The sequence below is a fragment of the Muntiacus reevesi genome, chromosome 2, assembly GCF_963930625.1.
Source record: "Muntiacus reevesi chromosome 2, mMunRee1.1, whole genome shotgun sequence".
NCBI classification, from domain to species: Eukaryota; Metazoa; Chordata; class Mammalia; order Artiodactyla; family Cervidae; genus Muntiacus; species Muntiacus reevesi.
Window position 1 is genome coordinate 40,657,176 of NC_089250.1, and position 71,477 is coordinate 40,728,652.

The 71,477-nt window shown below is 48.9% G+C and overlaps 2 protein-coding genes across 2 annotated transcripts; both read right to left on the bottom strand.

Moving 5' to 3' along the window:
- Nucleotides 1–12,426: 12,426 nt before the first annotated feature.
- Nucleotides 12,427–16,222, bottom strand: THBD (thrombomodulin). The gene has a single exon (XM_065921339.1). The coding sequence runs from the start codon at nt 15,972–15,974 to the stop codon at nt 14,238–14,240; it is 1,737 nt and encodes a 578-aa protein (XP_065777411.1). The 5' UTR covers nt 15,975–16,222; the 3' UTR covers nt 12,427–14,237.
- A 20,170-nt stretch (nt 16,223–36,392) lies between these two features.
- Nucleotides 36,393–39,748, bottom strand: CD93 (CD93 molecule). The gene is made up of 2 exons (XM_065921340.1): nt 37,406–39,748; nt 36,393–37,165 (listed from the first exon to the last, which is right to left on the bottom strand). The coding sequence occupies exons 1-2, from the start codon at nt 39,331–39,333 to the stop codon at nt 37,141–37,143; spliced, it is 1,953 nt and encodes a 650-aa protein (XP_065777412.1). The 5' UTR covers nt 39,334–39,748; the 3' UTR covers nt 36,393–37,140.
- Nucleotides 39,749–71,477: the final 31,729 nt, after the last annotated feature.

The following is a 71,477-nucleotide window of genomic DNA, read 5'->3' on the forward strand; positions in this document are numbered from 1 at the left end:
AAGGGCCTCTGACTGGCTGCCCCCCTGAGCAGAAGGGCCTCTGATTGGTTGCTCTCAGCCTCTCCCTGCAACCCTCATGGGGCGCAGTGATTTCCACACAGGGTGGCCCTTGGCTGCCTGCCTTTCCATAATTCCATTCAATGAGAAGTCACCTCAGAGGATCTCCCTGGTGGTCCAGAGGCTGGGACTCTGAGCTCCAAATGCAGGGGGCCCAGGTTCTAGTTCTGGTCAAGGAACTAAGCCCCACATGCCGCAACTAAGACTCAGTGCAGCCAAATACATTAATTGATTAATTTAAAAATTTTTTTAAAAAGTGTTGCATTGGTGCATTTTAGGATTTTCCAGAAAGCCTTACAAACATTCAGATACCTGGGGCGCCTCCAGACCAAGTAACTCAGTGTCTTGGACAGGCCTGGGCTCCCCGGTGGTGCCACCGTACAGCCAGTGTCAAGTACTCACACTGCAGAGAGGGTCTGGCTCTCTGGGAAAGAGTGCCTGAAAGCCAAGGCTACGTCAGACCCCACCCTCTGTCCCAGGCTCCAGTGGGGATGGGCCCGCCTGGTCCACGGTCAGCCTTAGCAGGCTCTGAGCCTAACCTCTCACATACTTGCAGCCTCCACATCCCAGGAGTGACACCTGCCCCTCCCAGCTCACCCGCACTGATGAAGTGGTCAACTGCCTAAGTCAGCATGCCTGGGGTGAACACACACGCACCCAGGAGCTGTGAGCTACCAAGCTCCCTGTTTTGGGGTGTTAAGGATCACATCTAGTTGTTGTAACTGCTTCCCATATGTCAGCTTATTTAGCCCACAGGACAGCCCATGTGCCACTTTGCAGAGAGGTTGAGTAACCTGCCCAGAACCACACAGCTGGGGGGCAGTGGAGTGGAGACTCAGACCAAGATCTTATGCTATGCCATCTCCAAACACGATTCTGTCCCCAGCCCCCAACCCACACTGTCAACTCAACCAAATGCCTGGTAGGTCAGCCAAATGACGTTTCCTTGGCTTTGAGGAAGAACCTCCACGTTGACCCGGGACTTCCCCATCTCTTGTTCTTCATGTCCATGAAGCTTAGTCACACGATGACACTGGGCCAAGGACAGTGACACTTGGTATCAACTCAACTTTGTTGTCCTCACTTGAGTCATTTTTTCAAAGCGGAGATATCCCTGTATCCTGCTCCCAACCTGGGCCTGGGGTTAGAGGCGTGATGGGACATGACAGCGAGGTAGGAAATGGAAATTGCACAGAAGACTGTCCATCTCAGGACCAGCCCATCGTGGGGGGTCTGTGTCCCCTCAAGCCCACCGCAAGAGGAAAACCTGTGCCTGCGTGCTCACCCTCTAGATAAGTCACCGCTGTGGGGCGGCCTCTGCCTCAACTACCTCTCCGATTCCTCTCTATAAACACAGAATCTGGGGAGACTGTGATACCACTATGAGTCCCCATTCTCCACCTCCTCTGATCCGCAGGATTCTGGCTTCATCTGGGAGCCAGTTCATCAGTACTGGGCTGGGGGGGGCCAGGAGGCCACTGCCTCCAGAGGCTGGGTTCCCAAGGGCCAGCACCACCCGCTGCAGAACTTTCCAGGGCACACCCCTACTTTGGAAATTCTTCCGCACCCTATACACACTAGCAGAGAGGGCTGGTGCTGGGGGCTATTGGACGGGTGTCCAGCCTGGGATAGTCCAGCCTGGGGGTGTGAAGTCACACTCTCTGGAGTTTAGGAGAAGACTACCGCTGCCGGGTGCTCCCCTAAAAACCACCTGCTTCATGCAGTCTGTGTCCAGCCCCAGGAACATTGGAGCCCCTCTGACTTCCCCTCTCCTCAGGATTCTGACTTTTAGAAGGAAGTTTGCAAGGGGGCATGACCCTCTGAGAACTGGTCTAGGATGTGAATCGTTCCTGAAACTCTGGCTGTTTTTCATGGGGAGGGAACAGAGGGTGTTGGGAGGAGTGACCACATGTATGTGACTTGTTACAGCAACTCTGCCTGAGAGAGAACCATCTGGAGGGTGGAGGCAGCCAGCACCCCTGCTTGGCCCAGACTTTCTGCCTGTGGTGGGGATACAGGATGTTCAGAAAGAGGAGGTGGAAGGGAGATGCCTCCAAGCACTCCTTCTTGGTTGCTGTTCCGAGGCCCTTGTGCAGAGAGGTATTGGTGTGTGACAGCCCGGGACCCCGACTTTGTCAAACCCCCAGTGCCCCAATGCCTGCTTGCAATCACAGGTGTCACCCTAGTCATCCTGGGCCAGGAGCCAGCTTCCTGTTAGTAGGAAAGATTTGGAGAGACCTGGCATGTGTTTGTTATGAGGCATGAAACCGGGTCAATAAAAAAGAAGAAGCCAGGAGGATAAATGCCATCTAGTTCCGACAGTGGAGGTTTTTGCATCCATCCACCCACTGGCATGAGAGCAAGAGACCTCCTCACGGCAGCAATGCACACGGTGATGGCCGTGGGGGGAATCTGGGGAGGCAGATGGAAACCAGCCCAGATTTTGGTTGGAGGAGGCAGTTCTATCACCCCCTAATAAAAAAGAGTCGACATTCAGTAAAACATCAGCCAGATGTAGATAATAAACAGATGGAGGCTGAACACAGTAAAAGGCCATAACTTTTTGCCTGATATTAACCCATGGATAAATTATCTTTCCCCAAAGGACAGAGTCAGCTTAAGAGGAGCTTCAGTCCTGTTTTCTGCCAAAAGTGGAGGCGGGGGCTGCAGAGATGCGTGCGGGGCTCCTGCAGGGGGCTGGACGGCAAACGGGCTGATCTGTGTGCAGGGAGCGTCCCGGGGCCCGGGCTCAGCTCAGCCAAGGACCCTTCTGGGTCTGGCTGGCCAGTCCTGGCGGCAAGAGGAAGATACTAGGGCGGGAGGGGAGCTGGCCCCCGAGAAGAGGCCCCCTCCACTCCCCCGAGTGTCTGCCTCGTGGAGCTCACAGCTTCCTGGCAGGAAAGTTTCAAGAGAAAAAGTCCTGGGCCTGCCTTAGCCCAGGACCTGCTGGACTTGGGTCTCCTCAGACACCCTGCAGGCGCCAAGGTGGACACAGGGGGTGCTGGAAGGCTAAAGAAAGCCCGAAGGACAGGGCAAGGCCAGAGGGGAACCCTCCACCACCACCCCCTACTTCCCCGGTGGGCAAGGGCGCCTCCCTCAAAGCCAGGGCAGGAGGTAAAGCAGAACAAGACCCTCCCTTGAAGCTCTTGGGCCAAAGCCAGGCTTCACGGATGTGAGCAGGCACCTGGTATTCTGGAAACAGGCAGGAGAGCTGAATTCTGGTCCTGGATCCAGCGTCCTGTGACCCAGTCAGTGGCTGAACCCAGGTCCTCAAGTTCTGCCTGCAAAATCAGGAGAGACATCTCCAGCCTAACCTTAGGGATTTTTCCACATGGCTGCAGATGCCATTTTCTCCTTTACTGGATGAAAAAAAGAAACAGCCTTAAAAGTGACCATTGGACACTTACTCCCTCACATGGCCAGCCAGCCCAGTGACCCAGAAGCAGTGATCAGTGGGGGTCAGTGAGTCACGTGGGCTGGAGTCTAGGTGGACACACAGATGCTTAGAGTCTGCCCCGGGGTGGTCTCCGTCTGTCTCAGAGAGAAAACGTGTAGCCAGTTCTGCACTACAGACTGGAGACGTGGCTGTGGACTGGAAGCTCCTAACAAAGGCGTGAACCCCACCCACACACATATACAGGCACGCACTCACACACACACACACATGCACGCAGACACACCCAGACCACCTCCGACCTGGCAGTATGCCCTGGAATCACCTTGGACACCTGGAGTCAGTCAGTTGCTGGGGCTGCGTGTAACCGTAACCTCCTGGCAGCCTTTGAAAGCCAACCGTGTCTTTGTTCCATGGTGCCTGGCGATGCCTGGCAGGGTGGACACTTGGTACAAGTGGTTGAGCTGAGCGGCGTGAACCACACAGGTTGATGGCAGCTAGGCGCATGGTTCCCCGGTGCGGGCAGTGATCTGAATGGGCCTGGGCTCCAGGTCTCTGCCCCAGCCCTGAGTGGAGCTTGGGGCCTCTCTTCAGCCTCCTGCAGTGGCTCTCACGGGGCACACTCTCTGGCATGCAAGACTGGGCACCGACCCAGAGTCCTGGCAACGCTCATGCTCTGCTGAGTAATTTGGTTTGTTTTGGCTATGCTGGGTCTCCACTGAGCTCTCTAGATGTGGTACTCAGGCTTAATTGCTGTATGGCATCTTAATTCCCATCTAGGATCTTAGTTCCCAGGCCAGGAATTGAACCTGCGTCCCCTGCATTGCAAGGAATGTCCTTAACTACTGCACCACCCACCAGGGAAGTCCCTTGCCTGAGTATTTTGTGCTATTAACAGACTGAAATCTAAATACAACTTTCTTTCATCCTGCAGGAGGGGGAGACCAAGTGCTGTACAAACATCTATTCTGATTCTTTGGACGTCCTGAAGTCTATATTTTAATTTCACCTGAATTATGAATAATATCCAATACTGTAACTTATTATCACAGGGGAAAAAGAGCCTTTTCCCCCTGAATAAATGCAACCTTTTCAACTTAGTTGGTGATGATTGAAAGCAAGGTGACTGAAAGAAAAGTCACTGGGAGGCAGGGGACCTCCTCGCCCGCTGACACAGTGGACAGTGGTGTAACCTTGCTGAGCCCCAGTTTCCCACCTGAAATGTGCACAAAGTCTCAGGTCCCACCTGAGACTGAGTTTCGAGTTCTTCCCAGCTGCAACTCAACTTCAAGGAAGCAGGAGTGGGGTGCTGAGGCGGTGGGAGGGGATTATGGCATACCTCTGTGTGTACCGTTCTCTTCACCACTTGTTAAAAATGAGCATTGACACTGCCTTTGACCTTGGAGTCACGAATCATGTGGTGGAGAGGGAGTGGACAGTCTTGTTGGGCTGTCTTCTTTGTCAACTGCAGGGCCTCTTCAACTCTTGGGCTTAACAACTCGGCAGCTACGAGTCATGCCAAGCGTTTGTCGGGAATGAGCTAGAGCACTAGAGCCAGCTGTAGTAACAAGGGTCTTCGCTGCATAAAACCCTCCCTTGAGCTCTGAGGACACCTGCACGTTTTACTGGCCTAGGGCATCCGCCATGTAGACACCCTCTGACCCCAGTCCTGCTCCACTTATCAAGACCAGGAGGTCCCAGCTGGTGGCTGCATCAAGAATGAAAACATTTTCATCCCGCATAGAAACAGCCTTCAGGCACCTTCCACCAGTGAACTAGCTTTACTTTTTAAAACTGCCTTTGATTTGCTGTGCAGTGACCAGCCAGGCATTTAATTTTTTGCAGATGATCAGGAAGATGGTATTTGCATGTGACAGGTGATCACTCATCAAAATTCTTGCCCAGTTGGTCAGCACTATGTTTTCAGCAAACATGAACACAGTTTGCACATTTATCTTTAAATTCTTGCCTTCACTTTCACCATAAAATTGCCCTACCTGGCACATGGTAGGTGCCAACACTGATATCAAAGGGAAAAACAACCACACGAGGTCTGCGTTGGCTGTGCTACCTCAGAAATCAGACTTGGCAGCTTGAAGAGTGGCTGGGAAAATTCCTGCAAACCTGCCCATCGAAGCTGTTCTCCGCCAGACGGTTGAAACTGTGAATCATTCCCACCCCCGCCCTCCTTCTCCCTAAGGAGATAACTGAATAACCTCCAACTCCGTCAGCACAAATGTCAGAACCCAGAGGCCTGTCCTGTTGCACCTGGTCAGTGGGCACCATGCCCCGTGGCTCTGCTCTGGGAAGGCAAGTGTGGAGCTCAGGGGAGGCAGGCTGACCGCACGCCCTGTACCAAGTCTATCAGGGCAGGGCAGTGGGGGAGGCTCCGTGGATGGGGCCCTGCCCTCTTGGAGCCTGGAGGCTGCTTAGTGGTCACCCCTTGCATTAATATTGAATTAATCTTGAATCTGGAGAAGACTCTCAAGAGTCCCTTGGACTGCAAGGAGATCCAACCAGTCCATCCTAAAGGAAATCAGTCCTGAACATTCATTGGAGGGACTGAGGCTAAAGTTGAAATTCCAATACTCTGGCCACCTGATTTGAAGAACTGACTCATTGGGAGACACCCTGATGCTGGAAAAGACTGAAGGCAGGAGGAGAAGGGGGAGACAGAGGACGAGAGGGATGGATGGCATCACTGACTCGATGGACATGAGCTTGAGTAAGCTCCGGGAGTTGGTGATGGACAGGGAAGCCTGGCGTACTGCAGTCCATGGGGTTGCAAAGAGTCGGACACAACTGAGCGACTGAACTGAACTGAACTGGCATTTATCCGATAAGCCCAGGAACGAGAGTATACTTCTGGGCCAAAATAAGGAGCATCAGGGATCAGGCCTCTGCAAGGTGAGGCACCCAAGGACCCTACTTTGTGCAGGGCAGCCTCCCCAGGAAGGCTGTGGGGGGCCACGTCCTCCGTGGACTACACAGGAGTCACCAGGACTATAGGGCTTGGCAGAAGGGCCAAATCAGAGGGGACGATGGGTCCCGGCGTCTGGGAAAGGAGGCACTGAGAGTGTCCGGTGTGACAGGAACAGAGCCCAGTGATTGCTGATCAGCGGGACACGTTGGCAGATGAGGACCAAAGGCTCCCCACTGGAGATTTAGGCTGTGGGACAGTGGTGACAATGAGACGCATGGGTCCACCTGGCCATGAAGCCATGGACAATTCCAAGTCCCTACAAAACCAGGGCACATGTGCCTCCATTTTTCAGGGGGCGGTTGGCCGAAGGAGTCTGTCCTCATCATTTTAATGCTTTAAAATCATTTTATCACTAAAGAGGGGGGGTCCCAGGTCCTGTGACTGGACTAGCCTAGTGTCTATCAGGGTGGGCCTCTTTTGAAAATGAGGGAACCAAATTAAAAACAAAAATCCAAGATCACCAACCATGTTGCCTAGAAAGGGAGCCCTGACCACCGAAATAAGACCCGAGGCTTCCTAGCGGCCGAGGTGTGGACGGTGCGCCAGGTGAGAGGATAGATTTGGGGGCACGGAACAGGAATGGGTCACTGGTCACTGACCCAGCATGGCCACAAGGAAGCTGTGGGACCCCTGGAGACAGGGCAGAGCAAGAGCGTCCAGCCTGGGTGTGTGGGGCCAACCTGGGAGGCTCGGTGCTCAGATGGAGACCCAGTGGCACAGGAGAAGGATGGAGGTGCTGCTCCAAGGAGCTGGGGTGTATTTGGGGGGATTGCACTTGCTTGTTTTTGTAATTTTTTAAAATTTACTTTTAATTGAAGGGTAATCGCTTTTCAGCACTGTGTTGGTTTCTACCAAACATCAACATAAATCAGCCACAGGTTCACCATGTTGAACATCCCTCCCACCTCCCTCCCCATCCCACCCCTCTAGGTTGTTACCGAACTCTGGTTTGAGTTATCTGAGTCAAGCAGCAAGTTCCCATTGGTGTTTCTGTATTTTTTTTTTTTTTTTTTTTTTGCATCCAGCTTTCTTTAGCCATTCCAAGGAGGCTGTGATTTCTTTTGAAACCACTATGGGAGTATAATTTATATATGGTAAAATTGCATCACTGACTCAATGGACATGGATTTGAGCAAACTCTGGGAGACAGTGGAGGACAGAGGAGCCTGGTGCGCTAGAGTCCATGAGGTTGCAAAGAGTCAGACACGACTGAGGCATTAAACACCAGCAACAAAATTCACTCCTTTTAGGTGTATGGTTCTACGCATTTTGACACTGAGAAGGCTGGTCTCCAGGTGATGACAGAAAATTCCAGGAGGACAAGGAGACCCCGCCTGAAGTTGAGTGTGCAGCAGAGGGGCTTCCCAGGGAGGGGTGGCTCATGGCAGCCTTATCTGGGGGAAGGTTATTTCAGGTGTAGGCAGGGGAGATGTCTGCCCTAGGGTGGAGGGCATTAACATTATGGACCCCAGTTTGGAATCTTGATCTTCTTCACTGGATTCCTGAAACCCTTCCGCTTCTGCCACCCCATTTGTTTCCAGTGGGTGTGACTGAACTAACCATCCCCAGGGCTCCTTCTATCTTTCGCAATCACACTTTCAAAATATGCTGAGGAGGATTTTGATTCTGTTAAAATCTGATGTTAAAACAATATTTTATTTCTCTGGTGAGAGGAAATCTGTTGTTTGCCTACATCTGAACCTGCTGACCAAAAAAAGGAAGAAGGGCGCTCTCAAAACAAAAGGAGACAGCGCTGAACCCGGGCACACGTTCTGAATAAGACAGACAGGCAGAGGTGGGCGTAGCCTGTGTTGTTTTATGAAGAAATGCCAAGAAAGTCAGGGATGTTTTCAGATGAGCTTGCTGTCCCCCGCCGCGTCAGGACAACCATGGAGACGTGTTTTTCCATCTTTTCTGTGACCTCGGTTTTCCTTGAAGGGATGACATAATGATTAACCCTGATTCAACACACAATCAATGTGAACTTAGGGGTCTTCTGCCCCCTGCTCTGTCCACAAGGGAAGGTCACACCCAGGAGCCTCAGGAAGGGCTGTGGTTGTGTGGGTGTGGAGGGGGCACGTGGGGTACCTTGAACAGCACTTCTTTACTTCCTGTTCCCTGAAACGTTTCGTTTCACGTCTTTACACTCTGCAGTGGATTGAAAGGATTCGGGCCCCAGAACGGGGTGAATGACCAGGGTCTTGGAAGACACATGAGCTGGGTTTTGTTAAAACCTGTTGGTGAAAGAGAAGGGAGGATGTCGGTCTGGTCGATCCTTGGAAAATCTTGTCTTTGGATTCGAACGTGACAACACAGGACCCTCATTTTGGGGAGATTATATGGAGGGGCGGAGGGGCGGGAGGAGGGCATATGGAGTGTCGGAGTGGAAAACAACTTCGTGTGGCCTGTTGTGTAGATGAGCCCAACATCAGAAGAGAAAACTTTCTGGTGTCGTGAAAATATTCTGTGTACTGATGACGTCAGGGTCTCCACAAATGTGTGTTCTTCAGGACTCGTGACATACTCGCCAATTGAAAGGGAGGGAGCAAGTTTTGGTGTATGTCTGTTGTACAGTGGTTTGAAGAAGAAATCACGGGCATTAAACCCCACCCACCAGGGCCTGCAGATACTAACACTCCTGGTCCCCCAGCAGCGGGCAAATGCCCCTCGGGCCTTAGGCTCTTCTTTCCCTACAGAGAGGATGGCAACCAGGGGACCCAGGGTGGCCAGAAAGACCCTCACTGGATGATAACACTGCCTTCCCTGAGAGGAGGGAGGTGGCAGCAAGAGCTGGTCTGAGTGGCCACTTCAGCCAGAGATTCAGTCCCAGGGACCTGTGACTCCCTGGTTGGGGGCTGGGTGCCCCCTGTAGCAGACAGATGGCTGGAGGGGCTGGGTCCCTCTGTGACCGTCCTGGACACAGGGCCAGTCCCTTGCTTTGAACTGAAGATTCTTTCCTCTTCGGCAGGTTCCCCTTTAGTGTGACTAGATGTGGTGGTTGGGGTGGGAGTTGCTTCAGGCTGTGGTCATCCCCTCCTCTGTGGCTTCTCCGGGAGCACGGAGGACAGGGGAAGGAGGGCCCTGCTCCCCCATTCTCTGAGGGACCTGCGGGCAGGGCGAGTTGGGCTCTGAGATGGAGTTTACACCTGAGGACGTGCTTCATCTCTGCTATGTCATCCACCCCACCTGCTGCTCTGCTCCATGCCTGAGATCCCAGCAGGACACGTGTCAGGGGGGCAGCGGCCCTTCCAAGTGACCACATGACACCTGGAAAGAACCCTTGCCACATGCTGGAAAGCTTACAGTTGCCCTCAAGGCACTCCAGATCTCAACACTTCTTTTTCTTTCCCCACTTACACACCCACCAGTTCGATGGTGCATATGCTTTGTTACGGGGCACCAACCCGGGCCAGCTCCCCTCGTCCAGTCCCCATACAAACTCCAGGGGGCCCTGCCAACACCCTATTTACAGCTTGAGGGTTATTTTTGGCTGGGTCTTGTGGTTTGTGGGATTTCAGTTCTCCAGCCACGGGACTAAACCCAGGCCGAGGCAGTGAAAACCCCGAGTCCCAACCACTAGGCCACCAGGAACTCCCAGCCTTGGAGGCCGCGTGGTGCCTGTGGTCGTGTGACCGCCATGTCAGGCTGAGACTCACGTCCAGGGTGGCATGACACCCGCACTCCTTTTTGGCCCTGAAGGATGCTTAGAATGCTGACTGTGCATGTGTTGCCCATGGGGACATGTAACTAAGTCTAGAAGCAGCTGTAGAAGAAATCTTCTCAAATGATTCCAGTGGGTAAATGGATCACTCGATGGCTCTTAAAGAGACTGACTCCTTGAGTGGCGCGTTTGCACAGAGAATAGAATTTAACATCTCTAAGCTGACCGATGGCCCCCTTCCACTTTTCTCTCTGCATCCCACCTCTGCAGCCTTGTCATGGACCCCCTCCTTCTCGCCCACCTCACGCCAACCCTCTGCCAAGGCTCTTCCAGGCAGAGAAGAGCCCACCACCCGGACTGCTCTGTCCTGCGCTCTGCCTGGGACCAGCCCTGCTCCTCCATCAGCCCAGCGTGTGTCCCCTGGCCCAGTGGTCTCTCCAGCCCTGTCTCTCTGGGCTCCTCTTCCCTGCTCCCACCGTGGTTTCAGAGGCAAATACAGTTTTGCAGCGGTCGGGAGGGGCTCATTGGTTGTATGATGTCTCCCCCGCAAGAACTGGAGCTTCTCAAGGCGGGGGGTGCTCACTCTGTCACCCCCCCCACACTCCAAGACACAGAGCACATGCTCAATAAATATTTGCTGAACTGATCCAAAGGGTTTGATCTGAGAGCAACAAAAAAAAAAGCCACGTGAGCCGTCAGATCAAATTCTGACTCCTCCAGCCTGGCCTCCTTCCCCAGGCTCCGTAAGCCCTGGAACACTACCCGCAAACACGCATCACACACCCTGCTGAGTCCGGGAGGCCTGGATTCAACCACGTGAACAAGAGGCAGGGCTTACAGCCCATTTCACAAGGGCCACCCACTCTGGTCTGAAGGGCTGAGGACTTGTTAACTGACTTGTTCATATGGGGTCTTTTTAGAGAGAGGCTGAGGTTTGACAACCTCAATTTCAGATGAAGCCTGTAGGTGGGGAGGTGCTTCTCCCATGGGACAGAAAGTGAAGGGCCTCAGCAGGGTCGACACCCGCCCCACCAGTGTCCTCGGGTCCAAGATGCCCCGGTGACGGTTCTCGCCTCTGAGTCTTGAGCACTCGCTTTGGTTTTCTTGTGTTCTTGAAAAAATATCCCTCTTTGGAGGAAGACATCCTAAAGCAATGAGCCTTTTTTTAAAAAGAAAGACACTTATATGATATTTATTTGGCCACACTGGGTGGCATTTAAAATCTCAGCTCCCTGACCAGTGATGGGACCCACGCTCCCTGCAGAGGAAGCACGGAGTCTTCCTTGGACTGCCAAGGAACGCCAAGCAATGAGCTTTTGAAAGTGAGTTTGACAGCTCCTTGGAAGCAGACCCTTTGGAAAAAATAGAAGGCCAGGTAGTAAGGACAATAGGTAAGGTGTCACTCTCCCCTCCCCACCCCTAGAACGATTCATTGGCACCTGCTTTGCCCCCACTCATGGAATTCTTTCTTCATGTGCACCTATTATTGAATCTGGTTTTTTGCTAGGCTTCCAACTACTGAGAGCAACTGCTGCTCTGGCCATCTCGGGAAGGTACGCACCTGGGACCAACCAATCCTCACCACCATCCCCCCCTGCTCCCACACACCCCAAAGCCATCTCCTTCATCCAGAACAGTGTGTTGAAATCTTGCATTTCCATGACACCAATTACTTGGATTAAAACTGAGAAATTCAGCAGGATCCAAATATGTAAAAATATTTGGATATTTGACTAAATCCAATTTTCTTCCAACTTCTGCTTTCTGAAAACTTTCAAACACTGCATATAAAATTCAGCCAGTTTCACCATCCCAGGAAGAGATGCATGTATTAAAAAGACAGTGTTTGTAATCTCCAAGAGAAATGAGGATGATTTCACACTGCATGAGACCTTGGTTTCTGAGACACAGGGTGACTTTTGTGTTTGAATATCTCTGAGACCAGATAATGCCTAACCATTTGTTGAGTGACACAGGGCCAAGATTCTGGAGATGTCCCAAGAAGGACTGCTTCTTTAACCGAGCCCAACAAATACTCCTATAGTGTATTTTAAAACACATAGGCATAAGTCCTGTATATGAAGTTGTCATGGTTACAGAAGAAAAATAAATATTTGTGCACATAGACATAACATGAAGTCCTTCTACAGTGAAAACAATCTCCTCTGGAAAGACCTTCAAAAGTCAGTGATGAGCCAGAAGTGGATGGAGCTGGTAATGGAGTAGGGGGTAGCCTTTAAACGCACCTCTTGACATTTGCATTTTTCATAAGCTTTGTTTAGTAACATAAAATTAAGGGGCTGTGGGAGTGAGGTGAACAGACACAAAAACCAAGAGCACTGTTATTTATTTTCTACAAGTGACATCAAAAGCAGGAGTTTTGCCTGTGTTCTAGTTTATCTCCAATAAATAAATAACTATGTACAAATGTGCTGAGTTTACAAAACAATAGAGGAAAACCTTTGCATTACAAAAGATACATTTACATGATACATTTTTTCCCATACACTAAGCATTTCATTCCTAGCTTACTTGAACCAAAGACCCTGTGTAGCAATGTCTAAAGGTGTGTACCTAGGCTCTTCTACCAGAAAGCAAAGCTATAAAAGGAAAATTCCTCAGTTAATTCCTCAGTTTCTTGAATATAGGGCCTGACTTGGCCTGCTACTTATTACTCATATTTAATCTGTTCCAGGACGTTGGCAGCTGTCTGGAACAGCTCTTAGCTCTCCTCAAATATACGGAGCAGACAGCCCCCTGCTGAACTTGTTAAAATGTAGATTCTTGTGCAGTAGGTGGGATGGCGCCTGAGGGCATTTCTAACCAGCTTGCCGGGGCAGCTCCCGCCTCCCGGACTGCATTCCAAATGGCTGGGCTCAGAAAACTCTCCTCCAAAGAGGGAGAAATCCTGGAGGGCCTGATCAAGAAGAGGCCCTAACTGGCCATGCTGCAACCTCCATCCCCAAGTTCCCAAATTAAAAAAAACAGTAGAGCTGGTTTTATTTGGACCCACAAATGATAAGGACCACGAGAGTCCAAACGGCCACTGGCCACTGGCCAATTCTGCAGCAGAAACTTTCTTACACTGTCTCCTGGGATGGGCTTCCATCTCCTCTCAATTCAGAGCAACCATTTTCAATATTTTCACAAATAACTAATAATAATCATAGGAAAAGACACTGCATAAGAAGCTTAATGACGACTACTTTCCAAATCAAAACAGCAACAACAACAGTAAAACCCAGGTTCATTGTTTGAAAATAAAAATGAAAATCTTGAGTTGAATTTCTAGGTCAGTCCAGCAACATGAGTCTAATAAATGCCCTTTATATTTTAACCTTTCTTAAAATGCTATTGCTCCGGAAGCCTGAAATCTCAGGATAAATTCGCAACTCTGGTGAAAGAACAGTTTCTCAACCGTTCTTATTTCTAGTGTTTTTCTTTCTGTTTCACAAAGCAGTTCTGCCCAGGCAGACAGCTAAGAGCAGAAAAATAGGGTCCAACAGAGATAGGGTGGCTCAGGTAGGTCGGCCAAGTTTCTGGAAGGGGAAAGTTGGGAGAAATGAAAAGGATGAAATGGGGCTTAGCTTCATAAACACAAGAGGGCTGGAAAAACTTCACCAAGATAGTGTAAGGATCCCGTAACAAGTGGGAGCACACACATAAATAGATAGAGCAGGAGGGAGAGGGGAGGGGAGGAAGGCAGGAGAGATACAAAGCAGGTGTTGGAGACACACGGGGTAGGGAAAAAAGCAGAAGAACAACAACAAATAAATATTGGGGTCATTATCCTTGACTCAGTGTCACTCATTAGTCCCCTGGGAAGGACGTCTGCCCCCAGGCTGCCAATCAAGAACACGCACCCCCCACCCCGTGCCCCTTGATGAGGGCACAGGACACGTTGCAACCTGTCACAATGAAGCTGTCATCCCTGCTCGTTTGTCTGATGACATCACGGAAGTGACTGAGGCCGAACTTCCAACATCCCCCTTCCTCTCCTCCATAGCCAAGTGCAGAAGCAGTGAACGAAGAGGGGCGAGGGGGCTTCTATTCTGACGCCAGCTAAGGTGCTTGGGGCAGGGCAGTGGGAGAGAAAGGCTGCGGGGCCGGGAGGAGGGGAAGAAGTCCGGGTACCAGGCTTCTCAGAGTTTCTGAGGTGTCCGCTCAGTCTTCACCTGCTGCAGCACCAGCTCCTTGGCGGGGACCCCGCACTTGTACTCCAGCTCCCCCCGCGAGGCGCCCTGCTTCTTGCGCAGGTGGCAGAGGAGAGCCAGAAGCGCCACCACCAGAGACAGGCTTGCGATGGAGATGCCCACGAGCACGCCCGAGTGCAGGGGGCCAGCAGGTGCCGGCGAGGGGCGCGCGGTGGCGCCCGGAGTCAGGCTGACTGGGGGCTCCCCAGAGCCGGCGTAGTCCTCCATGCTGTCCCGGTCCTCCTTCACCTGGATGGAGTCGCAGTCGGTACCAGTCTGGCCAGAGAGGGCCGAGTCAGGCCCACAGATGCACTGGTAAGTGCCGGGGAGGTTGTGACATTGGCCAGGGCAGACGCCGTCGTCACACTCGTTGATGTCCGTGCACACGGAGCCCTCGTCTAGGATATAGCCGTCGGGGCAGCGGCAGATGGTCGGGTTGTGGGGGTCGCAGTCAGCCGGGCACGAAGTCTGGTTGCAGAACATCTGGCACCTGTGCGGGGCGCCGGGGACGGGCGCGAAGCCCTCAGCGCAGATGCACTGGTGTTCGGACCGGCCCACCGGCTGGCACTGGTACTCGCATTTATTGCCGAAGCACGGGTCCACGGGATCCACGCACTCGCCGTCCACCAGGTCAAAGCCAGAGAAGCAGTGGCACTGGAAGCCACCCTTAGTGTTGACGCACCTGTGCGGGCACGGACTGGGCACCTGCGCGCAGTCGTCCACGTCCTCACATCGGTGCTGGTCGGCGGCCAGCTGGTAGCCCGCCTCGCAGATGCACGTGTAGTTGCCGAGTCCGTGGAGGTGGCAGAAGTGCTCGCAGAGTTGGTGGCACGGGTGCTCGGCCGGTGGCCCGCAGGAACGCCCGTCCGCCTGCAGGGCGGCGTCCGCCGGGCACAGGCAGTTCGAGGCGCCGGCACTCCCTTCGCACTCGTGTTGGCAGCCGCCGCGCTCGACGCCGCAGGCCCAGGCGCCCGGGGCTTCCCTGCCCCAGCGCCCCTCGGTCTCCCCCGGCGGCGCCGCGCACTCAAGCTCCACCCCGAGGGGCGCCACCGCGGCCGTGCTGCCCAGGGGCAGCACCTGAAAGTCCGCGCCGCTGGCTCCGAAAGGGGTGCCGTAGGTGATGGAGAGGCCCGCCGCCGCCGTGGCGCCAGGCTCCACAGCCAGCGGCAGGCAGGAGGCGGCGAAATGGAACTCGCAGAGGAAGCCGTCGGCCTCCGCATCGCACGGCCGCTCCTCCCAGGCGGACTCTATGGGTGCCTGCGCCCCGGCCGCCGCCGAGACGGCGACGCACAGCGGACCGCAGAGGCGTGCCCCGTCGTCGAGAGGCCGCGCCCACCTGCTGAAGCTGGTGCGGTTGTCGCCCGTCACCCACTGGAAGCCGCGCAAGGGCCCGGAGTGCTCTGGGTCGTCGCAGCCTGGCGGGCGCTGCAGACCGATCCAGAGGAGCGGGCCGCCGTCGCTCAGGAGCAGGGAGATGACATCTCCGGCCACCGAGGAGCGCACGGTCATCAGGTGGCCCTGCAGGCGCTCGCAGACTCGGCTGGCGGCGAGGAAAGTCGCGGGGCCCCCGAAGACAGCGAAGCAGTCGAGACCAACGCACTGGCTGCCGAGGGGCTGCGCCTCAGGGGGCGCCGGGAGCCCCAGGCCGGCGGGGGCCAGCACGCCGAGGAGCAGGACGCGCAGCATAGTGTCCGCACGCCGCGCACAGGGGCCCGGCCGGGGCAGAGAGACGCGGGGAGCCCCCGGCGACAGCTGCTCGCGTCGGTCTCCGACTTGGCGCGTCAGGCTGTGGCGAGGCAGTCTCTGACAGGCCACCAGACTCGGGCCCGAGTTTATAAGTGAGCGGCCCCCCTCCCTGGACGTTCGGGAAAAGGAAGGAAGTGCCTGGTGGGAAGGGCTGATGCTGCGTTCTCGGATTACTGGGTCCTCCGGACGCACTGCGCCCGCCCTCGCGCCCGGGATCACCTCGCCGGGGGATGAGTAAATTCGGCCCTGCCTGCGAGGTCCTCGGGCGGGGCCGGCAGTGCAGGCTCCCGGGGGACCCCGCACCTCTGTCAAGGGGGACCCGCCCCGCCACCCGGCCCACGCGCGCCGCCCTACGAGGGGCTTAACACGCTACCCTCCTGAATCTCCTTGTCCTCTTTTCTTCATCTGTGTTACCAACTAATTCAAGGAAAGCCTAGATTGCGGATGTCTTGAAAGATGATACTGGGAGAGGAGGGCTTAGAATTGGGGGGGAAAGGGGGGCGGTTCCGTGATGCCTAGGACCTGCAGGGCTTCGGGAGAAGGTGCCTGCCAGGGGAAGAAGACCCTGCAGAGGGGCTGCCTAGAGCTTGGCCTTGCACACACACACACAAAAAAACGCGTCTCAAGGGGAGCTAGCCGACTGTTTCCGCCAGGGCGCCTGAACTGGAGACCGAGGCGCTTGGAGACAGAGGGCGTGGGTGGGACCACCCTGTGCCAAGGAGGGGTGCTGGCCTAACACCCGGACCCTGTGGGACCCACAAGTCCCTGAGCGCAAGCTGCCACGGCCAGACCTCCTCTCGTTGCGTAAGAAAGTCGCGAAGACACTGTCAGCGCCCAAGATCTCATCACCTTTTGAAAGTGGCGGCAGGCGAATTCCTGCGGACCCCTGTAGGGGAGCGAGTTAGCTTGAGTGGTCTGAGTTTGTCCAGCATCTCAGAAGGACAGTGCAATTCGCACCCACAAAGGGACGCACGGCGTGCCCTCGCGGGGAGGGTCTGTCTGTTGGGGGCTTTTCCCCAACAGATCAGATGGATACAGGGGCGCACTTAGTCCGCAAAGGACACGGACGAGGGGTGAGTAAGCGCGCAGGCGGAGTGGGGAGCGCTGGGAGAAGACTGGAATCTGTCACTTTCGAGACCTTATCCGCTTACTCACTTGTCAGGAATGCGGAGGGGTCAGTCCAAAGCCCAACCGAGAGTGGCAAATTTGTTTTTTGTTGTTTTTTGTTTTTTTTTAAACACCCTATGCCATCCTCCTCTGCGGTCATTCACAGCGACGCGCCAGGTGGCGGCGCTGTTGAACTCTAAACGAAGCCAAAGAAACTTGTCGATCCCCGAAGTTGGGCTGAAAAGGTTTCTTATGCAGAGTCCTTTCCCCGGGCAGGACTCGCGGATCCCCTTCTGACCCGGGGGTCGAGCCCGCCACGTCCAGCAGAGCCCAGAACTTGCTAAAGAGCAGGACAGCGTGGCGTCGTCACGTGCGGAAGATAGACACCTGCTGGCGGAGGGACCGTACTGTCTGCAGTGACCAAGGGGACGGGCGAGTACACCCCCGAAAGTGCAAGGGGGCGGGGGGAGATACGCTTCACTATCCCGCTATCCCCGCGCCCCACGCAAAAGAACACGGACATTTGACGCTTCCTGGATTGGGCCAGATTGCACCTCTAGGAGGAGGAAAGACCTCTCCTTCCCACGCCACCGCCCCCGATCGGAGAGTCGCGCGGGCCTGGGGTAGGTCCGGGCAGGCACTGGCCGGACATCCCACTGACTTCGGGACCAAGTCAGGGGCCACGACTGCGTGCACCGCCACCCTGGAGAGGTTGTCTCGGTGCAGCCGGTCGGGGCGGGGCCCCAAACACAGGCTGTAACTCGCCACTTTAGAGACCTCAAAGGTGGACGCCTGAGACAGGAAGGGAGGCAGGGCCAGCCACACCCTTTGTGCCTCTTTTACAAAGGATTTCAGGACTGTGTTGGAGGAAGCCTTAAACAAAGGGTGGGGCCCTCTGAGCCCGGGCCAGCCCTTAAAGGAGTTGAGGGACATTCCAGCGTCAGGTCTGGCCCCCACCAGGGTGGGTCACTTCTTAGATAGGTTCTAGGTGATTTGCCCATAAATAGCCAAAGAGCTTTATCAAGTGTGGGAGGCAACTTTTTTTCTTAAGAGACATTAAAGAAAAAAACAAAAACCAACTTTCTAATTCCAACATGAACACCTGTTCTTAGATGTATTAAACCCCGAGGTCCCCTGATGCTTGGAACCCATTCCAGTATTTTTGCCTGGGAAATCTCATAGACAGAGGAGCCTGGTGGGCCATAGCTACAGGCCATGGGGTCGCAAGAGTAGGACATGACTGAGTGACTAAACCACCAAACCCACCCCCGGTGCAGATCCTGTTTGGCCCTGTTTCTCTCCGGAGCACCTGAGCAGCTGTCCCTGCTCTGACTTAGAATTTAGGCCTCTGAGGTGGGGAGATGAGTGGAAATACACAATTCCAGGTGCTCAGGGCTTCCAGGCTGTGAGATGCAGGGTTGACTCCCAATTGCTGGTGATAAAATCACCCCACCCATGGAAACGACTGTCACTAGCCCTTGAGGATGTGGGGGAAGGAGGCATGTATAACTTATGCAATACAATAACCATAATCCCCTAAAACTTATTAAAGTTAGAAATTCAGTTTTTCAGTCTCCCTAGCAAGTGCCCCACTATAGGGGCTAGTGATTATAAATTATACATTACCGAAAAGACACTTGATCATCACAGGAACTGCTTTTGGACCCTACTGGTCCACACAAATGATATCAATGAAGATATTTGTGGGGGCACGTGAGTATCCCTTCTAGGATTCCAAGTACACTGTCTTACAATCATTGTTGTTTTCAAGATAATGGTTGTAAAGACTGTCATCAGAGTCTAGAAGGGAAATGTTAAGAAGAGTGTAGAAGCTGTTTTTGTTTTTGTTTAGCTGCTAAGTCCTTTCTGACTCTTTGTAACCGCACAGACTGTAGCATACCAAGCTCCTCTATGCTCCACCATCTCTCAGAGTTTGCTCAGATTCAGGTCCACTGAGACGCTATCGAACCGTCTCATCCTCTACCGCACCCTTCTCCTTTTGCCGTCAGTCTTTCCCAGTATCAGGATCTTTTCCAATGAGTCAGCTCTTCACATCAGGTAACCAAAGTTTTGAAGCTGCAGCTTCACCAACAGTCTTTCTAATGAATATTCAGAGTTGATTTCCTTTAAGATTGACTGATTTGATCTCCTTGGTACTTGACTAATGAATACATTGGTCTTCCCTGGTGACTCAGTGGTAAAAAATCCACTTGCCAATGCTGGAGATGCAGGTTCAATCCCTGGGTCAGGGAAATTCCCTGGAGAAGGAAATGGCAACCCACTCCAATATTCTTTCCTAGAAAATCCCACGGATGGAGGAGCCAGGCAGGCTACAGTCCATGGAGTTGGAAGAAGAGTCAGACACAACTTAGCGACTGAACAACAATAAGTTAGTACATCAATACTATGTTTAACCTGTATGTTAATTATAATAATTTAGATATTAAGAAGAAAGACACTTAAAAGGTAATAACATCATGTGTATAAGCCATAACAATATTAAAATGAAGACACAAAAATGAAGTCTGTGATGATGTAGCAACAAATGATTCTAGAAGTGGAAATTAAATGCCTGGTGAGCAAATGTTATTCAATAAACAACAGCCTGGCACCTAACAAGGTGCAGATTTTACTAAATTTTTGCTGTCAGTCAGACTTTCTTCAAGAAGCAAGATGAAAATTGACCGTCCTTTATTGGCCTATTTTTATAAAAGAAAATATGTTGCATCTACCCAAACCCAATATTTGATAACATATTTGATGGTGAAAGACCGAAAGCTCTACCCCTAAGGTCAGAAACCAGACAAAAATGCCTGTTCCTGCCATAGGGTGCTGGAGGTTCTAGCTAGACTCTGTCCAGGGCAGTTCTGCATAGAAATGAAATAAAAGGCATCCAGATTTAAAAGGAAGACATAAAATTATCTCTTTATTGATAGTATTGCCTTGCTTATATGTAGAAAATCCTAAGAAAACTATCCAAAACCCTAAGATCTAATACACAAGTTCAGCCTTACAGGAAATAAAATCGACACCTAAAAACCATTTGCATTTCTATATAGTAACAATGAACAAATTTAAAATGAAATTAGGAAACAATTTCATTTACAATAGCATTAAAAATAATTAACTACTTAGGAATAAATTTAACAGGAGTGCAAAATACATACTTTGACAACTACAAACAATGTTTAAAGACATTTTAAAAGACCTAAATAAAGGAAACATTTTATTTTTATGGATTGGAAGATTTGATATGGTTAAGCTGACAAAACTCCCAAAATTAATGTACAGAGTCAATACAATCTCTATTAAAATACCTGCTGATTTTTCTACAGAAATTGTCATGCTGATCCTAAAATTCACAAGGAAATTCAAGGGGCTCTGAAAAACCAAAATAATCTTGGAGAAGAGAAACAAGACAGGAGGACTCACACTTTTTTATTTCAAATTTTACTGCAAAGCTACAGTAATCACAACAGTGTGGTTCTGGCATCAGAAAAGACCTAATCAGTGTCTTTGGCACAGAATTGAGTCCAAAAATAAACCCTTTGAATATATACAATTGGCCAATAAGCACATGAAAAGATACTCAATAAGAAAAATGTTTATATTTAATCAGTTTAGTCAATTTTTACAAGGGGGGGGCAAGACAGTTAAATGGAGGAAAGAATGGTCTTTTTTACTTTTTTTTTACTTTTTTACAGTCTTTTTTACTGTAACCATCCTAGTGGTAGTGAACTGGTATCTCACTGTGGTTTGACTTACATTTCCCGCCAATGATGTTGAACATCTATCTTTATGTGCTTATTAGCCATTTGTATGTCTTATTTAGATGAATATCTATTCAGATTCTTTTTTAATTTTTATTTTTTAATTGAAGGAAAATTGCTTTACAGAATTTTGTTGTTTTCTGTTAAACCTTAACCTCAATCAACATAAGTGTACATATATCCCCTCCCTTTTGAACCTCCCACCCATCTCCCTCCCCATCCCACCTCTCTAGGCTGATACAGGGCTCCTGTTTGAGTTTCCTGAGCCATATAGCAAATTCCCATTGGCTATCTATTTTACATATGGTAATGTAAGTTTCCATGTTACTCTCCATACATCTCACCCTCTCCTCCCCTTTCCCCATGTGCATAAGTCTATTCTCTGTGTCTGTTTCTCCATTGCTGCCCTGTAAATAGATTCTTCTGTACCATTTGTCTAGATTCCATATATATTTGTTAGAAAACAGTACTTATCTTTTCCTTTCTGAGTTACCTCACTCTGTATAATAGGTTCTAGGTTCATCCACTTCATTAGAACTGACTCAAATATGTTCCTTTTATGGCTGAGTAATATTCCATACACAATGCTACAGTACCACAACTTCCTTATCCATTCATCCAGATAAGGGGGATAAGGATAATTTCCTTATCCCCCTTATCCAGTCCTTGGGGGTCTGAGAACAGACCTGCAGGATGCTTTGGTAGCCACCACCCTCCCACCCCCGCCCCCGCCCCTGGGTGATGGAGTGAGACCATCTGGAAATTGGGCAGATGGGGGCCCTGAGGAGTGAAGAAGTCAGGGAGAGCAGCTGTTAGGAGGGAGCTCTGCTCAGGGTCAGGGGCTGCCAACACCGAATCCTTCCTTCAGAAATCCCACTCCGAGTCACAGGCCCAGGGGGTACCCAGGGTTCCGTCAAGCTCTGAGGGAAGTGGGATGGGAGCAGCTCCCCACTGGGAGCTCCTGACCTCACTCACCTGTACCCAGAGCCAGCCCACCCACAGAGGGAGGGGGATGCATTCGCCCACACCCAAATTGCTGGGAATGCTCTTCAGACTGGGAATAATTCTGAAGCCAGATCTAAGAGAAGTGCTGGCAAAGGCTTCTCTTTAGAGTTTATTCTCCTTTGGAAGGGACTTTGGGGACATTCAGCAAGACCCAGTCTTCCGGGGTCCCTTACAACACCCCTCCCAGGAAAGAGGACCTACCTACCTCATGTTACAACAGGCGATGAGGACAGAATCTTCCTCCTTGGAGCTGGATGCCACTTTTATGCTTCTGGTGGCCAGCTGGCCACTGAAGAACTTGGAGTCAACAGATGCATGGGAAAATCCTGGCAGCATCATCCATAGTGCACAATTAAAACTCCAGCTGGTCCTACTGCAGCCGGGATAAATACACACAGCTGGTAACAAGAAAATCCAGAACTTGGAATACGCCACAGAGACACTTTATAGCTGTTTTCTTACAGTACTTACTCTTCTGCTGTCTTCCCATGGTCTTGAGCTTCAACAAGATTTTTGTATTTTATCTAAAAGTCATGTTTCATGGTGAATTAAGCAGTCTCTGAATCTGGGGAAAATCATGACTGAAAAAAATATCTATTTGGCTTCCTGTTTCCCAGAAAGTCTTTGCCGCTGTTTCCATTTCTGGCCCAGCAACTTTCCAAAGAGTTGAGAATGTCATTTAAATGAGTCAGTCCCCAGAGCTCAGTGGAAGTGACAAAAATGTGGACTGAACGTTCGTGCATCATCAGCTCTGGTCGAGTGAGGGGCAGCTGGGGTCGGAAACAGGCAGAGGAAAAGGAAGGAATCTACTAGCCAAGTGGCTGCCTTGCTCCTCAACATGAGGTCCCAGACCAGCATCCTTGTCTGGGGACTGCTTCTAATGTGCCATCTCTGATGGGAAGCTGCACGGAACAGTAATCCAATTACAGTGAAGGAAGCACCCCGTGCTTCCCAAATCAGGATCTGCCTTTGACAAGACCCCCACCTGGGGGCCTAGAGGGCACACACTCCCCCCGCCAAGTGGTTGTGCTGGAGAAGGACCTAGCCAGGCAGCAGAATGGCCTCACTGAGACCTTGCAATAAACCAGCCCCTTCCCTGCCCGCCCCCCACAGAGGTTCACTGAGACCAGCAGCATTGCTGTTACATCTTATCTCTGTAAACACCATTCATCACCTCAGACTTGTCAGAAAGGCAGAATCCTGAGCCCAGCACAGACCTCCTGAGTCAGAAACTCCAGGGCTTGGGCCCAGACATCTGGGTCTATTTGGTTCCTTCACTGTAATCGGATTACTGTTCTGTGCAGCTGACTACCTGCCCAGTTGGCACAAGCATGAATAAATTAAAAGTGTAGCTTCCTGGATTGCCATCTCTCTGGTCTAATTTACTTAAACTTAAAACCTGATTTCTATTTTTAGTCAAATATCATCTTTAAATAGTACCTTCTATATGTTCACAAGGTCGCATCCCTCAAACCAGAGGTCAACAAAAGGGACAGATAGTCAATATTTTATCACAATGGTGGGCACATAACATGAACTTGAACAAGTCCAACTGCTCTTAGCTCTGTTTCTATGATAGATAAGCTCCCTGAGACTCAACTTTTCTTCCCAAAATGAGGATAAGAGCTACATCCTAGGGTTGGATGACAAAATCTGGATCCTAGGATGAATCTCTGAGCCTGCTTCATGGACACTCAGGATGGGCAGGGGAATCAGGCAGATCCGTGGGGCAAGTATTGAGTATTTGTTCCATAAAACAGCTGCTGCTATGTATGCTGCTATCAGCAATCACACTCCTGTTTATACCGATGTCCAAGTCTCACTGGCCAGAAGATGTTATGAAGATCCATGGCCCTCAAAACTTCAAGCTCATGAGGACATATGGTCACCTTCAAGAACTTACACACCAAGGTCATACACAACTAATGGACTCCTCTTTAATATTCATCTAAAATTAACAATGTCAACAATAAATAGAGAAACTGAGGCATGGGAAAAAATAAAATTACTTTGTCAAATCTCTTTCACTTAGACGAGATAGAGGAGCATGTGTTTGTCTTGCTGGGTAAGGAAGGAAAGTGGGTCAGAAAATGTGAAAAGTCTGAAATAGAGAATGTTTAGGGCAGCAAGGCAGACACTCTTGGTTGGCTGACTCCTCCCCCATCCACAACCCTTCACAACGTTGCTCTCTAATGACCCTCCCAGTGGTCAGCCTACAGACAGTCATGGTGTTCAATTTTAGCCAACACAATATTTTTTTAAACTGCTTGGAGGGCTATCTGGAGGATCCTTCAAAAACGACAAATATAGGATCTATTTCTGGTAAAAAAAAAAAAAAATTAATTCTGGAAAAAATATGAAAGCAGCTATATCAAAGATGATATTTGACTAAAAATAGAAATCAGCTTTTAAGTTTAAGTGACCAACCTCAGATAGAAGCTGGAGGGATTTATTCAAAGAAGGAAACCACTTTGGGTGGGATTCATATTTATTCATACTTTATCCCAAGCACACTCTCAATTTACAAGGTGTGGGGCAACTAAGACCCCTTAAGAGAATGAAAAGACAAGCCATGGACTTGGAGAAAATCTTTGTAAAAAAAAAAATTGATAAAGGACTGAGACCTAAAATATACTAAGGAACTCTTAAAATTCAACTGTAAGAAAACAGCCCAATTTTATTTATGTTTTTCTTTTTATTTTAATTGAAGGCTAACTACTTTACAATAGTGTAGTGGTTTTTGCCATACATTGACATGAATCAGTCATGGGTGTACATGTATTCCCCATCCTGAGCCCCCCTCCCACCTCCCTCCCCATCCCATCCCTCAGGGTCATCCCAGTGCACCAGCCTTGAGCTCCCTATCTCATGCATCAAACCTGGACTGACAATCTGTTTCACATATAATAATACACATGTTTGAATGTGTATTCTCTCAAATCATCCCACCCTTGCCTTCTCCCACAGAGTCCAAAAGACTCTTCTATACATTTGTGTCTCTTTTGCTGTCTCGCATATAGGGTCATCATTACCATCTTTCTAAATTCCACATATATGCATTAGTATACTGTATTGGTGTTTTTCTTTCTGACTTACTTCACTTTATATAATAGGCTCCAGTTTCATCCACCACAGTAGAATGGATTCAAATGTATTCTTTTTAAAGGCTGAGTAATATTCCATTGTGTATATGTACCACAGCTTTCTTATCCATTTGTCTGCTGATGGACATCTAGGTTACTTCCATATCCTGGCTATTATAAACAGTGCTGCGATGAACATTGGGGTACACATGTCTCTTTCAATTCTGATTTCCTTGGTGTGTATGCCCAGCATTACAACCCAATTTTAAAATGGGCAAAAGACCTTAACAGACACCTCACCAAAGAAGATACACAGATGGCAAATAAGCATTTGAAAACATGCTCCACTTCATGTCATCAGGGAAATCCAAATTAAAGCAACAGTAAGATACCGCTACACACCAATTAAAATGGTCAAAATCCAGAACACTGACAACACGAAACGTTGGGGAGGTTGTGGGGCAGCAGAAATGCTCACTCATTGCTGATGGAAATACAAAATGCTTTGGTCACATAGGAGGACAGTTTGGAAATTTCTTACAACACCAAACACACTCATACAGTATTCACAATCTTAGACAGTCACACTAATGAATAAAAACTTATGTCCACACAAACACATGGATGGTGATAGTAATTTTATTGATAATTGCCAAAACTTGGAAGCAACCAACATATCCTCCAGTAGGTAAATGGATAAATAAACTGTGGTCCATCCAGACAATGAAATATTATCAGAACTAAAAAGAAATGAGCTCTTGAACCATGAAAAGACATGGAGGAAACTTAAATGTTTCCTATGCCAATCAGAAAATGCCACAGTCTATATGATGCCAAATGTATGACATTCTAGAAAAGGCAACACTACAGAGACTGTGAAATGTCAGTGGTTGCCAGGATTTGGGGAGGGGGGATAAGGTGAACAGGTGGAGCACAGGGAAACTTTTCTGTGTGATATATGCAGTGGTGGATACAGTTTTCAAAACCCATAGAATGGGGACTTCCCTGGTGGTCCAGTGGTTAAGATTCTATATCTCTACTGCAAAGGGCTAGGGCTCAATCTCTGGTTAGGGAAACTTGATCTCACATGTTGCAACTAAGACCCTGGTGTATATATATATATATATACACACACACACACACAACCATGTGTACGGCTTTCCTGGTGGCTCAGAAGCTCAGGAGTCCACCTGCAATGCAAGAGACCCGGGTTCAATCCCTGGGTCAGGAAGATCCCCTGGAGAAGGAAATGGCAACCCACTCCAGCATTCTTGCCTGGGAAATTCCATGGACAGAGGAGCCCAACACACTACAGTCCATGGGGTTGCAAAAGAGTCAGACAGGACTGAGCAATTGATCAATATACAAGGTATAGTACAAAAGTGAACCTGAATGTAAACTATGGACTTTAGTTAATAATAATGTGTCAATATGGCTCACACATTGTACCCCACGTGCCACACCAAAGCCCAGTCTTAGTAATAGGAAATTGTAAAATGTTGAGAGGTTATAAGGGAACTCTCTGTACTTTCAACTCAATACTTTTGCAAACCTAAAATTGCTCAAAAAATCTAATAATGAAAAATAATACTTGATTAACCCAAAATAAAACAAGAAAAAGGCATCAGAAGTAAAAAAAAATAAAAAGTGGGCAAAGCAGAAAGCAAGTAACCCAAGAGGCTTGAACCTGATAAGCTGATTTCGTCCATTTGAATTCCTAAAACAGGTGAAATGACTGAATACAGATGGGAAGCGAAGCAGTGTTGATCTACAGGGTGGAAACAGACTGGGAGGAATATAGGAGACCCACTGGGTAGTGGAAAGTCTTCCTGATTGAAGCACTAGTTATGGGATCTGCACTCTTATCACAACTCAGCAAATTGCCTAGTTGGGATTGGTGCCTTTCTCTGCCTATAAATTAGAAAAAAAGATTTTTTTTTTTTTTTTTTTTTTTTTTGTATGTGGTAAGCAGGAGGATGAAAGTCACAGGCTAGTGATGAAGGACCAAAAAGACAGAAGGCAGCCTGAGATTTCCCATCTCTGGACCCTTCATCATATGAGAAAATAAACATTATGTTAATCAGGCATTACTATGGGCAGAAAAATTCACCACTGAATACTACAAGTTCATGTAACATAAAAGCAGAAGGAGAATAAAATGCCCAGAATAGATATTGAAAAATACTGATTCATTTGCATTCATGTGAGAATCATTTCTAGTTCCTGTCTATTCTACACAAATGGATGTAAACACTGGGATAAGTCCCTAAAGATGAATTTGGTAGGCTACATAGCTCAGCTAAAAATCTCGTATGAGCCTCATTTCCCCAACAAAACTTTTTTCATTCATTCGTTCTGGTTTGTTTTCTTGTTTGCTAAGCTAATGCGTGAGTTGATTCCAGACCGTGTGACTCCAACTTTTCAAATAACAAGGCCTAAATGAATCATCTTTTCCTATGCTCAAAAAAGAAAAAAAAATGCCTCATGTTGAAGATCATTTGGCATATAACCGAAGTTAACAGAGAGCATTTCATTTCAGCCACAAATCAGTAAGCACCAAATCCAGTCTCCAAGCATCAAAGGCATTCTGGGCATCTGGTCCCCTCTGAAAAAGCCTCTTAAAGAAAGGCCATGACATTACTGCTGACACCAGCACTTGCAGTGCCCAGGAACTTTTCCAAGGTTGTTTTTCCTTATTAAATTAAATAACACGAAAGATTGTTTCTATAGTAAAATATGCTTCCCTAAAAGGACAGGACCTGAAGACAAAAGATAGGGTTTGACTGCAGCCATTGCTCAGAGGGAAATGCAGTTAGATAACTCGAAGACAAGGGGATAAAAGAAGCAAGCAGCAGGACACAGTGAACTTGAAAAGAGAACACTCAGCAAGATGTTGGGCGGCAGCAGTGGGGGTGGAGCAAGCGGGGGCCGACAAAGACCACTTCTTAGTGAGGTACGTGCCTCTCGTGATGGAGGCCAGGCAAGTGAATGGGATTCATGATTCCTGAGCTGCCCTGGAGGGAGGTAGAGAGAAGACTGGGAACAGAAGTTATGTCCAGGTCCAGGCTCGTGAATAAACCTCCTGTGAATACCTGTGGCCAAGACTATGAGCATCACGGTTTCGTTGCCCTTGGGTAGATGTCTAAAAGCAGAATTACCAGGTCCTGTGTGTGTACATTTAACTTTTTAAGAAACTAGCCTGCTGTCTTTGACACAGTGGCACCTCTAGCATCCCCATCACTGTGCACGGGGGAGCCATGGAGCAGTGATCTCTGCCAGCAGGATGCAGTCACACCTCTGCCCCCAGGACACACAGAGGTGCCGCTGTGACCAAGACAGAGGCAGAAAGGTCCCTGTGGGGTCAGTGAGGCCGCACGCACGGCCCACCCTCAGATCACGGTGGGCCTCAGGTGGCACAAGCACTCAGGGGATGGCAGAGAACTTCTGAGTGGTACTTGTGTATGTGTGTGTGTGTGTGTGTGTGTGTGTGTGTGTGTGTGTGGCGTACATGCACGCGTGTGTGCCTGGGGGAATACACAAGCGCAAGAATAGAGAGGTGCTCACTTGCACATAAGTTATTATTAGAAATACCCACCATTGCTCAGTGCTCCACCTTCCTGGCTCACATAGGATGAAAGCCAGCTTGTCTCCTCAGGGGTCTGCTGGTTGACACCCTTGAAGATAGCTGGAGGTAGTGAGACCTAGCAATCCAGGTGAGGCTGCAGGGTTTCACAGCCCTGCTTCATCACTTGTCAGCTGGGACCGTAGGCAAATTTCCCAGTTTGTCTGTGTTTCTGCTTCCTTACCTATCAAGTGGGGAGAGTAATTCTGTCTGTTTCCCAATAAATCAGTTGCACTTTTTATCTGATAATAATAAAAGTTTGGTAAATGTTCCTGTCGCGGTGTTTTAATGACGTGTCCCAAGAACTGAGCTATTCAGGTGGCCTTCTGTTGGCCACATTTGAGACCCACTTGTGTGTAAAACTGTGTGTAAGGCTCACCTTTCCCTTAAGTGCCTCCCAGCCTCACGGGAAGACAGACGCAGAGCCACTGAGCTATCACACCAAGAACAAAGGGATGGGGGCTGTTAAAGAAATCTGGAAAGAGAGCTCTCTCCTCAAGGTCCCAGCTGCCTCCTGAGGAAATCAGCCATGACTTGTGGAGGAAGGAAGGACTGTTTCTGCTCGGTGTGGGGGACGATGAGGACTGGAGGGGATTCACCCAGACCGTTCACCAGAGACTGTGCCTGTGCTCGGGTCAACTTCCATCCTCTCGTGTCTGCATCTCTGTACCTGAAGGCTTCCCCCATCCCAGAGTGGAATCCCTCTGGAAGTACCGGGAATTACCCATCCCCCTGCAGCAGCCCCATCCACGATGGATGAAAGTCAGTGTATCAATACCCCGGCTCCCTCGGCCTTCGGGTGGAATGACATTTCCTTCTGTTTCCACAGTTGCATCACCTCCTCATGACCCTACCACTAATGTCCATCCCTCCCATTAAATTACTTCACTGGCATCCTTGTCTCCAGGTCTGCTTCTGGAGCAAAAGGAGCCTGGAGACCAGATGGACAAGACAGCATTGGTCCAAGAGCAATAGGGACATCCTGAGTGTGAGCAGTGCCCTGCGTGGGGGGAGCGGCCTGCCTGGGGTGAGGAGCCAGTAAAAGACAAAGGCCACAGACAATATCAGAGATTCCAATAGGACCCCCATTGTCTCCCCTGCCTGCCATTCTGCTCCAAGACCCCAGGGCAGCCAAGCATCAGAAACATAGTTATTGAGTGCCCCTGTGTGCCAGGCCCAGGGAGCATCAGGGACCAGGGACCAGACAACAACAACAACAATTGCCCTAGAGGTACTTACATATATGTAAGTACAGGCAATAAGTCAATAAATCTTAACCACAGGAAGAAATGATACACCGTGTTATAAGGTGACTGGTGCTTTGGGCAGAACAGGAGTCTCTGGGGGGGCTGGAAAGAAAGTGCAGTTTCACAGCCACCTCGAGAGACAAGAAAGGAGAGGAGCAGGGGAAAGTCAGGAGACTGGGGAAGGAGGCCCATCCAAAATCGCTTTTAGAATAAGAGAGTCAAAAAAGTGGCCAGGAGGGCCTACTCCCAATAATGACACAAGAAAACCACACCCAAACAGATAAAGCAGGGCTCATCCAGGGGGGCCCCCAGACCAGCAGCAGCAGTCTCCCCAAGAAACCTGCTAGAAATGCAGAGTCTCACAGGCTCCAACCCAGACTTGCCCACTCTGGGCAGAGGCCTTGTGGTGGCTCCAGGCTCCTGAGATGGAGAGAGCGGGCCCAGAGCAGGGCAGGAGGGGAACACAGAGTGAGACGAACACAAAGAAGGCTGAAAACAAAGATACTTTAATAGAAATCGTTTGTATTCATAAAATGCCACAAGTTAGTGAAGTGTATCAGTTTGGAGATTTAGACAGAATGCAATTGGAGGTGAAGATGTCCAGAGGGTTGTATTTCATACTGGTAAAGAAAGGGATAAAGCCAAATGTACATCAATCACCCAGTTGTGCAGCTTTGCTGGTGGCTCAGCTGGTAAAGAATCTGCCTGCAATGCAGGAGACCTGGGTTCAATCCCTGAGTGGGGAAGATCCCCTGGAGAAGGATAGGCTACCCACTCCAGTATTCTTGCCTGGGAAATCCCATGGTCAGAAGAGCCTGATGGGCTATAGTCCATGGGGCCGTAAGAGTCAGACACAACTGAGTGACTAACCAGAAGACAGAACTGATAGAAATACAAGGAGTGACAAAGCTGATCCCCATGGGAGATGATGAGAAAGAGGATGGACAAGCTGGTGTGATGGGCATACAGGACTGCACCCCCCCACCCCCAGTACACACACCAAAACCTTAACCGTGACCATTAGGGTGAGTACTGGGACACACAGGGCACCATGCTCTAGTTCAGAGATGACGGGTTTGACAAGGAAGTGAAACATTTAGGTTTGGGACTTAGTCTACGGCCATACCACCCTGAACGCGCCCGATCTCGTCTGACCTCGGAAGCTAAGCCGGGTCGGGCCTGGTTAGTACTTGGATGGGAGGTTTGGGACTTAATCTTTTTGGGAAAGGAAGACTCTGGAGAAAGAAAGTAAAAGGTACAGTTATTTCCTTCCACCTCCTAAGTCTCATTATTTTCACTGGATATTTGAACACGGAGCTCAAGAGAGCAGAGTCATGGACCCAGCTTAAGGATACCAGGACAAGCGTGAAAGGCAGAAGGGACAAGGTAACAGTGCTTTGCAGGGAAAGGTGACAAGAGCCTGATGAGGAGGGTGTTGGTCCTCCACGGGGGTCAGCAGGAAAGAGCCTGGCTGTTCTGCCGTGCGGCCCAGGAGGTTAGAGATGGCGTGGAGAGAAAACAGCCCTGCGTGGTCTCCAACCAAAAGCCGAGATGTGCTATTGGGGCCCAGTGACCTTCACTTTGACCTTCATCCAGGCAGCCCCCACCCCTCTCCCTCCCTCTCTCTCCTTCCCTTCTTCCCTCTCTGTTTATGCTCCATCCCTCCCATCCTTCCCTCCACGCAGCTGAAGTCTATGGATTTTAACCACAAGGGAGGACCAGCATCAATGGTGACAAAACTCAAATAAAAAGTCCAGCAAATAGGACCCAGGGCAGCAGCTCTTGGGGAGCTCTGGCTGCTGGCTCCTGGAGGCTCAGGCAGAGTGTGTTCCCTGCTGTGAAGAGAAGAGCCTCAGGTCAAGTTCATGGGAGAGACTGTTGAGCTCGGGGCTTATCCTCCAACTTGACTTTTCACTCCTCCCCTCTTTCTTCAGTTTTCACCACTCCTGGCCTTTATTTCCTCTGAAAACAATGATCCAGGGTGTAAAAGAGATGAGACACTTTTCTCTTTTTAAGCAGCTGTAAAGTCACAATATACTTCAAGGAGAGACTGAGCTGAGGCTTTTTGGTTTGGGGTTTATTGTCTTTTCCTCCTCATACTGAACAAATTGAGGAGTCAGCTCAATCAGGATGGACTCTTTCAGTCCATGTTAAAGCCATGGAAGGTACATGATGTGTATGTGGCTCTTCCATGTTAATCTATGGGTTTTCTGTCACAGATGTACTTGTTTTGCACAATAGGTTTAATTCTGTGTAACCTGGCCTCAAGGTTTTTCAATATGAAACAGAGGATGTTAGGATTGTGTGTATTTGTGTGTCTCTGTGTCTCTCTCTTTGTGTGAAAGGTGCTTTTCTCTGTGTGTGTGTGTGTGTGTGTGTGTGTGTGTGTGTGTGTATGTTGGGGAGGGGGCAGCCACAGTTCCTCATATTAAGATATTATTTCCAAATAGGTTTTGTTAGTGACTAGACAGCTCAAGAATCAGTTTTATTGAGCCCTGGTAATGACTGTTTATCACAAGCGTCCAGGCCATTAGCATCACCGGAGAGCCCTTGATCCTCCATAAGCCCTGTTTTTACAAAGTCCACAGTCTGGAAAGCAAGTCGACTGGGAATCAACCACCATCTGCTGCTCCAGCCTCCAGTCACGGTGAGGTTTATGTGGCAGAACAATGAGCGAGCGGTCGGCCTGTCCAATTAGTTAAGTATACTGGAAAATATTTCGTGCCCAAGTGGTCGTAAATGTTCCTGTGATCATTACAGAATGGTGTTTGCAAATCACACCCATTAGACACGTTTAATCCTGCACTGGACGTCACTCACACAACTAAAACGATGCAGGGGATAGGACAGTGGAGATGGAGGCATGCAGCAGGGCTCAGGGTCAGAGGGCAGAGTCTAGAAGTGCAGATCTGGGCCTGAGAGCCTCCCTACAATGTCCTCCTCCCACCTCGGTACCCTGAGGCCAGAGTCACCTCTAGTGAATAAAGACGCAGGTTGTCAAGATTTCTTTGACAACAGATATGGGAACCTTTGAATGTAGTTCCTGCTGTGTATTTTGAACTGTTGTGAAGAATATTAAAACAGACTGATAGCAATGTATTCCGGAGTTTATTAGGATAAGTGGGTAACAAAGCTCAAAGGATGATGACCCACTTCCAAGGCTGCCCAGAGGTGCCACTCAGCTTTTCAGAGGCCTGAGGGCAGCTCAGTGTCCAGCCCGCCCTGCCCCAGCCTGGGAGGAAAGCCTGTGATTCCAGCATCAGTGGAACAAACTTCAAATATACACATTCAAAGAGACCTACATGTTCTCTTCTAGCACTCAGGGAGGGACTGTTGATGTTTACAATCACATCGAATATCATCTTCATGCAAGACCTCACCTCTGATCTAATTCTAGCTTAAGCCAAATACGCAAAAAGTTTCAGGCCAGGGGAACGGTGGGCAAATTCTGCTGAAAGGAAACACTTACCCCCTTGCCGATAAGAGGAACAATGAGAGAAAGGAATTCCAGAGTTTCTTCCTAAAACTGGTGAGTGTTATCTCCATGAACAGACCAAAACACACTTCATTTTGGTTAAAAAAAAAAAAAAGCATTTCAGTGAGTTTTACTCCCGGAATGCGGAACAAACTAAGGTACTTGATTATTGAACACGTGGAGAGTTTGATCATCCTCTTTTTTTTGGTTGACAGGCTCCACAAACCACACAGATTTAAGCCTTGGGTTTTGCAGCCAGAGAGGGACAGATGTTTTCAGGGATTTTCTGTCTCTGATTTCCATGCTAACCCTATTGTTTTCAGCGGTGGAAATATGTAGGGGACATTACACCATTTTGCAGCTGCTGGAAAGCAGTGCTTTCCTGTTTTCCTGATTTAGACAATGGAGAAGCTAAGAAGAAAAATAATAGGAAAAGGCTTTCCTCTATTTGTTTTTTAAAAAACTGCATTATTTTGAGTTTGGTACCTTTTTCAGAGTCAAATCTCATCTCCGTTCTCTTAGTTTTTATAGAAATCTATATGGGAAAGACAGTAGGAATAAAAGTAGCTAACGATCAAATCCACATCTTCCAGAGGTTGTTCATGGGTAAAATCCAGACCCTGCACAATATGCTCAAACAAAGCTAACAACCAGAACATAAAAGACACAGCTACACACGTGTGTGTGGAAGAGAGAGCTTCACTCCCAACTCTGCTCCTCTTGAAGGCTGCATGGAAGCACATTCACATACGTGTTTAGTTTTTTATTTCACTTTTCACCTCATCATGGGGAAAGATGTGAGGACTAACCTTTTGGAGAGGCTGCTAGTCTATTGGCAATGGGCATCACGCCTGAGATGGCTTTGCCGGGCCTGGTGGTCAACACAGGCTGAGTCCCTCCCGGCTTCAGGCCAGAGCTGGTGGGTTCACCGTTAGTGCCTCTGGGGACAGGGGACAGGCCCCAAAGTGACACCAGCAAGGTTACTTCTGCCTCCAGGCCACCCAGCAGAGCAGTCGTGGGTTCATCACACAAAGGACACCACCCCACCCCCCCCAGGTCCTCCATGCCCAAGGCGAACTTGGAGAATGGCCCACCCTTGGCTCTCTACACTCCGCTCCCCCAGGGGACTGTCCTCCTGCTTCAGCCCCTCCAAATGGCCAGCATGAAAGAAGAGCAGTGATTGCAGAGACTGTCCCTGAAATTCAGGAGCAGGCCTGTTTGAGGAGACATCCTCCCTTTAAGTTATCTGCGTCACTCACGTGGTGTTTGTCCCAAACATAGAATCATTGAGCCAAGGACAGAAGCCCAAGTTGTCTTTGAACGTGTTGCCAAGCGGAGCCTCTCCTTGGTCCCCGGCACCCAGCTTGCTCTGCCGCTCGGCAGGTCAGGGGGTCAGGGACAGAACAGCGCCTGGTCGGCCCCGTCCAGCCCGGCTGCTGGAGGAGTCCTAGCATGGTAGAACCCACCTCTCCCCACGCTCCATCCATCCATTTACCTGGCTATCATGATCGAGCTACCTGGCTTCTGGATAAATAGGTACTTTGTCCATTGGCCTCAAGCTCCCAAAACAAGGATTCAAACCCCAAAGCAGGTTGAATGGGAGAAGGAAGCATCCTTCTGACGCTTTTCATCAGAGTTACCACCCGAGGTCGTCCATCTGGGTGGTGGCTGCGAAGGCGGGTTGTCAGCAGAGGGGGCGACTCTGACAGAGCAGGTTTGGAGAAGCTGTTACTTATCCTCCCATTTCTCCCCATGGGGGTGCTCAGTGGTGGGGGGAAGAGGGGGGCACAGCGAGCAGGGCTGCGTATTCCCTACTCGCCCTCAGAAGAATTCAAACACAGAAACCAGACGGGGCTGGGCCGTGGAAGAAATCAAATGGCCTCAGCCAATTCAAGGCTGGGGGATCACGTGGGTCGGGGGCAGCCTGGGTTGGGAATTTTCCCCTCACCCCAGTGACCAGGGTGAGGTCTGTAAAGGCCTAGAGCGAAGCATTTCTATAAGTGCAGATACCAGCCAGCGGCACACACAGGCACAAATGGCCCACAGTCAGCCCCACACAGCACTGCGCCAGGGGCCCCGGGCTGAGGGGCACAGCGTTCCACCCCTGGAGCATTAAAGCCCAGTGTCCCAAGTGGAAACTGCAGAAAATTAGGTGCAGAATATTAGGTGTCAGAAGCAGACACTCTGAACCCTGTGCTGGGCCCCCTCAGACCTCCATCCTTCCTTCCTCCCTTCCTTCCTTCCCCCAACCCCTTCCAGTTTTCCTTTTTTTTTTTTTTTTTAATGTGAGCTATAGTACCTCCATTTTGAAATTGGCAAAAAGCATCTACTTGGTTCTGGAGGCCAAGCACATGGGGTGCTGACCTCTGGGGCAGAGTTTGGATCCCGGAAATGGTTCCCTTGGTCTGTCCTGCATGGGAAGGGGAGCATCACGGAGGGATGTGGCAAGGGGTTCACCCCCAGTCCCACCTTCTCCAGGTGCCCACCCCTCCTGAGCTACTCAGACAGCTTCTAAGAGCTCCGACCTGCAGTGAATTCTGGGCTGCTCTCCAGGGACCCAGGCTGAACTGGGACCGAGCACCGCCGACCACAACAGTCTTAGTTGTGGGAAATCATGGCTAGTGGGCACTTTCAGGCAAGGTTATAAATTAAAATGGCTCTGAGCAGTGTCTGCTGTTGCACAAGATCTTAGTTATACTCTCATTCTTTCTCCATCCCCTCTTGTTTTCTTTTTTAAGGAAAAGGGCCAGAGGACACCTGTGCTGTACGCAGCACTGGGCCAACACCCAGGGGATGAGTTCTGACTTGGTTGTGCTGTGTCCACAAGACGGGCTCAGCTCTCAGGAGGCCTCTGCCACCATGAACTGTGCTACATGCTGGGACGGCACCTTTTAAACTCAGCCCCTCACATCGTCCAGAAACCATCAGGGCGTCCAAGCCCAGGCAGAGTCCAGAGACGACAGGATGGCATCAGGGGCGGGGGGCCTCCTGGCCCTGGAGACCAGTGATCTTTAACCTTTGACCTCACGAGTGTCTCACCAGTCAATCACATGGTGGAACATGGGAACATTTATTGAGACAAATTGACTCACGTAGTTTTGAAACAAATCCTGCCTTCTAACCCTAGTTTCCAGAGTCACTTATTACTCGCTTGATACAATTTTCCCCACATTGTTCAGATTTCATTTGCAAATAAACTGAAGACAATTAGAACCTGAAGAACTAGAGAGATGTGATTTCTAAACGCCCTGCCTCTGCCACCTAAGTGGATGGAAACGCAAGAATGGGAGGAAAAAAAAAAAGTCTCCAGCCTGAACACGTTCCCTCCGTCAGAAACAGAGCTTCTTACATAATCAGACAACTGATAGACTCAGGTTTCATCACACCAGAAGGCACAAATCATTTCAGTCCGAATTTGCCCTGGTTCGCGTCCTCTTATTAGAGGTGTATGCGGGCAGAGAAGCAGTTCAAAGGGAGCCTGTTAGCACCTGACATGTCAAGTCTGATCCAGAATCAGGGGTGACAAGAACTCAGTCACATTTGAATTTCAACAGGAGAGGGAAGGAGAATTGTTAACACACATGAAATTCTTGAAATGACACCTGACCCTCTCCCGCTTCCATACTACACACGTATGATACCTGCACGGTTCAAGCTGCCAGGCATTTAAAGAGAAGGTTGACAACTACTTGCTAAGATTCCAGTCCAGTCTTCCAGGAGGATGGGATTCCTGCTTTCAACGGGCTCCTGGCTCTGAGAATGGTGATCGCTGCCAGTGTCCAGGGGCCTCCTCAGTGTCAGCAGTCTGTCCCCGGCGTTGGACTATGGGAACAAAGGGCAACACATTGGAAGCTGCTGCCCCGGGGCCGAGCCACCTGGGCCCTGGGCGTGGGGACATGGGGCAGGGTGGCACCCCCAGAGGACACATGTGGGCCTCGAGGTGATCCCAGGGGGGCCTATGCCTGCTCCTCATCCCTGCTTGCTGCATGCCATGGTCACTGCCACTCCCACCCCGCACCTGTGCCCGCCACACTCCCCCCCGGGCGACCCAGGCTCCGTCACCTGTAGGGGTTCTCCGTGGCTCTGCTCTCAGCCCGCTCGGGGACCCAGGCGTAGCTGTCCGCTGCGCTCTGTGGCTGCTGCTTCTTCTCCTCCCTCTTGGCCCTGCGCTTGCGACAGACCAGCAGCCCTAGGGCCAGAGCTAGCAGGAGCAGGATGGCCACCACGGTGCCAAGAATGTAAAACAGGAGCAGCTGCTGCCCATCCGTGCCCTGGTCACTCTGCTTGGCTGTGAAATCCTCGCCTTCAGACTCTCTGTGGCCGGTGGTGGCTGTGGGGTGATGGGTGCTGGGCTCCATCCAGACCCCAGGCGTGGCACTGGGGGCCAGCATCTCCGGTGGGGGCAGGGAGGTGGGGACCTTGGCTGGGAAGGAGGGTCTCCTGTTGGAGGTCACCACCATGGCACCCTCAGGGTTGTCCCCGCTGGGTCTGGACACAGTGGCAGAAGACTGGAGCCCCCCTTCTCCATTTCCCATGTCTTTCCCAAGGGGAGACCCGGTTGGTGGTCCCAGCGACGTGGGCCCCCCAGTGCAGGAGACGCCGTTGGGGTCCAGCTCCCAGCCCGGCAGGCAGCCACAGCGGAAGGACCCCTCCGTGTTGAAGCACAGACTGTCACAGAGGCCACCCTGCTGGACCTCACACTCGTCCACGTCCAGGCACTGGGTGCCATCTTCCCCAGCCAGCTCGTAGCCCTCCTCACAGGAGCAATAGAAGGAGCCCTCGGTGTTGGTGCAGCTCTGGGAGCAGGGCGAGTGGCCAGGGGCACACTCGTCCACATCCACGCAGTCCCCCTCTTCGGGGCCGCCGGGCTCAAAGCCCACCCAGCACTCACAGCGGAAGCTCCCGGGGGTGTTGACACAGTCCTGGACGCAGGGGGCGTCCCGGCACTCGTCCACGTCCACGCAGTTCCGCTGAGTCAAGTCCAGCTGGTAGCCTGGGGGACAGTGGCACGTGAAGTCTGTTCCGAGGGACCCGGGGACGCACGTGGCCTCCCCTCCACATGGGCTGGAGCTGCAAGGGTTCCGAGAGGCGCAACTGACCAGGTCATCCAGCAGCCGGAACCCCGGCCGGCAGCCGCATCGGAAGGAGCCATCCCCGCCCTCGAAGCAGTCCTGCTGGCAGCCTCCGTTGTTGAAGTCGCAGCTGAACTTGGGGCTCACACAGAGGGGCCCTGAGCTGTCCCAGTCAAACTCGTTGGGGGCCTTCTCCTTGCACAGAAAGTAGTGCTGCCTGCCCTCGTCCCCATCCTCACAGGCCACGCTGGCCACCGAGGCAAAGGGCACTGCCTGCAGGAAGGAGCTGGTGGCCTGGAAAGGGGTCGTGTAGTTCACCTGACCCGGGCCCCCCAGGGTCAGCGGCCGGCACATGCCTTTGAAGCTGAACTTGCACACAAAGCCCTGGATGTTGCTCCCAGGAAACCCGGCGTTCCCACAAGGACCATCGGCCCACTTGGAGAGGCTGCTGGCCAGGTCCGGCACAGACAGGTCCAGAATCAGGGACACGCAGCGCCTGTTGATACAGGTGTTCTTAACCTCTTTGTACCAGTTGCTGTACTGCGAGTTTTCCCCATCGCCCAGCCAGCTGAAGCCCTTCAGGGGCAGGCTGCTGTCCGAGCAAGTGCCCTTCTCTCGCTGGAGCCCAATCCAGAATTTGATTTTGGATTCTTGCAGGGGTGCCCCCAGCAGCAGGAGCTGGGTCAGGGCGCCCTGGATGTGCCAGGCCTCCTCCTCACTCTTCACCGTGGCCAGATTGCCCCCTTTCTTGCTGCAATGGAGCTGGGCATCCTCCGCACTCAGCTTGTGCCTGTGGGCCGTGTAGCAGGCAGTCCCTGTGCAGACCACGGCCTCCTGGTCAGCGGTGCCCTCCGCCCGGGGCTGGATCAACAGCAGCAGCGGCAGTAGCAGCAGCAGTAGGCCAGCGGGACTGGCCATCGTGGCCTCTGTGCCCCTCTGGGTGGGAGGCTGACGCCCCGGCGGTGACAGCGGCAGCCCCAGCTGAGCTCCGATGGGAGCCGAGGGCTCAGACGTGGACGCTCCGTCACAGAGAAGGACACAAAGGCTGAAGGCTTTCCTCGGCCCCCTGACCCAAGGCGCATCCTGCCGCTGCACTTCTTATTCCTCACCGGATACAGGGGCTTCCTGTGCTGAATAGCTTCTGACTCCTGCTGCCTTCATCATGGTTTTGTTGTTCATAAAAGGAGCCAGGCAACGTCGCTGGGTGCGGGCTAAGGAAATGCAGTGGCGATGGGGGCAGGGAGACGTTTGTTTGTGGCTTGCATACACCAGCACCTTCATTTGGGGGTCCCTCCTCCTTCCCATCCATGTGAGGGCACGCCGCGGAGTAAGTAGAGATTTGGAGGGGGCCAAGAACTTGAGAAACTCACTTCATAACCCATAATGAAATTCCACTTTGGTTTGCAAACAACCAGAAGAGGGGAAAAAAAAAAAAAAAAAACCCTCAGACTTGAGACATGATGGTTATAATTTTCAGCCTTTTTTAGAAGCAAACTCGACTCTCCTTTTGCTCGCTCATGTTCCCTTTGGCTTTGAGAGTCTTTTTTCTCTTATGTCCCCTCATCGTGAACTTTAAATAGATAGGCAATTTTAAAATAGGAACTGGGCCGTGGGAATGTCTGAGTTTCTAACACAATGCCAAGCTCCCTCCTCGAGAACGTTAAACCCAATTGGGTGAAATTTGGCAGTTTTCAGGGTTTCGTAGTGCAAATGCTGTGTTGTGATGTGGCAACGTCACAGAAAGCATCAGAAAGGAAATGAAAATGTCTTTGGCCTCACAGGCCGAGGCATGCGTGCCTGTTTTTCCTCAGCTGGGGGTTACCGGAAGGTTGGGAGGTCTGAGCCCAGAATCCATCCAGGCCACGGCTGACCTCCTTCCACACAGCGACTCACAGAGGCCCTTGAATAGAAGAGTTCTTTTCCTGCGATGACAGAGTGTTCTGCTCACTGAGACTGTCACCGGTTGGGGTCCCCAAGAAGTAGACCCCAGACGAGGATTTGGGACACGCAGTTCTTTTGAGAGGGGAGGAGTGAGACAAGGGCAAGAAAGGGGCCGGCACTGGTGATGCTAAATTGAGCAGGTAACCTGGGGCTCCAGAGCTCTGCCCCCTGGGACCCTCAGGAGACCCGCAGACAACACATTCGTCTCCCCAGAGAAGGGAGGGGGCTGGACCCTCCCCCTTTTGCTCCCCCTACCCACTGGCACCCATGACTCTCGGCATTCTGGGTGGATGGGGAGGACCCAACCGCCAAAGGGAGCTCTCGGTGGAGAGTGGAAAACCTCCAAGTAACTGAGATGGGAGACCAGCTCTCCTCAGGGCTTCCAGTAGGGTGTCATGGGGGCTGGGAACTCAGGGACTTTCAGCCTCCACAAGGGATAAAGCACTCATCTCAGACTCCAGTCATAGAGCCCTCAGGGGGTGCTCCTTACGTTCTTTTTGTTTTAATCAGATGTTTGCAGGAGTCCAGAGTTGCTTTCTTAGAATCCATGGAGTTCTCCCTGTGCTCTTTAGTGTCGGTGGAGATCCATCCACCCACCCACCTATCTATCTATCCACTCATCCAACCATCCCCCCCCCATTCATCCATCCGTCCAATTTTTTATCCATCTACCTAATCATCCATCCACCCAACCAATGTTGATTAAGGCCTTATTGTGTGCTGGGCTCAGCACTGATATTCTAGGAGAAAACTCCTGCCTTCATGACCTTTGACATCCCTTAGAATGGACAGATTTGAACATGTTGAGCAGTTTTAGCTATGACAGGTACCTCGGGGTGTCAGGAGAGGTCCTTGGGATGGACACTTGGGACAAGCTCCTCTGGGAAAGAATAGCAGTGAAGCTGGAATTTAAAGGAGGAATAGATAAGAGGGGAAATGGCATTCATGTGGAGGAGTAGCATGTGCTAAGGCCCTGGGGTGGGAGGGCCATGACCTTGTTACGGGAGTGAAGGAAGGGCGGTCCTCCGAGAGCCTGAGGAGTGGGAAGGAGGACCTGGGAAGGTGAGGAGCCCTGAGAACCCAAGCAGTGACAACTTGACTTTTATCTGAAATCCGTAGGGAAGCACTGAAGGGCTAAGACCTTCATATCTCTCCTCTGTACAGAGAGACCCAAATGGTGTGTGAGGACCACTCAGTAGGCAACCATGGTTTCAGGCTCAGATGGAGCTCTGTCGTTCCCCTTTTCATAGAAATAGAGCAACTATAAACATCTTTAAAAAATGAAAAATGAACAAAACTAAAGAACAAATGAAGAACGAAAGCAACACTCTTGTGCCACAGTGTGAGCTTCTGCACTGAGCCTCCTGGGTACCCTATCCCACACGTGCAAAACCACGTGAGGACACACCTCACCAGGGGTGGTTTGTGAGTTTCCAGCTGTTTAAAGGGACGGAACACATCTACCCCTGGTTCAAATCCCACTCTGCCACTCACGAGCTATGCAGCTTTAGACGAGCTGTGGGATCGCTCTGCCCATGTATGAGTCCATAGCAGTTCCTCACGTCTTCAGGGGGCTCTGTGAGGGCTCCATCTGTGCAGGGGATTTGGGGGCAGGAGTCACTGTCCCACCAGTATGCTGACGAGCGTTGATCACCTGAACTTGCCTCTGGCATTGGTGCCTTGGTTTGGCTATTTGCTGGCTTTAGGGCAGGACCTAAGCTCTGCATCTCCAGAGGGCTGGGTTTTCTGGCCTGTAAGAGAGGGGAGACAGGAGTCTTGATGCCATCACCCCAGTGAGGAGTCCATTAGGGCAACCAAGAGACAGAGACACTGGCCGAAAGACTCCACACCCCGCCAACCCTCACTGAGCAAAACAGCAGGAGGAAACTTGTTTCACTGGCTGCGGACAGGGAGCTTTGTTTTTTTTTTTTTTTGCAAAGACTCTCCCCCGCCCCTACCCCCGCCCCCGCCCCTTGGCTGGTAAGCATGCTTGAACAGCCTTATCAATTTTCCCACATTTCATAAATAGTGTCCTTGTGTAACTTATCACGCACAGTATTTACAGAAAACTTGACTGGGCCGAGCATTGTTTTTAAGGCTAGCTAGTACTCACTTCACAGATCTGGCTTTAGCAAGCAAAGCGGCTCGTCAACATTTGGAAAGAGATAAACCAAGGAAAGGGAACCAACATTTGGAAAGATAAACCCTGGGCAGATTCTGTCTCCAGGACAGCTCAGCGTGAGACACAAGCCTGTTAATCCTGCTCACATAGCTGGCTTGGCAATTTTTAGAATCCCTTTAGCATTTACAACACTCTCAGTGGTTCCAATAAATGGGCATATAGTTTTGCCCTATTTAGACAAAACACTTTTATGGAAATAATAATGGCTATATGTCTCACACTCAAAATTCAATTCTCCATGAAAAAAAGCAAGTGTACAACAATCATTAGAAAACAGTGAAGTCAGACAGAGAAAAAGAAATATGTATATTAATACATATATGTAGACTCTAGAAAACTGGTACAGATGAACATATTTGCAAAGCAGAAATAGAGACACAGACATAGAGAACAAATGTATGGGCACCAAGAGGGAAAGGGGGTGACGGGATGAGTTGGGAGGATGGTATTGACGCATACACACTACAGATACTATGCATAAAACGGCTAACTAATGAGAACCTACTACAGAGCACAGGGAACCCTACCCAATGCTCTGTGGTTACCTAAATGGGAAGGAAATCCAAAAAAGAGGAAACCTAAATGCAGAACAAGAAGCAACAGTTAGAACCAGACATGGAACAATGGACTGATTCAAAACTGGGAAAGGAGTATGTCAAGTATTTTCACCCTGTTTATTTAATTTATTTGCAGAATCCATCACAGGAAATCCTGGGCTGGATGACTCACAAGCTGGAATCAAGATTGCCAGGAGAAATACCAACAATCTCAGATCTGCAGATGATACCACTCTCATGGCAGAAAGTGAAGAGGAAATAAACAGCCTCTTGAAGGTGAAACAGGAGAGTGAAAAAGCTGGCTTAAAACTCAATATTCAAAAAACGAAGATTGTGGCAGCCAGTCCTATCACTTCATGGCAAATAGATGGGGAAAAAGTGGAAAGAGTGTTAGATTTCATTTTCTTGGGCTCCAAAATCAAGGTGGACAGTGACTACAGCCACAAAATTAAAAGACACTTGCTCCTTGAAAGACTATCTGACAAACCTAGACAGTGTATTAAAAAGCAGAGATGTCACTTTGCCTACAAAGGCCCATTTAGTCAAAGCTATGGTTTTTCCAGTAGTCATGTTTGGATGTGAGAGTTGGACTATAAAGAAAGCTGAGCACTGAAGAATTGATGCTTTTGAAATGCGGTGTTGGAGAAGACTCTTGAGAGTCCCTTGGGCTGCAAGAAGATCCAACCAGTCCATCCTAAAGGAAATCAGTCCTGAATATTCATTAGAAGGACTGATGCTGAAGCTGAAACTCGAATACTTTGACCATCTGATGCAAAGAGCTGCCTCATTGGAAAAGACCCTAATGCTGGGAAAGATTGAAGGTAGGAGGAGAAGGGGATGACAGAGGATGAGATAGTTGGATGGCATCACCAACTTGATGAGCATGAGTTTGAGCAAACCCAGGGACACAGGACAGGGAAGCCTGGTGTGCTACCATTCGTAGAGTCGCAAAGAGTCAGACACAATTTAGCGACCAAACAACAACAGTATATGACACATATACACATATGTGTTACAGAAAAAGAACAGAGAAAAAATACCAAAAGTTAATAAAAATTTTCTCCTAACAACCCAGTGAGGTGGGTACAGATGTGACCATCATGCTCATTTTCCAGCTGGGAAAGCTTAGAGTGGTTAGGAATTTGCCTAGCTAGTAAGGAGTACAGTCAGAACTTGAATCTAGGCCAACTGACTCCAGTCAAGGTACAGATGGCCCAGCGTGTGCAGAGAGCCCTCTCAATTTCTGGTATTCAGCTACTATGGCTACCTTGAGCCTAGATTCACATGCCCGAGTTTGGGCCCATTTGTCTAATTTTATCTGACTGGTGTCTGTTTTATCATCACCTTTCATTTCCCATAAGAGTTCTGAATTACATCTCATTTCCATCTGAAATGATGAATCACAGCATCCACGCCCTACCTGTCTCCAGCACAGCCTGGGACATTCATTGCAGGAAACATCCCTGGTAATTTCCTCTGAGTGTCCTGGTTTCTCTTATCTCACTTCTCTAGTGCTCTTTGGAAGATCACGGCTTGAAAGTGGTCTGGTCCCTAGACCTGAGGACAGTAACGGTGCCCTCAGGCCTCTCCTGCAATGTTTGATGTCTCCCAAAGTAGGGGTCCCACTGCCAATCGGTGCAAAGAGGCCACAGCAAAGCCTCATCCAACTGCCAGGTGTTGACCTGTTTGTCCAAAGAAGGAGCACCATGGGCTCCAAGTTGGGTCCAGCTCTTCAGTTCAGTTTAGTTCAGTCACTCAGTCGTGTCCGACTCTTTGTGACACCATGGACTGTAGCATGCCAGGCTTCCCTGTCCATCACCAACTCCCAGAGCTTGCTCAAACTCTTGCCCATCAAGTCGGTGATGCCATCCAACTATCTCATCCTCTGTTGTCCCCTTCTCCTCCTGCCTTCAATCTTTCCCACCATCAGGGTCTTTTCAAAGAGTCAGCTCTCTTCGAATCAGGTAGCCAAAGTATTGGAGTTTCAGCTTCACATCAGTCCTTCCAATGAATATTCAGGACTGATTTCCTTTAGGATGGACTGGTTGGATCTCTTTGCTGTCCAAGGGACTCTCAAGAGTCTTCTTCAACACCACACTTCAAAAGTGTCAGTTCTTTGGCGCTCAGCTTTCTTTACAGTCCAACTCTCACATTCATACATGACCACTGGAAACACCATTGCTTTGACTAGATGGACCTTTGTTGGCAAAGTAATGCGTCTGCTTCTTAATATGCTGTCTAGGTTGGTCATAGCTTTTCTTCCAAGGAGCAAGTGCCTTTTAATTTCATGGCTGCAGTCACCATCTGCAGTGATTTTGGAACCCAAGAAAATAAAGTCTCTCACTCTTTCCATTGTTTCCCCATCTATTTGCCATAAAGTGATGGGATCGGATACCATGATATTAGTTTTCTGGCTGAGTTTTAAGCCAACTTTTTCACTTTCCTCTTTCACTTTCATCAAGAGGCTCTTCATTTCCTCTTCACGTTCTGCCATAAGGGTGTTGTCATCTGCATATCGTGTCTGAGGTCATTGATATTTCTCCCGGAAATCTTGATTCCAGCTGTGCTTCATCCAGCCCAGCATTTCAGCAATGAGTATATTCTGCATAGAAGTTAAATAAGCAGGATGACAATATACAGCCTTGGCATACTCCTTTCCCAATTTGGAACCAGTCTGTTGGTCCATGTCAGGTTCTAACTGTTGCTTCTTGACCTGTGTACAGATTTCTCAGGAGGCAGGTCAGGTGGTATTCCCATCTCTAGAAGTCCAGCTCTTAGACAATTTTTATTAGTCCCCATGTCAGTAAGAATGTGAATTCATTATCAATATTTAGGAAGTGTAAGATTTTATGTGAAGATTTGGATTTCTGGCTTCTTTTGAAAAATAGCCTCTGGTGATGCTGACTCTGCCCTGACATGGAAATCAGTGGCCCTGCCAGTGCCCCCACGGGCTGCCTGACTGGCTCTTATATACCTGGGGATCTCAGTGTCACTGATCATCCACCCAGTGGCCCACCTGCCTTCATCCAAAGCCAGGATAGTAGTTCAGCTGAAAGTTACCTGGGGTCTATCGAGATTCTGTGTGCATTTCTCTCTGTATGAAGTGGGCTGTGGGGGAGATGCTCTCTCTCCTTCTTCCTAAGACAAGCTCACCTGTGTACTTGTTGGCAATAAGCTTCAAGAGATATCAGAAACTCATCAATCCAGGTCTGAGCCAATGATGGCAAGTCTACCCCCTGGCCAGCACCTGGACCAGGGCAGACATGTGACACAGACCATCCACGTGGGTTGAGGCAGAACGCTGGATGCTTCGGGAAATTTCTCCTCGCCCTTGAGCATAGACATGAGAAATAGATACCCCATGCTTGGTATGGTCTTCTGGATGCTGGTTTGCAAAGTTGATGGGGTCTGGATGACCAGACACACTCAGAGGAGCAGAGCGTAAAGATGGAAGGAGGCTGACCCTAAAGTCGCCCTGCCAAGACTTTTTATTTGACATTATTAGCATTTTTATCACAGGATGGACGATTTACACTCTTGTTCCAATTTCGAGTGTCCAATAGAATGATTTAAAATGTTTATAGATTATACCTCAAGTTACTGTAAAATATCAGCTATATTGTACAGCATAGGGAATTATTAGCATTTTTGTTTGAGCAGTTCATTTGTTGGCTATTACTTGCAGCCAGTGGCATTCTTTCTAGACTTTGGGCTCTAAAGATTTCACTCTGTGGGACAAGACCTGACCCAAGGGCCTCAGAAGTCCTCCCAGGTCTACAGGCCTTTGGTCTGTTTGCAGAACCACATTTCCACACAACACTTCTAGGAGCCTGGGACTTCCCTGGTGGTTAAGATCTCACCTTCCAATGCAAGAGATGTGGGTTCGATCCCTGGTTGGGAAACTAAGATCCCACGTGCCTCACTACCAGAAATAGATAAATAAATAAAACAGAAGCAATACTGGAACAATTCAACAAAGATTTTTTTTTTTTTAATGGTCCATATCAAATAAATCTTAAAAAAGAATTCTAGGGGCCAACTACTGCCTCTCCCCCACCCCGACTCCATATTGGAAGAGAGAAAAGGCTTCTGGGTGGGCTCTTTCTGGGGAACCAGTTGGCCTCCTTGCCTGGTGCTGACTTGGAGGGAGGCGGGGAGGGGGGCCCCCTGCAGAGCCCAGGACAGCAACAACAAAACTCTGGGGAGACTGGCCTTTCCTCATCCAAACCCCAGCAGCCTGCCGGTACCTCAGGAGCAGCAGGTGCCCTGAAGGGGCAGAGGGGAGACACACCCAAGCCAGCTTGACCCACAAGCCTGCCCTCACCCTCCTCTTCCCGTGGGAACCTCGTGGGCGACAGAAAGGAGGGGGAGACTCCGGGCACTCTGGGCCCCAACACGCAGAGCACTCTCTAGACTCACACAGGGAGCAGCTGCTTCCTTGCCTGCTTGGGATCACATATGACAACCTCACAACACCCAGAAAGGAGGTGGTTCCACTGGTTTCCTAGAACAGGGTGTAGCCAGGAGCCCGGGGGCTGCCAGCGTTTCACCTAAGTGATTCAGCAAGTGTGCATTTCTTTTATGCCGGGTGTTTTAAAGGCAGAGTGACTCTGTTGTGTTAATAATTCATCTCTGAGCCCTCCACCAAATTTTAAAAATGAAATGAAAGTCACTCAGTTGTGTCCAACTCTTTGTGACCCCATGGACTACATAGTCCATGGAATTCTCCAGGCCAGAATGCTGGAGTGGGTAGTCTTTCCCTTCTCCAGAAAATCTTCCCAGCCCAGGGATCAAACCCAGGTCTCCCGCATTGTAGGCAGATTCTTTACCAGCTGAGTCACCAGGGAAGCCCAAGAATACTGGAGTGCATAGCCTGTCCCTTCTCCAGGGGATCTTTCCAAGCCAGGAATCAAACTGGAGACTCCTGCACTGTAGGTGGATTCTTTACCAACTGAGCTATCAGGGAAACCACCAAATTTAAAATGGTGACCAATTTTTAGAAATTAGATTGTCACACTGCAAAAGCAGCTGGTTCCACAGAATTCAGTAAAACAAATGTAGTTTGATTCAACTCAGAGTTTCTAGTTATGGGTGTTGGGGTGCAGAAACATAGGTATTTCCTTCACTAGGAAACTGCATACTTGAGGTATCAGTACAGATTCATAGAGGACTTGCAGATTTTCCCAGATGGAAGTTTACTTTTGGGTTCTCCTCCTTGATCCTCAAAGACACAGTGGGTAGCAGACTTCACTCAGTTCAATACATCCTCAGGTCTAGGAGTCTGAATCAGCCCAGCCACAGGCGCCCAGAGCACTCCACACCCACAAAGACCCTGCAGGGCAACCCCTGCCCCCATCCTAGATGATCCTACTGGCCTTCCTGCCACAGACAGGCTGAGATGAGTAAGAGCAACCCTCTTGGAACCAGGCTGTCTTGCCCAAATTCGCACATGGAATGGTGATAGAGCAGGCAGGGTGATGGAGGAGGCAGAAGTGATGGAGGATACAGAAGTAATGGAGGAGGTAGGAGTGATGGAGGAGACAGAAGTGATAGAGGAGATGGGAGTGATGGAGGAGACAGAAGTGAGGAGGAGGCAGGAGTGAGGAGGAGGCAGGAGTGACGGAGGAGACAGGAGTGAGGAGGAGACAGGAATGAGGAGGAGACAGGGGTGATGGAGGAGACAGGAGTGATGGGGGACACAGGGGTGGTGGAGGAGGTAAGGGCAATGAAGGAGTAGGATTTTCACCGAGACTTGGGAGTGGGGTGAGTGGGAACACATGGGTGACACTGTTATCTATTTCAACCAGTTGAACCACAAATCAGTGGAGACCATCAGGAAAAGGCAACCACACCAGAGTCCTTTGCTTTCCCTGGGCCACATTCCTCTGAGACAGCTGCACTAATTCCGTGTTCACATGATAACCTACACACACATGTGGCAGACTGATTCCTAGTGGCCCCAAACTACTAACAACCCAAATATCCTTCAATAAATGAATGGTTAAACAAACTGCAGTCTTACAATACCTTGAATAATACTTTGTAGTAACAGGGTAAAAACTACTGACACACACACCAATCCCCAGAGACTGAAAAAAGCCAGTCCCAACAGTGGCATGCTGCGAAGTTCCATATGTAGATAACCTTGAAATGACAAAAAGGTGGGCAGTGAGGAACAGATTGCTGGCTCCAGAGGTCAAGGAAGGGAGGGGCTATGAAAAGACAGCAGGAGGTGTCCTTGTGATGCTGGAAAGACTCAGGTGCTGACTGCATGAGGGTCAGAATCCTCCTGTGACTCGTCCTCTCATTCAGCAGGATGCAGTCACGGGGGAAATGACCCAGGTGAGGACTCCAGGAGTCTCTCTGTATTGTTTCTTATAAACTGGATGTTAATCCATAAGGATCTAGAAATTAAAGGTGTAATTAAAAGAAAGGAGAGTGTCTTGGTCACGAGTTTTTCTACACCTCCAAGAGGACTGGACCAAAGGAACCCCATCTCCCACTAGCCTCAGGGAAGCCAAACCCACCCACACAGGTCCTCTGGCTTATGTCCTGGATCTTAGGAGCCAAAGCCACATTTGTCCCCTGGCTCCAAGGCTGCAATCTTCAGAAGGACCAGGGATAAGGCCATGGGAAAGTGTAGACCAGCCCTGTGCAGGGGCGAGCAGGAAGCCATCATATGGGGTTGTGTAACCACTGTAGGGACCAGAGAGCAGCAGGGCCTCCATCAAAGAAGATGCCCACTTGTCAGTACCAACGCCCCTCTCCAGAGACTTTGTCTCCAGAAGGTTCCATCCAAGTGGTAACACTGCTGCTGCTGCTGCTGCATCGCTTCAGTCATGTCCGACTCTGTGCAACCCCATAGATGGCAGCCCACCAGGCTCCCTCATCCCTGGGATTCTCCAGGCAAGAACACTGGAGTGGGTTGTCATTTCCTTCTCCAATTCATGAAAGTGAAAAGTGAAAGTGAAGTCGTTCAGTCATGTCCGACTCTTCGCGACCCCGTGGACTGCAACCTACCAGGCTCCTCTGTCCATGGGATTTTCCTGGCAAGAGTACTGGAGTGGGCTGCCATTGCCTTCTCCGGGTAATGCTCTACAGGGACAAAATAGCTCACTGCCTTCTAATATCCAGGGGCCCCAGTGTTTCCTATAAAGGGCTGGATAGTAGATGTGTTTTCAGCTTTCTGGGCCACACAGACCACGTTGCAGCTACTTTATCTCTAGCTTGAAGCAGCCACAGACATTAAGTAAACAATAAGGCATGGCCGTGTCCAATAGAACTTTATCTACAAAAGCAGGCCTCAGGGAGGATTTGGCCCACAGACTGTGGTTTGCACAACCCCACTTATATTTACACGTTACCTTTGCAGCTCACCCAGCACGTCAGCCCCAGCCACTACCACTGTGCCATGAGTCACTTTTAGTCCACTCAGGGATGGACCCCTTTAACAGGAGGGAAACCCGAGACAGCTGGGGCCCAGGAGAGGACCTGGGATTGGGTGAAGGAAGTTGAAACCCATTGTCAGAACCTGAGAGCCAGTGGGACAAAGCCAGGAATGAGGTGGGGTATTTCATCCATCAGCAAACAGTGGAAAAGGGCCTGTCTCTCTCTCCATTATGTCAGCTAAGGGTGAGGGTATTCTGCCTGGTTCTGACCTGTCCTGATGCTTGAGATCATGGATGGGGGCAAAAAATTCTTCCCTGGGAGGAGCCCAGATCTTCTCCCAGTGTGGGACCCACTTCCTGGCTGTGTGAGCTCAGAGCACTCACTCCCCAGACAGCACAGCTGGAAACAAGTGGCCCCTCCCTGAAGTCACAGTTCCTTCACGCCTTGAAGAGCTTCCCTCCTGATTCAGCAGGCTCCTCTCTCTACCCAAGGAGACTGGGTCAAGGTGGCCACCTGTGGAGTCTCCCCTTAGGGAAAACTCCAAGCATTATTTTCATGGCCTACTTCTCCCAGAACTTTTGTCCAGCTTGGGCCTCTGTCTGAATGGAGGTCCCTGGAGAAGAAACAGAAGGACTTCTAAACTGTCTTGGGCACTGAGGTCCTTAGCTAAGGCAGACAAAGACCTTGGGAAATGACTCAAGCTCCAGGAAGGAAGTTTAAAAAAAAAAAAAAAAAGAGGGAGCTCATTTAAAGCAAGAACAAAAAAGAAAAAAAAAAAAAAAAAAGGCAAGCTAACATAAAGAGGAAGGCACATGACATCAGCACCATTTTCCTAGCAGTGATGCCAGCCCCCAACCTGAGTTGCTGGGTGAACTGGGCCATGGGAGGTGGGGGATGGAGTGACTGAAGGTCCTTTCTGGGAAAGTAGGAGAGGTGACTCCCTTGGTACACTGTTATCTTTGTCAACTGGAAAAAAAAAAATGAACCACCTAAAAGTTGATAATTGAATTCTATTTAGGGACAAAACTGAAGACTTAAGCTCATATGGCATCATCTCAGGTCACTCTGAGGGCTTGCTCTGAAGAGGTAAGGGAGGAGCCAGATTATATAAGCATTTTTGCAACAAAAACTAGGTAGTCAGACTATCAAAAGATTACTTTTAAAATCCAGATACTTTAATTTAATGAACTGAGTACTTTTCTGTGTATGGGACAAAGGAGCCTGGCAGGCTACAGTCCATGGGGGTCACAAAAGTGGAACACAACTTAGTGACTAAACCACCGCCACCACTGTGTACGGGAAGATGCAAGAGTCTGGGCTCAATATGGACCTCAGCTACCTGGAGCTGGTGTTCCAGCACTTCAGCTACCTGGAGCCAATGTCCTAGCACCTCAACTATCTGAAGCCAGTGTCCTAGCACCTCAGCTATCTGAAGCCAGTGTCCCAGCATCTCGCTATCTGGAGCCAGTGTCCCAGCATCTCAGCTATCTGGAACCAGTGTCCCAGCATCTCAGCTATCTGGAACCAGTGTCCCAGCACCTCAGCTACCTGGTGCCAGTGTCCCAGCATCTCAGCTACCTGGAGCCAGTGTCCTAGCACCTCAGCTACCTGGAGCCAGTGTCCTAGCACCTCAGCTACCTGGAGCCAGTGTCCCAGCACCTCAGCTACCTGGAGCCAGTGTCCCAGCACCTCAGCTACCTGGAGCCAGTGTCCCAGCATCTCAGCTATCTGGAACCAGTGTCCCAGCACCTCAGCTACCTGGAGCCAGTGTCCCAGCATCTCAGCTACCTGGACCTAGTGTCCCAGCATCTCAGCTATCTGGAGCCAGTGTCCTAGCACCTCAGCTACCTGGAGCCAGTGTCCCAGCACCTCAGCTACCTGGACCTAGTGTCCCAGCATCTCAGCTATCTGGAGCCAGTGTCCTAGCACCTCAGCTATCTGGAGCCAGTGTCCCAGCACCTCAGCTACCTGGAGCTGGTGTCCTGCACGTCTCTCTCCTTCACCCCCACGCAGTGCACAGTTGGGGCGGCTGCAGTGGCTGATGGCTCAAAGGCCACAGTGTCCTTTGTTTACTGACAGGGCAGGTGACCTGTTTGGTCCATGTCTCTTACTTGGGGCTGAAGCATCACTTACCCAGAGGGATGGGCACATAGTGTAACTGAAACTGTAATTTTCATCAACTGAGCCCATGAAACTAGCTTTCAGCTTGAGAAACAAGACATTCCCTGGAGGCCGTGGCATGGTGGTCCCCAACTCGGACAGTGTGGATGGTGACTGTGTGACTGTAATTAGGTCTGTGGAGGCACCCAGGAGAGTGACCACCCTGCCTCATGTCTGTGGGGCTCAGGTGTTGGACGTGGGTGACTCACCTGTGTGTTGACACTGTGTCCCACTCCTTGAAGAAACCACTGTTCTTAAACCCATTCATTCTATTGAGGAGATTTGGTTGTTTTGGGACTTTTTGTGTGCAATCAGGGAGATGCATGGCTCTAGAGGCACCTTAACCACTGTGTCTCCTTAACAAGGGTGAGTCCCCAAGGGGGGCCATGGCATCACCAGCTCCCAGATGCCCTGTCCCTTCCTTCTGCAGGAGGGGCGGGGGGAGAGGAGACTGCTGCAGGCATGGGCTCCTTCCTTGTCTTGCACTGGGCCAGCCCTGCATCCACTGACCTCTTACACCCTACAAAGTTCCTCCTTGTCCCCCTGCCTCCGTCCCAGTCGCTGCAGTCTGACACCTCACTATACCCTGACACCTCACTACACCACGGGGCCTTGAGATGAAATAGACAACATTGCCCTCCAGGAGCTCACAGACAGGTTAAGAAAATCAAAACAGAATTTGAGAGATACATTTGGAGAAAATGTGGCTAGAGTCTGGGGAAGGATGGGAAGGAGGTACATCAGGGAAATCCCAGAGTCTCAGATCTGAGCCGGGTTTCAAGAGATCACGCGGATGCTGGCCAGGACACACCTACCTCACTCAGGACCAGAAGCAGCACAGATGGATTCAGGCCCAACCTTTGGAGCAAAAAGAGGGTCGAGCCCGGTAGACTCAACCATGCTCCTTCCACTCAAAGGCAAGCCCACCTTTGGGCTGCTGCTGCAGGTGGCAGATGTGCAGATGAGGTGCAGATGAGGAGCAGAGTTGAGCCCCGGCACCTGGGACCTCAGTCCTGGCAGGTGTGCTGGCAGTGTGATGTCCAGGGGCTGCACTCAGTCTCTGCCTCAAGACGCCACCAACAGACTGTCCTGTGTGTCCATCACAAGCCCTCTCGCTGCCTGAGTAGCTTTTTCTGCCGTCTCTTCTCCTTCCTGGAAGGTGTTCACCCACCTGTGACACAAGAAGGCTAAGTAATCTCACCCTCAAGGACACCCATGCAAACGGTCCCCAGGCCCAGGTCCACATCGATTTCCTGTGTGCTCACCTAGGGGAGATCAGAAGACAGAGCTCTGCAGACACAAATCTGGAGGGCCTTTTCTGTGATGGTTTCTGTTTGATATGAGGGCCCCTCCCCGCTGGTCCTGTAGGGCCTTCTTCCCCCGACAGCCCGGAGTCCCACTGGCAACTTGTAGAGGACGCCAGCGCCCATGTGATTCCCAAGCAGGATCCCACAGTTCCCACAGAGGTGCTTCTGTTTGTGGATGGATACCAAATTCAGTTGTTCAAAATGGGAGACCAAAAGGAGGGATATTTTCATGTGGCCATGATGCTGACGCCACTTTCTCTGTAATTCAGTCTTTAAGTAATTGTCTCTTCTCTAAAACAGAAGGAGGGTTAGAGCTGCAGAAAACTGATGTGGGTAGGGAGAGAAGCTGGAATGAGGCTCCAGCCACCTCACCTTTTGAGAGGATCAATAATAGCACATCTGATTTAAAAAAAAAAAAAAAGAAAAGAAAAAAAAATAGCACATCTGGTGAGGTACAGGGAGGCCTGGCGCGCTGCAGTCCACGGTATCGCGAAGAATCGGACACGACTTGGCAACCGAACAACAACAGCCTATTCTTTGGGCTTCCCAGCGGCAATAGTGGTAAAGAACCTGCCTGCCAAGGCAGGAGAAGTAAAGAGATTTAAGTTCGATGCCTGGGTCTGGAAGATCCCCTGAAGGAGGAAATGGCAACCCACTCGAGTATTCTTGCTTGGAGAATTCCTATAGACAGAGGAGCCGGGCAGGCTTCAGCCCATGGCATCGCAAAGAGTCGGACACGACTGAAGCAACCTAGCATGCATGCATTCTGAAAAGCTACCAAGTTCTAAAAATCAGATATAAACATATGTATGTGATTTGAAATTCTAGAAAAATTTGAAAGATACAAAGAAGTGAGTTCCTTTTCTCCTCCAGAGCTTGGTCTTGGTCTCTGAGGCCCTGGCGGGAGCGAATGTTCCCAGGACAACAGTTCTCTCTTCAAAGATAAACATCTCCATATATGTGCAGTCCTGTCCTGTGCAAGCTTTGTCACTTAGAAACATGTCTTGGAGTTGTCCCTTATCAGCCCCACAGCCTTGACCCTTCTTCCCAAGCATCATCCATGATCTAGTCTAGCACATTCCTCCTCCAGACCCTGAGAACTGCCCGTTTATCTGGGTGGGGAGGAGAGTGTCTGTTTTCCTAAGGAGAGTTTGCTGTTTTTCTTACTGAAACGTAATACAAGTTTACAAAGTCATCACTGTGTTTGTGTGTGTGTGTGTGTGTGTGTGTGCATTTTTGTTTCTATTTGCATTTGGACTGCATTTCTGACATTGCTTTATTTCCAGAAAATTCTAATTTTTAGCTAATTAGAAATTTTTACCCATGTTTTTTTAATGACATTGAATTTGTGCCATGCTTGAAAGTGAAAGTTGCTCAGTTGTGTCCAACTCTTTGGGAACCCATGGACTATGAAGTCCCTGGAATTCTACAGGCCAGAATACTGGAGTGGGTAGCCTTTCCCTTCTCCAGGATATCTTCCCAACCCAGGGATTACACCCAGGTCTCCCATATTGTGGGCGGATTCTTTACTGACTGAGCTACAAAGAAAGCCCAAGAATATTAGAGTGGGTAGCCTATCCCTTCTCCAGGAGATTTTCTCTACCCAGGAATTGAACCGGGGTCTCCTGCATTGCAGGCAGATTCTTTACCAACTGAGCTATGAGGGAAGCCCTGCTTAGATAGAGTTTTTCTTACCCCATGCCCATTAAAAAAAAAAAAAAAAGTTTCAATGTTTCCATATTTTCAGTAGTTTTACACTTTTACTTTTTACTTAAAGCTTTGTTTTACATCTGGAGTATATTTTAAAGAATGGTGTAAGTGAGAGATCCACTTTAATATCTTTCCAGATGGTCATCTAGTCACCTAATTTCATTTAAGGACCAAATCCTCCTGCTCTATTTATCTTAAATGCTACCTCTTTTGTAAACTGAAGCCTAATGCTATTTGGGTCTAGCTGTGTACAGGGTTCCCTTCCCTGGCCCTTGCGTCTCTTCACCCCTACAAACATCACACTGTTTACGCCTTGTGGCTGCAGTATTTCAGGGCATCTGGACTTACATATCTGAATCTCCTCGTGATCCGACTTTTCCCATTTTAATTCACTCTTCCTCTTTTTGGTAAGAACTTCCCATAGATAAAAGTTAGCTTATCTTGTTGAAACCAAATGATCTTTCTATTTTTATTTAGACAAGAGTCAACATATAGATTAACTGGAGAAGTTTCCAGTTGATGGTAAGGAGTTATCAAATCCCAGAAGACAAAATATCTTTCCATGGGGTCAGAGTATGCTTTTTTTTCTCTTTTTCTTTTTTTTTTTTTTTGTATTTTATGTTTTTGTCAGAAGGAACATGCACTTTGTTTTTTCTATGGTGTTTTTAAAATCTTTCTGTAGTGCTATCATAATTGGAAAGGTTTTTTCATTTTATTTTCTGGCTGGTTTTAGTTTCTATAAAGTTACTGATTTTTGCAAAGTAAACATGTAACCAGACACCTGACTGGATGGTTTGTTACTTCTAATAGTTGTTCAGTTGATTCTCATCTTTCATATAGAATCCAGCCCATCTGCAAAATGCAATGATTACACCTCCTGTCTTACAGGTTTGAATTCAGTGCGCTCCTCTGGATCCACTCTAAAGGGATCTTCAAGAGTGTGGCACATGACATGGTGTCCCCATAGCACTGTCCTCTTCCAGGCTTTAATGGAAAAATTCCTAGCTTCTCACCACTAAGCACGTTTTTTATCACAGTTTCATCATGTGATGAAAGTAAATGTCTACTATTGAATTGATTTTAAAAATCAGAAACACATTGAACTTTAACAAACATTTCCTTGACCTCAACGGAAATGATGGTACATCTTTCTCCCCTTTGACTAAGCAGAAGATATGCAGGCAGAGCCCCATTCATATCTCCTTCTGGTGGGCAAGCCATTCACCAGCTGCAGAGAATGTGGTTGGTCAAGGGTTCACAGCTGCCCCCCACCCTGAGAATGGCCCTCAGCAACCCCCCAGGGACCCTTTCCCCCAGAGATCTCTGGGAGGCAGGGGCCCACAGTCTTGCTGGTCTATAAGGGTGACAAGAAGCCTGACTTCCACCCTCCTGATGAGGCTGGCAATGGGTATAAATCACGCTCCAGAGCCCCAGCTGGACACTGAGGGACCCCTCTTGGCCTCATTGCTCCCTGCCTGTACCCACCCCTCAGCCTTCTCCTGGAACCTCCCCGCTGGAAGCACCTGCTAGGAACCCTTGCCTCAGGCTCTGCGTCCAGGGAACCCACCATGGGCAGGCTTAGAGAAAGTTGTGGGAATGGTAACTGATGTTCTAACCGGATCCAAATTGCATTTTGAGGGGGAACCCTACTTGGTGGGATTTACTGTCTTTAATGCACTCCTCGGTTGTATTTGCTAACATTTCACTTATGACATTTCCATCAATAATCATAAGGAGGTCCATCTCTAATTTTCTTCTTGTGTTTTCTCAGGATCTGCTTTCATAGGTACTGAATAAAAATACAAGTAAAGTTTTCTGTTTTTTTTTTACTGACTTAGAGCATTTTAAATGGCACTGAAATGGCCTGTTACTTGAATTTGAAAGTTTCATGCAATTTCAAAGAATTTATTTGGACCTGGGTGGGGAGGCATAGGCCTTTAGTGACTGTCTCAGTTGCTCCTTGGTAGCCCATCTGGTTAGATGTTCTATTCCTTTGAGGTCAGAAATATTTTTTCTAGATAAGAAAAAATACAAATTCTCTGTGTATTTCTAGACTAACACCCATTCTATTCACTCACATGGAGTTAAAATATTCTCTCAAAATTACTTTTCTTTCCTCAGCTCCTATGGTTAGTTTCTTATCTCATGTATACTTTTCCTTTTTGTGCTTTCTTCTTTATCCTCCTGCTGTGAGAGTAGCTTTCTTGTGGTTTTGTTGGTTTTTTTTTTTTTTTTTTTTTTTTTTTTTTAGTATGTGAAAATGCAAATAGTACAGAAAAGAACAAAAAATCACCCCAAATCTCATCCCTCTGACACTATTAATAATACGGTGGGGATGTTCCTGGTAGTCCAGTGGCTAGGGATCTACCTTGCAATGCAAGGGATGCAGGTTCAATCCCTGGTCAGTGAGCTAAGCCCACACAGCAAAGCTACTGAGCCCAGGAGTTCTAGACCCCATGTGTTGCAACTAGAGAACCCACATGCCACCACTAGAGAAAGTCCAACAACCACAATGAAGAGCCCAAGCGCTGCAGCAAAAATCCAGTGCAGCCAAAATAAAGTAAAATCATCACGATGATTTAGTGACTTCCCTTCGTTATCCGTTTAGGCTTCCATGCCTGCAGATATATGCAGTCAACACAAGCCGGACGATACCAATGCTGTTTTAATTGTAGCCTCCATTCATGTGTAAAAGAGGAGTATTTTGTTTTGTTTATCTCTTTTTTCTCACTCCCCTTCTCTCTCTCACACAAACGCATACATAGATGTTCACTAAATTCCAAAGTTAGCGAGTTAGTCTCCAACACTGTTGTTTGGGGTTCTTCATGCTTTCATTTCTTCAAAGGTAGGGTTCCCTGACACTTGTTTTCCTTGTTTTTGTTGATTTGGAGGGAGCAGGACATAGCACTGTTATTCTGACATCTTTACAGGGAAGACTCTTGCATCCATCCTCATGGCGACTATAACAAATTAGCACAAATTTAGTGTCGGAAACGACACAGGTATGTTCGGGGAATTAAAACCAAGATGTGGACAGGGCTGTGTTTCATCAGGAGAACGACCTCCTTGTCTACCCAGCTTCTAGAGATGCATGCATTCCTCAGCTCAGGGCTCGTCCATCCTTTCAGAGCCGGTCATGGAGGTTTGGTGTTTCTCCAACCACATTGTCCTCACTCTGACCTCCCCCCACCACACACACACCTCCCTCTCTCCTATAAGGACCCTTGTGATGCCACTGTACCCTCTGGTTTATCCACATTAATAAACTCCCCACCATGTGATCAGCTGATCAGCAACCTTAATTCACCTGCAGTACTCACCCCCTTGCCATATAAAAATACTCTCAGGTATGGGCATCCCAGTGAAGGTGTCCTTCATGCAGAGCCTTATTTGCTGATAACAATCACCAAACATTTTCCCCCAAATCTACTCACTCACACCCTGGGATTTACCTCCATGCCCTGACATACACTGAGCTGCATTTGGCAGCCGATGTGAGCAGGAGACCCATCAGAGAAATGATAGGGGAGGGACACAGTCTAGAGGGAGTGACCTTCCCAGGTCTGAGATTTGCACAAAAGGGAAGCTTCTCCCCCAAAAGAAGGTTTGCTTTGGCCTCCCTCTCCTTGAACCCCCTCAACACCCATATTAGGTCACTATTTTCCTCACACCCACGGTGAAGGGACTGAGGTCCACAAAAGTTCAGGGTCATGGAGACGCCGCCAGGAATAGAGAGTCTGGACTCGCAGCCCCCACATCCTGAGTTCCCCAGTGTGCTGGAAATACCCTGGGAACTTACCTCCGGAGAACGTGGCCGGCCGGAAACCACTCCTCTCCGCTTATCAAGCCTCTCAGCCCGTCTCCAAATATGGCAGGGGGCAGGGACGCACTCACAGGTCCTGTTACAAAAGGAAGCATCCTCTCAGATTGCCAGATCTCTGTATATAGCACGAAGCAGGGGGTGAGGCCAGGGCCCCCCTGCACACCATCACCGCTCACCATCCCAACATCCAGCTCTGTGCTGGGGGCGCCCAGCTTGCTCACCCGTCCAGCAGGAAAGCAATGAGCTCCTGAGGTGGTCACCTGCTGATAGTACAGTCCTGTCTGCGACAGAGGAAGGCAGCCAGTGCCTCTCTGAGGTAGAGAAACCCGGGAGATGCACCCACCCAAGGGCCCGCCCTGCAGCCAGCCACTCCTCGAAAGTGACACCACCAAGGATGGACCCCTCTCAGCCCTTCCCTTGGCCTCCTTGTCTGTCTCTGCCCATGGAGATGTCACCTTCCACTTTTTTTAAGCTACTCACCGCTTGTAACTTAAATGCCAGGCATCATGATAAAAACATCAGTGATCCTATGGTTTCCTTTCATCTAAACAGTGAAGGTGGGATATTCTCACAAGGCAGAGCTGTGGGAAAGATACTCAAAGAAACTGAACCTTGAAGTCATAGAAGTCTCCCCATCATTGCAGAATGATACTCATTGGGAGGTGCTGCCCAAATGGAAGATTCTGTATAGACACACAGTTAACAATCTCAGAGAAATTTAGAGATGATCACCTGGCAGAAACCTGTTTCCAGCTCATCTCTGAGAACCAAGGCTGACCATGGAGGCACTGCCCCCGCTACATGCGTGTGCCTGGGGCTCCGCTATTTAATGGGCTGCTTCTGCTGTCTCTCCAAAGAGCGAGGGGTCAGAGAAAGGGGCCATTCCACTCAGAGCCTGTGTCCCCACCTCTAAGTCACGCTCTGGGCCTGGAGCTGGGTGGGCTTTTGCCCGGTCGGGCCATCCTTATGGAGGAATAGCCCTGGTTGTATGCATTCTGATCCCCAAAGGGTAACCACAGCTGTTTGCAGGGTGTCTGTGGGCAGGATCTGCACATGTAGGCATGAGATAGGACAGCTGGACTGGACAGCTGGTGTTTGTCAAACAGTGTGAGATTGCAGCTTTGTTCTCCCCCAGACACTCCAAGGACAAAACTAGAGGCCGAAGCTGAGCTCTACTGAAGTAAAGCGATAAAATGATCACTCCTGAGGCCAAGGAAACTTCCCTGACTACACAGGCACAAAAAGACCCTTTGGGGATCAAAAGGGAGGGGGCACCACCCGACAATCAGTGATGCCAGGCCTCCTATAGGCGTCTGTGGTGGAATTCAACTTAGCAAAAAGATGCCCACTGCTGTTGGGCAGGGTCCTAGAACAAGTCAGATGTGGGAAAAGAAGCCAGATAACTGGTCAAAGGGAAACAAAGACCCAGAAGAACTGACCTGTATAAGTGATTTAACCCCCTCTTCAGCACCTCCCCCTCATTAGGGAGGACACACACGCTCTTTCTCACCAGGTGTATATTTCTGCCTTGATTCTGTCTTAAATAAACTATTTCTCTGTATGCTTTCCCACATGTTAGGCTGTACCTCTGATAATAAACTTTGAATTTGTTTCTACAGTGTTTGCCTCCTTGGGACATTCTTGCCTTCAAACAGGAGAAAAAGCCAGGAAACTTTACATCTAGCCTCTGGCCTCTGATGGCCTAAAGTCTAGGATTCCAGGTTTTCATTCAGGCTACCCAGGTTCAATTTCTGTGCAGGAAACTAAGATCTGCCTTCAGGACCACTCACTGCTGTCTCTCTTTGAGGCCTGGCAGGCAGACTGTCACGCAGCTGCACATGAGAGCCCAGGAGGTGCAGGAAAGCTGGGGGTGGGAAGGGCAGGGAGGCCATGGGCCAGGTCAAGTTCCACCCAGAAATGTGGAGGGAGGGGTCTGGCAGATCTCAATTCAGTCCTGACTTCCTAGGACATTAGGAAAGCAAACTTTTCAAGGTAGCAAGATAATCCATGTTTTATTCAACAGTTTGCTAGCTTGAGTTAAGAATTTTAAATATTTAAGCCTTCAGTAAATTGCCTAACCATCTCTGGGGCCAGCTGGGAACAAGGTGGCCAGGGTGTCAGGAGTGGGTGATGGGAGCTCAGAGGGATGTTGGGGTTCAGAAACCCCAGAGCACACCTGACAAACTCGCCCAGGCTGGTGGGCACCAGGCCCTGGTGGCAGCCCCCGCTCCCCCGGAGTTCACCTCCCCAGCTCTGGAAACCACCTTGGCTTGTGATTCCGTGGTGACACAGTGGGTTTCAGAGACGGTTTTGCTCGGAAACCACTGTGAGTAAGAAAGCCAGCATCTCCAGGGCTCATGGGAGAGTTCCTCTGTGCAAACCAGCTGGAGCTGGCAATCACAGCGCACAGGATCGAGACAGGTCACTGGGACTGACGCATGAGGCCTGGAGGCTGCGATCTCAGGAGTGAGGGGCCAAGGCCACAGTACCTGCAGACCTCTGCTTCCAACAGAACTTCCAGGACGATTCAGGGTTCCTCTCAGCTTGTCAACAGCAACCACGTGGTCCCTCCATTGTTGCATGGCTCAACCTTGCCTTGTCTAGTCCTATTTGAAAAGAACTTACTTCTGGATTTCCCTGGTGATACAGTGGATAAGAATCCACCTGGCGATGCAGGGGACACGGATTCGATCCCTGGTCTGGGAAGATTCCACATGCCACAGAGCAACTAAAGCCTGTGCGCCACAACTACCGAAGACCTTGTGCCTAGAGCCTGGACTCTGCAACAAGAGAAGTCACTGCAATGAGAAGCCTGTGCACCGCAATGAAGGGTAGAGCCCGTTCGCCAAAGAGCCTTCAAGCAGCAATGAAAACCCAGTGCAACAACAACAAAAAAACTTAACTAACAAGCCTGACAAAGATAAACAGCATATGATATTACTTATAAGTAGCATTAAAAAAAAAAGATACAGGTGGATTTATTTCCAAAACTGAAAGAGACTCACACACTCAGAAAACAAACTTATGGTTAGTAAAGGAGAAAGGAGGGTGGGGAGAGGAATAAATTAGGAGTGTAAGATTAACATATACACACTACTGTATATAAAATAGATAAGCAACAAGGACCTACTGTATAGCACAGGGAACTATATATTTTGTAATAACTTAAAATGGAAGAGAATCTTAAGAATATATATGTTTGTTTATATTCACATATAACTAAATCACCTTGCTGTATACCTGAATCTAATCTGATACTGTAAATCAACTATACTTCAAATAATAGACACACACACACACACACACACACACACACACACACACACACAGAGCTCACTTCACCTCATGGAAAAATTTCCCTGATGGTGGAACTCAGCCATGTGTATTCATGGAAACACATTCCCTTCTGTGAACGTTTCTTGTGTGATTGACACATTTCCCCCAGATTCCTCTTAGTCCACTAATTCTGTAGCTAAGGCCATGACTTCTTGGTTGAACTAAAGTTACTAAATCAACAAGATAGAATCACATTGATTTCATAGCCTCATGCCTCACATTTTAGGAATGTTCCCACTGGGAGATGTGTCAGAGGCTCTCAAACACTGGTGTGCTTGAGAATGACTGGAGTGGGTCCTTCAGAGGAGAAGCCTGGCCTCACCCCAGTCTGCACCTCCAGGCAGTTGCCTGGCACCTGCCGGTCCAATCAGCACTGCAGGGGATTCTGACTGAAGCCACTGGGGACAATGCAACGAAATGCCAGTGACAGCAGCACCTCCAGAACTTATAGGTGTCCAGAGGGAGGGGGTAGAGGCAAGTCTGGGGGACAAATATCTGTATTTTTGAAGAGAGGTGAAAGGAGGAAGTTGGTACTGGGTAACAAAGGATTATTTGGTTCTAAAGTAAGTGCTGATATTAAAGATTTCAGAAGCATTTAAGTCTCATCACCTAAGTCCATAAAGATACTAAAAACCAAATTGAAACAACTAACCTGTTAGACATTGGTGGACAGACACTCAGTTCCAATAGCAAGGAGGGAATTCTGCAACAGTCTGGGTCAGCTTGGATGTTCATCCCTCCCCACTGGAGCCTCTGGATGGAACCACAGTCCCAGCCAACACCTTGACAGCAGCCTGGGAGCACTGAGCAGACAGACTCCTGACCACAGACACAGAGAGGAAAGCGTGAACATATGTCCCTGGAAGCGGTTAAGTTGTGGTCACTTGCTACCCAGTTCAGTTCAGTTCAGTCACTCAGTCGTGTCCGACTCTTTGCGACCCCATGGACTGCTGCATGCCTGGCCTCTCTGTCCATCACCAACTCCTGGAGTTTACTCAAACTCATGTCCATTGAGTCGGTGATGCCATCCAACCATCTCATCCTCTGTCATCCCCTTCTCCTCCTGCCTTCCATCTTTCCCAGCATCTGGGTCTTTTTCAATGAGTTGGCTCTTTGCATCAGGTGGCCAAAGTGTTCGCGTTTCAGCTTCAGCATCAGTCCTTCCAATGAATATTCAGTACTGATTTCCTTTCAGGTGGACTGATTGGATCTCCTTACAGTCCAAGGGACTCTCAAGAGTCTTCTCCAACACCACAGTTCAAAAGCATCAATTCTTTGGCACATAGCTTTCTTTATAGTCCAACTCTCACATCCATACATGACTACTGGAAAAATCATAGCCTTGACTAGACGGACCTTTTTTGGCAAAGTAATGTCTCTGCTTTTTAATATGCTCTCTAGATTGGTCATAGCTTTTCTTCTAAGGAGCAAGTGTCTTTTAATTTCATGGCTGCAGTCACCATCTGCAGTGATTTTGGAGCCCCAAAAAATAAAGTCAGTCACTGTTTCCACTGTTTCCACTGTTTCCCCATCTATTCCCCATGAAATGATGGGACCGGATGCCATGTTCTTAGTTTTCTGAATGTTGAGTTTTAAGCCAAATTTTTCACTGTCCTCTTTCACTTTCATCAAGAGGCTCTTTAGTTCTTCTTTGCTGTCTGCTATAAGGGTGGAGTCATCTGCATATCTGAGGTTATTGATATTTCTCCCAGCATTCTTGATTCCAGTTTGTGCTTCTTCCAGCCCAACATTTCTCATGATGTACTCTGCATATAAGTTAAATAAGCAGGGTGACAATATACAGCCTTGACCTACTCCTTTCCCTGTTTGGAACCAGTCTGCTGTTCCATGTCCAGTTCTAACTGTTGCTTTCTGATCTGCATACTGATTTCTCAGGAGACAGGTTAGGTGGTCTGGTATTCCCACCTCTTTCAGAATTTTCCACAGTTTGTTGTGGTCCACACAGTCAAAGGCTTTGGCATAGTCAATAAAGCATAAGTACATATTTTTCTGGAACTCTCCTGCTTTTTTGATGATCCAATAATGTTGGCAATTTGATCTCTGATTCCTCTGCCTTTTCTAAATCCAGCTTGAACATCTGAAATTTCACAGTTCACAAACTGCTGAAGCCTGGCTTGGAGAATTTTGAGTATTACTTTACTAGCATGTGAGATGAGTGCAATTGTGGGGTAGTTTGAGCATTCTCTGGCATTTCCTTTCTTTGGAATTGGACTGAAAACTGACCTTTTCCAATCCTGTGGCCACTGCTGAGTTTTTCAAATATGTTGGCATATTGAGGGCAGCACTTTCAGAGCATCATCTTTCAGGATTTGAAATAGCTCAACTGGAATTGCATCACCTCCACTGTCTTTGTTCGTTGTGATGCTTCCTAAGGCCCACTTGACTTCACATTCCAGGATGTCTGGCTCTAGGTTGGTGATCACACCATCGTGATTATCTGGTTCATGAAGATATTTTTTGTATAGTTCTTCTGTGTATTCTTGCCACCTCTTCTTAATATCTTCTGTTTCTGTTAGCTCCATATCATTTCTGTCCTTTCTTGTGCCCATCTTTGCATAAAATCTTCATTTGGTATCTGTAATTTTCTTGAAAAGATCTCTAGTCTTTCCCATTCTATTGTTTTCCTGTATTTCTTTGCACTGATCGCTGAGGAAGGCTTTCTTCTCTCTCCTTGCTGTTCTTTGGAACTCTGCATTCAAATGGGTATATCTATCCTTTCTCCTTTGCCTTTCACTTCTCTTCTTTTCTCAGCTATTTGTAAGGCCTCCTCAGACAGCCATTTTGCTTTTTTGCATTTCTTTTTCTTGGGGATGATCTTAATCCCTGCCTCCTATACAGTGTCATGAACCTCTGTCCATAGTTCTTCAGGCACTCTATCAGATCTAATCCCTTGAAACTATTTGTCACTTCCACTTCCACTTTGTAAGGGATTTGATTTAGGTCATAGCTGAATGGTCTAGTGGTTTTCCCTACTTTCTTCATTTTAAGTCCGAAATTGGCAATAAGGAGTTCATGGTCTGTGCCACAGTCAGCTCCCAGTCTTGTTTCTGCTGACTGTATAGAACTCCTCCATCTTTGGCTGCAAAGAATATAATCAATCTGATTTCAGTATTGACCATCTGATGATGTCCATATTTGAGTCTTCCCTTGTGTTGTTGGAAGAGGGTGTTTTCTATGACCAGTGCGTTCTCTTGGCAAAACTCTATTAGCCTTTGCCCTGCTTCATTCTGTACTCCAAGGCCAAATTTGCCTGTTACTTCAGGTATTTCTTGACTTCCTACTTTTGCATTCTAGTTCCCTATAATGAAAAGGACAACTTCTTTGGGTACTAGTTTTAGAAAGTCTTATAGATCTTCATAGAACCATTCAACTTTAGCTTCTTCAGCATTACCGGTTGGGGCATAGACTTGGATTACTGTCATATTGAATGGTTTTCCTTGGAAACGAACAGAGATCATTCTGTTGTTCTTGAGACTGAATTCAAGTACTGCATTTTGGACTCTTTTGTTTACTATGATGGCTACTCCATTTATTCTAAGGAATTCTTGCCCACAGTAGTAGATATAATGACCATCTGAGTTAAATTCACCCATTTCAATCCATTTCCTAAATTGTCTGATTCCTAAAATGTTCACTCTTGTCATCTCCTGTTTGACCACTTCCAATTTGCCTTGATTCATGGACCTAACATTCCAGGTTCCTATGCAATATTGCTCTTTACAGCATCAGATTTTACTTCCATCACCAGTCACATCCACATCTGGGTATTGTTTTTGCTTTGGCTCCATCTCTTCATTCTTTCTGGAGTTATTTCTCCACTGATCTCCAGTAGCATATTGGACACCTACCAAACTGGGGAGTTGATCTTTCAGTATCCTATCTTTTTGCCTTTCATACTGTTCATGGGGTTCTCAAGGAAAGTATACTGAAGTGGTTTTCCATTCCTTTCTCCAGTGGACCATGTCTTGTCAGAATTCTCCACCATGACCCATCCATCTTGGGTGGCCCTACACAGCCCTACTGGTCACTTGTTATCCAGTGAGGGAGAATATCTGTTTCCTCTTTGGAGAACTCTAGAGGAACATCTCTTTTTTGGTTTAGTTTTGTTTTTTTGAAAAACAAAATTTGATAAATAAAAGGACAATAGCCAAAACATGGAAACTGTCTAAGTGTCCATTGATAAAGGAATGGATGAAGATGTGGTACATATATACAATGGAATCCTACTCAGCCATGAAAAGAATGAAATAATGCCATTTGCAGCAACGTAGATGCAACTAGAGATTATCATACTAAGTGAAGTAAGTAGGAAAGAGAAAGACAAATACCATATGATATCACTTACACATGGAATCTAAAATATGGCACAAACGAACATATCTACAAAACAGACACAAATTCACAGACGTAGACAATAGACTTGTGGTTGCCAAGGTGGGGCCAGGGGAAGGACTAGAAGTTTGGGATTAGCAGATGTAAAGTACTGCATATATAGGATGGATAAACAACAAGATCTTACAGTATAGCACAGGAAACAATGTTCAATATGCCATGATAAACCATAATGGAAAAGAATATAAAAAAGAATGTTTATATGTGTGAAACTGAGCTACTTTGCTATCCAGTGGAGATTGGCACAACATTGTAAATCAACTACACTTCAATAAGTCTTCCTTGTTGGCTCAGATGGTAAAGAATTTGCCTGCAATGCAAGAGACCTGTGTTCAGTCCCTGGGTTGGGAAGATCCCCTGGAGGAGGGCATGGAAATCCACTCCAGTATTCTTGCCTGGAGAATCCCATGGACAGTGGAGCCTGGCGGGCTACAGTCCACGGGGCTGCAAAGTGTCGGACATGACTGAATGACTAACGCTTTCACTTTTTACTTCAATAAAAAAATAAATAAATAAAGTTTAAAAAAAGAATCAAGCATGTATCCTGCCTTTTCTATATTACCTGTACATTAAGGTAACGCAATAGTTGATTATATGAAAATATTGTAGCTATTAAATGAGATAGTAATAATGGAGTTAAAATACCATTATATTGTTGCCCCTAATCAAATAACAGCAGTGACCATCAATGGCTCTTAACAAAGCAAAAAAAAAAAAAAAAAAAACCGCTTGGTGGGGGGAGAGAGACAAGTGGGCATTCTAGACCTCCTGAGAGAAGAACACCACACCTCCCACAAAGGGTCATTGCAAACAAATCACCAAGCAAATAAAGCCATTCTTAAGGCTGATCAACCTGGAAGATCTACCTACCAGCTTGCAGACCATACAGGGGACAGAGAGACATGGAGAAAACACACACACACACACACACCACGGAGATGGAACCAACAAATCTAGACCATAGAAAACTCTGCAGGACAAGTAACTGGATTTTTTCATCAAGTAGAGAAAGGAACCTACAGATGAAAAGAGGCTCAAGAGAAGTGTCAGCCAACTTCAGTTTTGCACAATATTTGGATCTTCATTCAAACAAGCTGTAAAAATGGCCCATATGAAATTTGGGGTAATTAGCAACCCTAATTGGATATTTGAATTTTTTGAATATTTGAATATTTTTGAATATTTGAGTATTTTTTTGAATTTTTTTTGAATTTTTGAATATTTTTAGGTAGGTTCATGCTATTAGACTCTATACATTAAAAGATTCTTTACTTATTGGAGATATTTTGTGAAATATGTGCAGATAAACTATTATCCTTTCTGGGATTTGATCCCAGTGGGCTGGGGGGATGGGTGAGAAACAGGAGAAATTGGGCTGACTGCAGTGAACCTCTGAAGCTGGGAGATAGGCACCAGGAGGTCATTATATTATTAATTTATACTACATCATTTCCTTGATACGAATATGTGATTGAAAATGTCCATTTTAAGAAGTCAAAATTGCTAGGAAAGACCTGGAAGGCACTGTCCTGTAGGCCTAGAGTGTAAGGGACTGACGTTTTTCCCCATGAAAACTTTTCCCTGCATGTTGACGTTGAAATGCACGCAAATTTGTCCTGAAGGAACAAATCTATGAGGTCAGCTACCCTGAACACATTCATTACATGAAATGAGGAGTGACCAAATAATGGCTTCAGTGCAGAATTAGGTAATGATTGTGAAAAAGGTCCTCTTCCTTTCCAATGACTGGTAACTTCTTTAATATAATTGTTCTGACTTTTATAACAGCCTGTTGAGTAACAGTGTGTCTCTGAGAAATCTCACTTTGGAATGAAGGGAACTTTTGTTGAAATAAAGAGGTGTTTGGGAAAAGCAATGTTTGTTTGGGTTTGAAGCTGAGTGTTGACTCAAGTACTGATTGCTGTCAGCTTGAGCACTGAACAGAAACTGCCTCTGGGACGGGCCGAGGCGGCCGGCGCTGGGACTGAGGTCAGGGCCCGAGGTGAGCGGAGGGCAGAGGAAGAATACAGAATGGGGGTCTTGGTGTCAGTTTGGCTCCAGAGCCCACGGGGGTGGAGACTGACCCAGGAGTTCCGTGGCACAATTTGATCCCCACGTCACTCTCCTGTTTCCTGAAACAGCAGTAACTTTTATCTCTGATGTTATCTAGGCCTGCTGACCACTCTGGATGCCAGGTTCAGGGGCCCATTCCCATCCCCTAGGGGACCCCATCCACTGCTCAATCATGTGCCTTGCAGCATGTCTACCTGGCAGGATGCTGAGCTCCCTCACCTGTGCATCACCTCTCACAACCCTGGATGCCAGGTGAGGCCAAGTCAGGTTAAGAAGCCTTCTTGAGAGGGCCAGGGCTCAGCCTCATATCAGAAAGACAGTCCTGAACACTCTGATCATTGCTTTGTCCTGTCTATTTATCTCCATGGCAACGCTGGGGTACCCAAGCATTGTCCTTTTTACAGAGAGGAGACTAAGTGCATGGGAACTAGGCTCTTAGGCCAAGGTCATGGACGAGGTGGACTTTGAACTCCAGGTCCTCCTACAACCCCTGGGAACTGCAACTCCTGAAGCAGGAGGCCTAGCAAAAGAAGCAGACAGGGCTGGACAAGCTGAAGTGGTCACTACACTGGTGGAGGTGGCTCCGTCATTATCTCGGCCACCACTGCTTTCAGACAGTCAGCAAACTTTTCCACGGTGAGAAGGTCCAGAGCAAGCATGGAGGACTGTGGGAACACCTCCCTCCATGTATCCAGTATCGTGTTGGCCACTGGGAGGACACTAGTGACCTCAAGCATGTCCAGGGAGGGACCTTGGGGAATTACTAACTACCTGCTCCCAGGGAGAAGCCCCTCCACTTAGCGGTTGTGTCTCTCCTTGGTGTGAATAGCTCCACTGCAGGCAGTTTCCATCTGTCCAGGGATGTTGCCAAGCATGGAACAGGGAAGAGATGGGGCCAGCCGCTCACCTCCGCCAGACAGGTGTGCAGGCAAGCGTCAAGCACACATGCAGGAAGTCCTAAAACAATCGGGAAGCCAAAAACATTCACTAGTTAATGTAATTTAACTCTGCTTATAGTTTATTTTTGAGACCAGCTGTGTCTGTGTGGCTCTCCGTTTTACAGTCGTCTGTCACAGGCTGAGGGAGCCCAGACTCAGCTCCCAGGGTTGGAGACACAGGTGCCCAAAGTCTGGTCAGACCTGTTTTCATGCCAAGTCACGGCAGGGAGCCATGCTGGAGGGTGGAATGGTTCATCTTAAAACACGGGCACTGGGGACACCAGGTGATCACTTAGCTGAACCCGCCCAGCAGACTGGAGTGGAGGCGATGTGGTCACATCAGCCTAGCGGGAACCCAGGGTTTTCCTCTGCTGGTCCAGGGACAGGAGATTGTCCTGTTGCTCATTCTGTTAGAGGCATGGGCCAGGAAGTGGAGGTGGCCTTGCTGTTCTCAGCACCCATGACCCCCTGCCCTCAGCTTGTCTGCCGGGCCGGCTGGACTTCCTGTGGAGGATCTCCTGCCTGGACCACCGCCAACCAGTAAAATGAACAGAGGCGATGCGGGAGGAGGTGACAAGGGCGCAGGAGATAAACCAGGAATGCAACAGTTCTGTGGCCCAGGGACTTGGACACATTTTGAGAAGCAGACGTGGCCTGTGTCTGCACTGCCCTCACCAAAGGTTGCCTTCACTCTGCTCAACTGTCCTCTCACCAGACAGCACCAGTTAAAAATCCAGTCAAGGAATTCCTTGGCAGTCCAGTGGTTAGGACTCAGCACTTTTACTGCCAGGTTCAATCCCTGGTTGGGAAATTAAGATCCTGCAAGCTGCATGTACAGCCAAAAATTAAATAAATAAACAAAATAAAATCCACTCTCAGAGAAGGTGGTGGAGGGGAAATTGGAACAAGGTGGTCAAAGGGCAAAATCTTCCTTTATGTGATAAATAAGTCCTAGGGATGTCAATGCAACAGGATATCTGTGTCTCATACCACTGTGTGGTACACAGGAAGTTTGTTGAGTCAATCCTAAGAGTTATCACAGGAGAACTTTTTCCTTGTCTTTTACTGCATCTGTAAGACAGTGGTTGCTAGCTGGACATTCTGTGGTCATCATTTCACAATATATGTAGATCAAACCATCACGCCGTACATCTTCAACTTGCATAGGGATGTGCGTCAATTATTTCTCAGTAAAACTGGGGTGGGTGGGGGGAAGGGAATCTGCTTCAGAAG

What these genes read in the sequence shown, in the direction of transcription:
- CD93 (XM_065921340.1), bottom strand. Translation starts at nt 39,333, where the DNA reads ATGGCCAGTCCCGCTGGCCTACTGCTGCTGCTACTGCCGCTGCTGCTG. An exon ending in GCCACGGAGAACCCCTACAG is followed by an intron (nt 37,166 to 37,405) that starts GTGACGGAGCCT and finishes TTGTTCCCATAG; the next exon opens with TCCAACGCCGGGGACAGACT.
- THBD (XM_065921339.1), bottom strand. Translation starts at nt 15,974, where the DNA reads ATGCTGCGCGTCCTGCTCCTCGGCGTGCTGGCCCCCGCCGGCCTGGGG.